At 38.3% G+C, this 72,089-nt stretch overlaps 2 protein-coding genes and 2 pseudogenes across 3 annotated transcripts; 1 reads left to right on the top strand and 3 right to left on the bottom strand.

The window, feature by feature from the left end:
- The first annotated feature begins 521 nt into the window (after window positions 1-521).
- Window positions 522-4,837, top strand: LOC146886272 (uncharacterized). The gene is made up of 4 exons (XM_085673372.1): window positions 522-1,295; window positions 1,746-2,193; window positions 2,287-2,352; window positions 4,764-4,837. The coding sequence occupies exons 1-4, from the start codon at window positions 522-524 to the stop codon at window positions 4,835-4,837; spliced, it is 1,362 nt and encodes a 453-aa protein (XP_085529498.1).
- Window positions 4,838-6,104: 1,267 nt separating this feature from the next.
- LOC146886271 (uncharacterized) lies at window positions 6,105-14,520 on the bottom strand (annotated as a pseudogene).
- Window positions 14,521-33,005: 18,485 nt separating this feature from the next.
- Window positions 33,006-55,199, bottom strand: LOC114185526 (ABC transporter B family member 26, chloroplastic-like; annotated as a pseudogene). The gene is made up of 16 exons (XR_014995056.1): window positions 54,735-55,199; window positions 53,239-53,366; window positions 52,808-52,850; window positions 51,493-51,537; window positions 51,259-51,381; window positions 51,061-51,164; window positions 50,163-50,217; window positions 50,010-50,080; window positions 41,291-41,393; window positions 35,703-35,760; window positions 35,551-35,625; window positions 34,610-34,684; window positions 34,261-34,542; window positions 34,071-34,132; window positions 33,934-33,994; window positions 33,006-33,746 (listed from the first exon to the last, which is right to left on the bottom strand). The product of XR_014995056.1 is annotated as an ABC transporter B family member 26, chloroplastic-like (transcript).
- A 12,714-nt stretch (window positions 55,200-67,913) lies between these two features.
- LOC146886270 (uncharacterized) lies at window positions 67,914-69,749 on the bottom strand. The gene has a single exon (XM_085673371.1). The coding sequence runs from the start codon at window positions 69,747-69,749 to the stop codon at window positions 67,914-67,916; it is 1,836 nt and encodes a 611-aa protein (XP_085529497.1).
- Window positions 69,750-72,089: the final 2,340 nt, after the last annotated feature.

Below are 72,089 nucleotides of genomic sequence, written 5' to 3'. Positions count from 1 at the left end.
TTTTTTATTTTTTTTACGCATATACGTTTAATAGAGTTTGTGTTTTTTTTTGTAGTCTTTAGTTTTCATTTTATATATTTCAAGCAAAGTTCTTTTTTTGTTTTGATTAAGATTTTCTTTTAAGAAATTTTTTGAGATTAGTTTGGAAAACTCTGTCTAGGAAAGACTTGGTATTTAAGTTGTCTACTGTGACGCACCTCTCTTTCCTAGGAGTAGACCCAACAACATCTTAACTTATTTCTTTCTTGAAATCTTTCTGCAAAACAAGAATAGGAAAAAAAAAAACAAAGAAACACTTTCAGGTGGACTCATAGTGCATGACTCGAGCCAACCCGGGTAAAATCTATCAATTGGATCCGGAACTTGAACGGAGCTTGCGCAAAGCACGTAAAAGACTTGAATTTGAGTGTTCTACTGAGATAACACCTTCTACATCTGAAGCTACTACATAAACAACACATTCATCCCCTCCATTCACAAATATATCCTTTGATCTTTCATCAAATCCAGATCCAAACATAATGGAGGAAAGAACCATCAGACAGTTGGCCACATCCAACAATCCCATCATCAACAACAACATCCAATACCCAGAAGAGCAGTGTGAGCTCAAGACAGACCTTCTAAAGGCCTTGCCACAATTTCATGGGTTATCAGGAGAGAATCCACACAAACACTTGAGGCAATTCCATATGATTTGTGAAAACTTTAGATCTCCCACGATCGCGTTAGAAACTCTCAAAATGAGAGCTTTTCCTTTTACTCTTCAAGGAGCGGCACAAGATTGGTGGTACTACCTTTCGTTGAGAATCACTAATTGGGCAACTATAGAAAGAATTTTTCTTCAGAAATATTTCCCTACATCTCGAGTGGCTGCTGTCCGTAGAGAAATTTATGGAATTAAGCAGCGAGAAGGAGAAACCCTTAGTGAATATTGGGAAAGATTCAACAAACTCTGTGCATCTTGTCCTCAGCATCAAATGCAAGAACATTCCCTCATTCAATACTTTTATGAAGGAATGAATTCGTCAGACAGACAATGGGCAGATGCTGCAAGCGGAGGATCTTTTCTGGGTCAATTGCCACAAGCTGCTAGAGAGTTGATTGAACGAAAGGCAACTGATAGCCAACAATATGAGACAAGAGGAAATTCAGTAACGTCATTAAGGGGAGTTCACGAAGTTGAGACTTATGCAGCAAATGAAAAAAAGATGGATGAAAGAATAACTGGGTTAGAAAAGAAGCTTGATGAAATTGCAAGCTTGTTCAAAACTTCAACTCCAAAAGTAGCAAAGGTGTGTGGAATTTGTACTTCAACAAAGCATTATACTGATGAATGCCCTAGCTTAACATGAACTATTGTGGAGGAACCATCTCAAGCTTTTGCTGCCAATATGTTTGGAGGAAATAGAACATCTCAGAATAATTATGACTTGTCCTCCAATAGGTATGATCCAAGTTGGAAAAATCATCCAAATATGAAATGGGGTAATCAACAACATGAGCAACCCTATGTTCCTCCTTAGATGAGATAACAACCTCAACCAAATGTTGCATCACTAGTAGAGAAATTTATGAATGTTGTGGTTGAGCAGAATGGTGAAGTAAAAAAGATGATTACTGACTTGACTCAAAAGGTGGAGAAGTTAGAATCTAAAGTTAATCAAGGATCAAGTTAACTACCTGCACAAACTGTGGTCAACCCGCATAATGTAAGTGCTATTACTTTAAGATCAGGTAAGCAGGTACGAGGACTTGAGGAAGCCCAAGAGAATGAAGATGAGGAAAATGAATTTGCACCTATTGATAAAAGTGGAAAATCAGGCGAACCAATACCATGTACATCTGAGACGCCAACACCCACTAATGACTCTAGGTTAGTATCTTCTAATTCTTCTTCTTCTAATTCTTCTTCATGTTATTCTCCTCTTCCTCCCTACCCGAATCGTTTGAAACCGAAAACTAAGAAGTTGGAGGAGTTGGACCAAGAAATCTTGAATACTTTCAAGAAGGTAGAGATAAACATCCCTTTATTGGATGCTGTGAGGCAAATTCCGAAATATGCTAAGTTTCTTAAAGAAATTTGGACCAATAGAAGGCGTATTCGGGATAATGAGGTTGTGAACTTGGGAAGAAATGTATCAAGCTTGATCAGGAGACCTATCGAAATACCACAAAAATGCAAGGATCCAGGTATGTTCTCTGTTCCCTGTGTTGTAAGAAGTACTAAATTCGACAGTGCCATGTTAGATTTAGGAGCTTCTATAAATGTGATGCCTTTGTCAGTTTTTACTTCTCTTCATCTTGGAGTGGTCATTCAACTGGTCAACCATAGCACAGTTAACCCTGCAGGTGTGTTAGAAGATGTGCTTGCCCGAGTGGACAAGTTAATTTTTCCTACAGATTTCTACATCTTGGACATGAAGGAAGATGAAGGAATGAGTTCAACTACAATTATCTTGGGAAGACCGTTCATGATGACAGCACGTACCAAGATAGATATGCATGCATGATCATTGACTATGGAGATAGGAGACGAAAAGGTGTAGTTCAATGTGTTGGAAGCCATGAAGCACCCGACTGAAGACCATTCTTTGTTTTGTATTGATTTATTAAGTGATGTAGTGAACAATTTTGCTTTTGGGTTTTTGGACATTTTTTCTGGATTTTCCTCTTCTTTGGACTTTTCTTTTCCGAATATGTCATACACAAATTTAGACGACAAAGAAAAATTTAAAATAGGTGATATTGAGGACGCGGTTTCACTATATGATACCTATGTGGCGTTCGAGTGTGATGCTGAGGTGGCTGAAATTACCTTAGGCAATAAAATGTTGCCATCTGTGGAACAACCACCCACTTTGGAGTTGAAATCTTTACCATCTCATTTGAAATATGCTTATCTTGAGAGGGATGGGAAACTCCCTGTTATTATATCTGCCTTGCTTACTGATGAGCAGGAACAAAAGCTATTGTAGGTTATCAAAGATCACAAGAAAGCAATTGGCTGGACTTTGATATTCTTGGTATTAGTCATTCTTTCTGCATGCACAGAATACTCTTGGAGGAGGATGCTAAGCTAGTAAGGCAACCTCAGAGGAGACTGAATCCTTAGCTGATGGAGGTTGTGAAGAAGGAAGTCACTAAGTTGCTACAAGCAGGTATTATATATCCTATTTCTGACAGCACTTGGGTGAGTCCTGTACATGTGGTCCCCAAGAAATCTGGGATCACCGTGGTCAAGAACAAGAAGAACGAGTTAATTCCTACTCGTATTCAGAATAGTTGGAGGGTATGCATTGAGTATAGAAGACTAAACCAGGCCACCAGGAAAGACCATTTTCCCTTACCATTCATGGACCAGATGTTAGACAGATTGGCAGGTAAGTCTCATTACTGTTTTCTTGATGGATTCTCTAGGTATTTTCAGATCTGTATAGCCCTAGAGGATCAACATAAGACCACCTTTACTTGTCCATTTGGTACATATGCTTATAGGAAGATGCCATTTGGCCTTTGCAATGCTCCTGGAACATTTCAACGATGTATGATGAGTATCTTTACAGATTTATTGGAGCATTGTATTGAGGTTTTTATGGATGATTTTAGTGTATATGGTTTATCTTTTGATAATTGCTTGTCTAATCTTGCTAGAGTCTTGGAGAGATGTGAAGAAACTAACCTTGTTTTAAATTTTGAAAAATGTCATTTTATGGTGGAACAAGGTATAGTTTTAGAACACGCTATTTCCAAGAATGGTATATCTGTAGATCCTGCTAAAATTGATATTATTTCACAATTGCCTTACCCCTCTTCTGTGAATGAGGTTCGATCTTTTCTTGGACATGCAGGATTTTACAGGAGGTTTATCAAGGACTTCAGCAAGATAGCCAACCCTCTCTCCAATTTACTACAAAAGGATGTACCATTTGACTTTAGAGAGAGGTGCAAAGATGCTTTTGACACATTGAAAAAGGCGTTTACCACCACTCCTATCATCCAGCCACCTGACTGAACATTACCATTCGAGTTGATGTGTGATGCATCAAACTTTGCGGTAGGAGCGGTGCTTGCACAAAGAGATGGGAAGCTACCACATGTAATATATTATGCTTCCAAAACATTGGATGCAGCGCATGCTAACTACACCACAACTGAGAAGGAATTATTAGCTATTGTGTTTGCCTTGGACAAATTCAGACCTTATATACTTGGTTCCAAGGTAATTGTTTACACTGATCATGCAACATTAAAATTCCTTCTGAAGAAAGCAGATTCCAAGCCAAGGTTGATTAGATGGATGCTACTGCTCCAAGAGTTTGACATTGAAATTCAAGATAGAAGTGGGGCACATAACTTAGTAGCTGACCATCTTAGCAGAATTGAAAATGGAGAAGATAACATTCCTATTCAAGATGACTTTCCTGATGAAGTCCTTCTAGCGTTGACTGGTATGAAAGGTATGTTTCCTGAACCTTGGTTTGCTGATATTGTTAACTATTTGGTTGTTTCTGCTATTCCTCCTTCATTCTCCAAGTCTGAAAGAACCAAGCTGAAAAGTGAGGCAAAGTACTATATATGGGAAGATCCAATCTTATGGCGCATTGGTAGTGACCAAGTCATAAGGAGGTGTGTTCCAGATATTTAGATACCTTATGTGCTTGAGTTCTGCCATTCGTCCCCTTGTGGTGGACATTATGGCACACAAAGAACAGGTAGGAAGGTGTTAGATTGTGGATTATATTGGCCTACTATCTTTAAAGATGCACGGAGGGTGTATGAAAATTGTGAGCAATGTCAAAGAGCAGCTAGATCTATTACAAGGAGGGACGAGTAGCTTCAACAACCCTTGATTTTTTGTGAGGTATTTGATATTTGGGGTATTGATTTTATGGGTCCTTTTCCTCCTTCTTCTGGATTTTCTTATATTCTGCTTGCTGTAGACTATGTCTCCAAATGGGTGGAAGCCATAGCTACAAGGACTAATGATGCTCGAGTTGTTATGAGTTTTGTCAGGTCTAATATTTTCTATAGGTTTGGGATACCACGAGCCATCATCAGTGACCAGGGGACTCATTTTTGTAATAAACTGCTTGAAAACATGTTGAAGAAGTATGGGGTGACACATCGCGTTGCTACACCATATCACCCCCAAACTAATGGGCAAGCAGAGATCTCTAACAGGGAGATTAAATAGATACTAGAGAAAGTAGTGAAGCCTAGTCGAAAGGATTGGGCCATAAGATTGGATGATGCACTTTGGGCACACAGGACAGCCTACAAAGCACCTATAGGTATGTTACCTTTTAGGGTGGTTTTTGGAAAGGCTTGTCATCTACCTGTTGATAGAGGTCGTACCCCACCAAATTAAAACATATTAAATATAGTATATGAAAGTGAACCAAGTCGTCTCCCAACGACCAATATTTTCATTTAAAGCGAAATTTCCAGATGAACACAACAATAAAACACAAGGGGGGGGGGTTTGGCAGATTCACACAAGTTTGCTAAATTCTAATCAAAACACCAAAACTGAATTAAACACACAATTCAAAACGTACTGGTCCCTTGATTCCACTGAAAATCAACCAATCACAGGTTACTAAATCAAGTCTCTTATCCAATTTACTCTCATGAAATCCGAATTAATCAACTATGCGAAAATTAACACAACTTCATTATGCCATTAAGCATAGCACACATCCTTCTTTCAATTTCACACACACACACACACAGATTAAGCAACTGTGGCCAAAACCCGAACTCACTAAGCATGACAAGGATTCTGAAATTGTGTAAAATATGAACCCACGATTAAGCATCACAAATTCCATTTCATTCAAAGCTACGAAATTGAATAGGATGAAGAGAAATTAGGAATTGGAGTGCACTACAAAACATCAACCTTATGGTTTCAAATCAGTTTCTTCAAGGAACCAATACGAAAAACATAGCTAGACATGGAAAATGAACAATCAAACACTTCAAAACTGCAATAACAAAACAGAACCAAGAACCCTAACTTATGAAATCTGAAAAACGCAATTTAAGAGCAAAAATAGAGATTTCAAAGCTTAAATGGAATGCAAAACGGTATTGTCATATATAAATGCGAAAACCCCATGAATGGGTATTGTTCCAAGTCAATAAAACCCACAAAACGAACTGCCCAAGCAAGAAAACGAATTCAAAACGTAAAACCCTCAATGGGTGTTGTCAAATATGCATAAAAACGGTAAAAATGAGCCAAAAATGTGAAAAACCGCAAGGGGGGCGTCCATGGAAGCTTGGAGAACGAAAATGGAGGTTTTGAAGAGAGGTTGAAGATGATGGAGCGGCTGGCCTCCTTTCATGCAGACCTAATTCGTGGTCATATCACCCCTACCACTCATATTTACAAAAATGCCACTCTAGGCCTCAAATGTTGACCCATTGACTTTGCTGACGTGGAAATGACATGGAAATGATGTGGCAATGATGTGGAAAGTCTCTTCAACTAAATATTAATGTCCAAGCTCCAAAATTGCTTCACCCAAATACCTAAAAATAATTAAAAACAAAAATTAGGCCAAATAATGTGAAATTAGTCCAAATTCGGAACAATGGCCCAATAAAGCCCAACAGATGAAAAACACTCTAATGATGAACAATTAAGCACTAATCAACTGTCTAATGGGTGCACAAAGGCTAGTGGAATAGAAGAAAATAATGACTCATCAAAATCGACCACACTTACCCTTTTGCACTCCTGGGCAAAATTAAAGAGTAAAGCAAAGCAAGGACATCACAAACATAACAAGAGAGACAAAAAGACACAAGAAAAACAGACACATGACAAACGGAAACACATCTAACACAAAAGGATTCAAAGCTGCAAGGTATCCATGAACATCATCCAAGCAATTCAAAACATGTCAAGTACTCAGTTCAGCTTAAGGAGAGAATTGAAAGCAACATAACCTCACGAAATATGCACTGTATCACTCAAATCTCTAGGCTACTGTTTACTCTCAAAGCACCCCTGAAAAACAAACATCAAACAGACTTGGCAAGCCTCTAGAACGAACAACCAAACCAGAAACACATGCAGGTCAAGATCAGAAGGACTTTTCAAGGTTGTAATGGGGCTGAGGACAAGGTGTGGAACATATGGATAAGTAGCTAAGCAACCAAGGAAATAGAGGAGCAATGGGGAATAAGTCTCAATCAATCATGAAAGTAATCCCAAACACCAACACTTCCAACTTCGGTTCTCAGACAATGCTCAAATCCAAACTCCTTTTTATTTCTTTTCTTTATTCTTTTTTCTTTTCTTTTTGTTTTCTCTCTTTTTTTTTCTATACAAAGAACATGCAGAGAAACAACAATTTTAAAATCCCACTTTGGTGTACAAATGAGCAATTCCAAGAACCAACCAACAACAAGTGCGTGCACAACCACACTTGTTGTGCGCGACCACACTTAATTGAGCACCCATTCCCAAAACAATTCCAAAGCTCCAAAATTTCCTAAGGTAGGAATAATCATGGTTTTTCAGGCTAAGGGCTTGTAATGAGCTGTAGAACAATGAAAGGGTATGCAGGCTCAAAATGGGGCATCAACAGAAATAGTTCAAGGTAGGCTCATCTGGCTATAGGCTCACAAAACAAAATTGCCTAAATCATATCCCAACATGCATGTGTATCAGGAAAGTATCAGAAAGAGTCAAGCCAAGGCCACTATGCAAGCATTCAAGAGGCGGTATCACACAACAAAGAACAGAGAGTGGCTCAAATTCTCACACAGGATAAAACAATTCCAAAAGCAACTTGACATGCAAAGACAAAGCAAGGATATCAGTTCACAAAATAACCAACAACTCATCCTCCAAAAGTGAAGTGAGTGTTCCAAACAGAAAGCAAAAACATAACACTAACTAACACAAATTAACAAAAAGGAATCAAACAAAAGGAAACAACAACAGACAAACCTAGACAAGTGCAATAAAAGTAAAGAAGAAAGGGAAAGAAAACTCCCTGAATCATGGTGAAACAGTAGTGGGGTCAAGCAGGGAAGTTTCCTCCACAACAGTATCCACCAAGGCAGGATTGCTGAGGAATGGTTTAAGACGATGCCCATTCACTTTGAAGCTCTTATCTGTGGACTGGCTTTTGATTTCAACTGCACCATAAGGATAAACATTAGTGACAACAAAAGGACCAATCCACTTTCATCTCAACTTACCCCCCATAAGTCCAAGTCTGGAGTTATACAGTAAAACTTGCTGACCAACAACAAACTCCTTTCTAGCAATGGAGCTATCATGGAATCTCTTGGTCTTCTCCTTGTAGAACATAGAGTTCTGATATGCCTCTAAACGGATCTCATCCAACTCGTTCAACTGCAGCTTCCTTTCCTCCCTAGCTTGATCAAGAGAGAAGTTGCATGACTTGACAACCCAGTAGGCTCGATGCTCTATCTCCACTGGAAGGTGGCATGGCTTACCAAAGACAATCCGATAAGGAGACATCCCTATAGGTGCCTTGTAAGCAGTCCTGTGAGCCCATAGAGCGTCCTCAAGTCTATTGCTCCAATCCTTCCTGTTGGGCTGCATAATCTTCTCCAAGATCCTCTTGATTTCTTTGTTTGAGATCTCGGCTTGCCCATTAGTTTGGGGGTGATATGGTGTAGAAAGTTTATGCACAACCCCGTACTTTTGAAGCAAAACCCCCAAGGATCTGTTGCAAAAATGGGTGCCTTGGTCACTAACAATAGCTCGAGGAACTCCAAACCTGCATAATATGTGAGACCTAACAAAATCCACAACAACTCGAGCATCATTAGTTCTAGTGGCTTTGGCTTCCACCCATTTTGAAACATAATCAACAGCAAGCAAGATGTAAGTGAAACCAAAAGAGACAGGGAAAGGGCCCATGAAATCTATACCCCAGACGTCAAACACCTCACAAAATAGCATGGGTTGTTGAGGCATCTGTTGTCTCCAAGAAATGGCTCCTCCTGCTCGTTGGCATTCCTCACATGTGCTACAAATCCTCCACGCATCTTTGAAGATGGTGGGCCAATAAAATCCGCAATCTAGCACCTTACGAGCTGTCCTTTGTGTGCCAAGGTGACCACCAGGTGCAGATGAATGACAAAATTTGAGGATCGAGTCAATCTCATGGTCCGGAATGCATCTCCTGGTAACCTGATCACTGCACATTTTCCACAGATAGGGGTCATCCCAAATGTAATACCTAGCATTGCTCTTTAGTTTATCACATTGCGCTTTGGATGCTAGGGGAGGAAAAACAGAAGCAGCAAGATAATTAACAATGTTAGCAAACCAAGGTGAGGAAGAAGTAGAGAGTGTCAACAAACTTTCATCGGGAAAGTCATCCCGGATCGGTGAAGCATCATCAGCAGACCTCTCAATCCTGCTTAGGTGGTCTGCAACCAGGTTTTGTGCTCCGCACCTATCACGGATCTCCAAATCGAATTCTTGGAGCCAGAGCATCCATCTTATCAGCCGAGGTTTTGATTTTGCCTTCTTCAACAGGTACTTAAGAGCTGCATGGTCAGTAAACACAACAACAGGAGAACCAAGCAGATAAGATCGAAACTTTTCAAGTGCAAAAACTACCGCAAGGAGCTCCTTTTTTGTTGTGGTATAGTTTGATTGGGCAGCATCTAATGTCCTGGAGGCGTAGTAGATTACCCTCGGCTGCTTATCAATCCTTTGAGCTAGAACAGCCCCTAATGCATAGTTGGATGCATCACACATAAGCTCAAATGGGGCTGTCCAGTCGGGCGCCTGAATGATTGGAGTTGTGGTCAGGGCCTTCTTGAGGCAATCAAAAGCCTCTTTGCATCCTTCATCAAAGATGAAGTCAACATCCTTTTGCAATAGGTTGGATAGTGGGAGGGCTTTTTTGCTGAAATCTTGAATGAAGCGCCTGTAAAACTCTACATGGCCAAGAAAAGAACGAACCTCTCGCACAGAAGATGGGTAAGGCAATTGTGAAATAATTGAGATCTTGGCAGGGTCAACTTCAATGCCCTTTTTTGAAATTATGTGCCCCAATACTATGCGTTGTTCTACCAGGAAATGACATTTCTCAAAATTGAGAACAAGGTTAGATTGGATGCACCTGTTTAAAACTCTGTCCAAACTATCCAAACATGCATCAAATGAGGACCCATATACAGTAAAGTCGTCCATAAACACCTCTATGCATTTTTCAAGAAAATCACTAAAAATGCTAAGCATACACCGCTGGAATGTGCCAGGGGCATTGCATAGGCCAAACGGCATCCTCCTATAGGCAAAAGTGCCAAAGGGGCAGGTGAATGTGGTTTTCTCTTGGTCCTCAGGTGCAATGTGAATTTGAAAATAACCAGAAAACCCATCAAGAAAGCAATAGTGGGACTTACCTGCCAAGCGCTCAAGCATCTGATCAATAAAAGGCAGGGGGAAGTGGTCTTTTCTGGTTTCTTGATTTAGCATTCTGTAGTTAATGTAAACCCTCCAACTGTTTTGCACTCTTGTTGGAATCAACTCCTCTTTTTCATTCTTGACTACAGTGAGGCCAGTCTTCTTTGGAACAACATGGATGGGGCTAACCCACTGACTGTCAGAAATGGGGTAGATGATCCCAGCTTGTAGAAGCTTGGTCACCTCCTTCTTTACAACATCCGAGATGACAGGGTTGAGTCGCCTTTGTGGCTGTCTCACTGGCTTTGCTCCATCTTTCAACAATATCCTGTGCATGCATGTTGATGGGCTAATACCAGGGATGTCAGCCAATGTCCATCCAATTGCCTTCTTATGCTTTTTAAGAACGTGCAACAACCTCTGCTCTTGTTCAGCAGTGAGGGAGGTGGAAATGATGACAGGCAGTTTGTCCTCCTCCTCTAAGTAGACATACTTGAGGTTGTCTGGCAGTGGTTTTAACTCTGGAGTACTGGATGCTGGCTGAATATCAGAAACCAGAAGGGAGGGAGAAATGGGTTCCACAGCTTGTACCTGAGCATAACAATCAGATGCATGTGTACTTCCTGTAACATGGTTAGTGCAACCTGATTGTATAACATCAAAGTGAATAGGTACAACATCCAGAGAGTCAAACTCATTAGATTCAATATTATCCACATCATATTCAGCATCATCAGAATCAGAAGCAGAATCAGAATCAAGAATATCAATGCATGCAAATTCAGATAACTCAGACACAGATGAATGTTTTAATGCATGCAAAGAGTGGAAATCAGAAATCAATCCATCAACAGCATCATCAATAATATCCACGTGAAAAACAGAATGATCCTCAGAAGGATGTTTCATGGCATCCAGAATGTTGAATCGCACAACAATATCATCAAACTCCATGGACAAAGTACCTGCATGGACATCAATTTTGGTTCGTGCAGTTTTCAAAAATGGTCTGCCTAAAATGATTGGTGCAGAACCATGTGAAAATCCCTCTTCCATGTCAAGAATGTAAAAATCAGCTGGGAAAATCAATTCACCGACACAAACCAAAACATCATCAACCAAACCTGCGGGGTGGGCAACACTTCTATTTGCCAACTGAATCACCACACCCGTAGGTTGCAAAGGTCCAAGAGAAAGAGATTTAAAAATAGATAGAGGCATTACATTTATTGAAGCACCAAGATCAAGCATTGCATTTTCAAATTTATTGTTACCTATGATGCAAGGTACACAAAATGTACCTGGGTCCTTGCACTTCTCAGGAATCTGAGGAACAGATTTACCTATCAATGCTGACATGTTTCTGCCCATGCTGATCTTTTCGTTTCCCTTTAGCCTCCTCTTGTGCGTGCATAGCTCCTTCAAGAACTTTGCATATCTGGGAATCTGTTTAATGGCATCCAACAGAGGTATGTTCACTTCCACCTTCCTGAAAGTTTCTAAGATCTCTCTGTCAACCTCTTCCATCTTTTTGCTTGGAATGGCTCTTGGAGGGAAAGGAAGAGGTATGGAAGGTATAGCAGTAGAGGTGGAAGGTGTAGAAGGTGTAGAAGTCACACCAGATGTGGAAGGACCAGCTGCATGAGCATCACGCTTTCTTTGAACTGTGGCAGGGTCGGCTTCCTTTGGTGGTGTAGGCTCGGAAGTGGGAACTTCAATGTACTTCCCAGATCTCAATGTAATGGCACTTACATTCCTCGGATTTTCCACCGTTTGTGATGGAAGCTTGTCAGAATTCTGAGCCTGTGCCTGGTTTAGCTGAGTGGCCATCTGCCCCATTTGATTTGTCAAACTCTGGATTGAGGCCCTAGTCTCCTGCTGAAATTGCATATTTTGAAGGGTCATCATCCTGACTAACTCCTCCAATGAAGTAGAAGAAGAAGGTGCAGGTGCTGCAGCAGGAGCTGGTGTGGGTGCAGGTGGAACAGGAGCAGCTTGTGGTGCATGTGCAACTCTTTGTTGTGGAGGTGGTTGCACATTTTGAAATTGTTGGGGCTGCTGGTTACCCTGGTTTCCCCATCTCAAATTAGGGTGATTCCTCCATCCTGGATTATATCTGTTGGTTGACAAATCATGGTGGTTTTGTTGTTGCTGTTGGGGCCTATTGTTGTTGAAAATATTTGCTGCATAGGCTTGAGGGGTATCCACTGGTGTAGAAGAAGAAGCCTGTTGTTGCAATGCTAGGTAAGAGTCTGTAAAATGATCAACAGATGTACAAAGGCCACAAACTCTTGCAGCTGGAGCTCTCTGATTGGAAGCAAGTTGATTGACCAGTGTAGTAAGAGCATCAATCTTACTTTCCAACTTCTTTGTGTACTCGGCTGCTCCTACATCATGAACACCTCTAACAACTATGGCATCACTCCTTGTGCCAAATTGTTGAGAATTTGAAGCCATGTTCTCTATCAGTTGTCTGGCTGCAGTTGGGGTTATGTTACCAAGGGCACCACCACTTGCGGCATCAATCATATTTCGATCCATGTGGTGCAAGCCTTCATAAAAATACTGCAGAAGGAGATGTTCAGAAATCTGATGGTGTGGACAGCTTGAACAGAGATTCTTGAACCTCTCCCAGTACTCATAAAGGGTATCCCCAGATTGTTGCTTTGATGCCAGAAATCTCCTTCCTTATGGCTGTTGTCCTTGAAGCAGGAAAGAACTTGGCAAGGAACAATCTCTTCAGGTCATCCCAGCTTGTGATGGACCTGGGTGCTAGGTAGTACAACCAGTCTTTCGCATTACCCTCCAAAGAATGAGGGAAAGCCTTCAAGTATACATGGTCCTCCTGTACATCTGCAGGATTCATGGTGGAACAGACAACATGAAACTGCTTCATGTGTTTGCACGGGTCCTCACTTGCAAGACCATGAAACTTTGGCAACAAGTGTATTAAACCAGTTTTCAGCACATATGGAACCTCCTCCTCAGGGTATTGTATGCATAAACCATCATAAGTGAACTCTGGTGCAGTGAGCTCACTCATGGTTCTCTCATGAGGTGGAGGAGGTTGAGCCATGTTATCAGTATGAAAATGAAAATGCTCAGAATAAACAGTATGCTCAGAATGCAAAGAATGAGGAGTGTCAGGAATGTGATGAGAATCAGAAGAATCAGGAAATGTCACTGAATATTCAGCATGCAAAGATGGATTCCTAGGATGCCTACTTCCTCTGTGGAATGTCCTATCAATCTCAGGGTCAAATGGTTGTAATTCACTTGGGTTTCCCCTAGTCATGCACCAAAAAGCATTAATTGTGGTGATATTGGCATAACAAAGGGTATAACTACAAGTATACTCAAACGACCTTCAAATGACTTGAAAATTGGTAGGACATTCCTTTGAGTGGTCAAACAGAAGCACAAAAAAAATCAGATCAAAACTCAAAGCACAAGTATTTTTTTCAATTTTTCAAAAGTAAAAAAAATGAAGAAAAATCACAAAAAACATTGTTGAAATGTAGAAAATGACATTTTCTGGAGAATCTGAGTTTGCAAACCGGCAAAGCCGGTTATGACAAGGTGGGAAATCAAATTCTACCCCAAATCCATATAAAATAATAGTGATTCTGATAACCAAAGCAAAAGTTATGGTCCTCTGAAGTTTCACTAAAAATTAGTCCAAAATTTTTTTGAATCTCTTAACTCAGACCATACCAACTGCTCTAGCTATTTTTCCTATCAAGTTCAACGTCTTAGAAGTGGGGGAAAAAATTTCAAGTCAAAACAAGCACCGTAGCTACCAAAACAAAAATCCAGAAGTTAAATGCCAGATTCGGACACTATTCAAACACTATTCACTACTACAAATGACACTATTCATGCGCGCCGCGATACTATTCACTACACTACACAGAAACACACAGGAATGGAAACAGGCACTGAACTTAACACAACATTAACATCACAATGAACATATACCAACTCAACCACACTTGAACTACACACACCAAAACACAAAACACAAACACACTGGAAATTTTACTTTGAACGAAACGATTGGTCCCCGGCAACGGCGCCAAATTTGATAGAGGTCGTACCCCACCAAATTAAAACATACTAAATATAGTACATGAAAGTGAACCAAGTCGTCTCCCAACGACTAATATTTTCATTTAAAGCGAAATTTCCAGATGAACACAACAATAAAACACAAAGGGGGGGGGGGGTTGGCAGATTCACACAAGTTTGCTAAATTCTAATCAAAACACCAAAACTGAATTAAACACACAATTCAAAATGTACTGGTCCCTTGATTCCACTGAAAATCAACCAATCACAGGTTACTAAATCAAGTCTCTTATCCAATTTACTCTCAAATCCGAATTAATCAACAATGCGAAAATTAACACAGCTTCATTATGCCATTAAGCATAGCACACATCCTTCTTTCAATTTCACACACACACACACACACAGATTAAGCAACTGTGGCCAAAACCCGAACTCACTAAGCATGACAAGGATTCTGAAATTGTGTAAAATATGAACCCACGATTAAGCATCACAAATTCCATTTCATTCAAAGCTACGAAATTGAATAGGATGAAGAGAAATTAGGAATTGGAGTGCACTACAAAACATCAACCTCATGGTTTCAAATCAGTTTCTTCAAGGAACCAATACGAAAAACTTAGCTAGACATGGAAAATGAACAATCAAACACTTCAAAACTGCAATAACAAAACAGAACCAAGAACCCTAACTTATGAAATCTGAAAAACGCAATTTAAGAGCAAAAATAGAGATTTCAAAGCTTAAATGGAATGCAAAACGGTATTGTCATATATAAATGCGAAAACCCCATGAATGGGTATTGTTCCAAGTCAATAAAACCCACAAAACGAACTGCCCAAGCAAGAAAACGAATTCAAAACGTAAAACCTTCAATGGGTGCTGTCAAATATGCATAAAAACGGTAAAAATGAGCCAAAAACGTGAAAAACTGCAAGGGGGCGTCCATGGAAGCTTGGAGAACGAAAATGGAGGTTTTGAAGAGAGGTTGAAGATGATGGAGCGGCTGGCCTCCTTTCATGCAGACCTAATTCGTGGTCATATCACCCCTGCCACTCATATTTACAAAACTGCCACTTTGTCACTCAGATTTACAAAAATGCCACTCTGGGCCTCAAATGTTGACCCATTGACTTTGCTGACGTGGAAATGACATGGAAATGATGTGGCAATGATGTGGAAAGTCTCTTCAACTAAATATTAATGTCCAAGCTCCAAAATTGCTTCACCCAAATACCTAAAAATAATTAAAAACAAAAATTAGGCCAAATAATGTGAAATTAGTCCAAATTTGGAACAGTGGCCCAATAAAACCCAACAGATGAAAAACACTCTAATGATGAACAATTAAGCACTAATCAACTGTCTAATGGGTGCACAAAGACTAGTGGAATAGAAGAAAATAATGACTCATCACCTGTTGAGATTGAACATCGGGCCTATTGGGTCGTGAAAGCCTGCAACATGGATTTGGAAGAAGTAGGGAAAGAGCGAAAACTTCAGGAGCAAGAACTAGAGGAGATTAGGCTTGCAGCCTATGAAAACTCAAAGTTCTACAAAGAAAAGACCAAGCAATTCCATGACCAAAAGCTTGTTAGGAAGGACTTTAAGGTAGGTCAAAAGGTGTTACTATATAAGTCCAGGTTAGGTCACATGAGTGGTAAGTTACGCTCCAAATGGGAAGGGCCATTTATTATTACAGAAATATTTCCTTATGGAGCAGTGGAGATCAAAGACAAAATTTCAAACAGTGCTTTCAAAGTTAATGGACATCGTCTTAGGATATTCAATGAAAATCAAGATATGCTGAATAAGACGATGGATGGGATGAACTTGACTTCTCCCGCATACCTTCCACCTTGAGGAGGTAAGTACACTTCATACTTTTTCTTGGCATTATATATATATTGAATACATTGAGGACAATGCATGGATAAAGTGTAGGGGTGTGGGGAGATTTCCCCCTTTTCTGATTTATTTTTCTATTTGTTTTGTTTTTTCTTTTCTAATTTTGTTTTCTGTTTGTTTTTATTAAAAAAAAAATTGGTTTCAATAAAACATATTGACATTGGATTTTGGGATTTGATTCACTAATTGGAACGGTCATAATTCTGGGAAAATAAAAGTCATGTGCTATGCCGCAACCACCATTCACGCATCCAGCAGCAGCTACGCCGCAACCACCATGCCTCTCCATCTTCTCCATTGCAGCAGCGAACGCGAGCATCCTCCATCGCACCTACGAGCATTTGCGCTACCACCATAGCCATCCGCACCAACAACCACCAAAGGAGAAGAGAAGCCGCCACTCTCGCCGGAATAGTCGCGACGCACCAGCGAACGCACTGCAGCGAGCCTCCTTCATCACGGACCTGCACCGAATTCACGCAAGCACACGGAACAGATGCAGCAGTTGTTGCGCCACCATCACCACCATCTCACGCTCCATCTACACCGCAGCTCCGTCATCACCTTCACGCAACCAAGGCAGCAACTGCAACGCACCTGGACCAGCAATCACCACGCATCTGAATCGCATCGGAGCACCGAGCTAGACCACCGCACATCTTCTTCCACGCACCTTCAACCATTCCAACAGTTCAGTCTCGCACCAACAACAATCGCAGCCTCCATTGCACCTGCAAAAACCCTAGTTTGGAGAAAGTGCACTCTGCCACGTGTCAGGCTGCTATTGGACAGTCAACACTGGTCAACTGGACAAAGTCAGCAGTCAACTCTGGTCAAAACTGAAAAACTGGTTAAATAAGAGGGGCAGAATTGAAAATTGGATAGGAATTAAATTGCTAATTAATTAAATAAAAATAAAAGATTTTAGCAACCGGCAGATAAAGCCCAAAGTCCAGTTGAAGCCTATATAAAGAGACTTAAGGGAGCAGAGACGATACAACTTAGACACTTAGAACTCTCTGGTTTTGGCAAATACTATCATCCATCACAACTCTCCTTCTTCCTTCATATTTTCTTTCCTTCATCATATTATTATCATGTTTTTCATCAAAGCCATGGAGGGCTAAGCTTTTAGGATTGATTCCACTGTAATTTATGAATTGGATTCTGAGGTTAGATGAATTAATTTATTTGTTCTTTTGATTCTTGTTTAGATTTATTTTTTTATCTATATCTTTTAGTTCTTAATTTAGTTAAAGCAATGATTTTTACATTATAGCAAGTTAGCATACTGTTAAATCTAAAGAACATAACAATCATATGAGTCTACGGGTTTTTGAATTTTAATTAAGAAGTTACTTTGATTAATTTTTAGAAACTTTCGTATGATTGCATGAGTTTTTGCTAATAATTGAGAAGTTACTTTGATTAGAGGTAGAAACTTAGATTAGAATTAATCAAGAAGTTACTTTGATTAATTAACTTTTTACTAGATATAAGGTCTAAAAGAATAGACATGATTAGGACTAGTAATGTTTAATTGAGAAGTTACTTTGGTTAAATTTACTAGGACTAATCTACAAAGTTCTTACTTTTAATTGAGAAGTTACTTTGGTTAAAAGTGAGGACGTCAACAAATTAATTAATAAGTTACATTGATTAATTTGAAATCTTAAACAAGGAATCAATAACAATAATCTTTAGAAAACCAATGATGAATCCTATTTTGGAAGAGCAGTGGAATTGACCTATTTACTATTACTGTTTTTACAATATTTTATCTGCGTATCAATTATTCTTTGCTTATCAAAACACCATATTTTCATGGTTACTAGTTTTACTTATATTTTTATAAGAGTCAAATATTTGAAATCAATTCTGTATTCGTTGTGAGATGACTCAGGGTTATCTTAACCCTAACTAGTTTATTCACTACTAATTTGGCAATACTAAAGTTGCTAAAGTTAAGTAGTGATAATTCGATCGCCTAACGACAGCGATATCAGGGAGTGAATACTTTTAAGCCTTATCTTGCATAGCAAGTGGCGGCACACATCCACTCATCTTCAAGGTTGCCATGGCTTCTAGCCTAGCCTTGTAGTGGCATGCTTCTCACATTTTTACCATTTCTTTCCTTTCCATTTTATGTTTTCTTCTTCCTTTAATTGTTCTTGGTTTTCTATGGTTTATGTGCTTTCCATTTCCTTTATGTTTGAATCAATCTATCATCTTTTTCTCTTGAGCTTTGTGAAAGGAACCTTCACATCTAGATAGCATGTTATCTTAATGTCCAATGGGGATTTCACTTAGTTTTCTTAATCAACTCACACTATATTCAATAATCTTAAAAAGAAACAAGATAATCCTTCATCACTTGGAGTTGGTAGCCATAGTATTTGCCTTGAAGATCTGGAGGCACTTCCTTTATGGTGCACAATTTCGGGTGTTTAGCGACCACAAAAGTCTTAAGTACTTGTTTGATCAGAAGGAGCTAAACATGAGGTAGAGGAGGTGGATGGAATTCTTGAAGGATTATGACCTTGAGCTCCTATATCACCTAGGGAAGGCAAATATAGTGGTTGATGCCTTGAGTAGGAAGACCGTACATGCCACACACCTTATGATCAAGAAGGTGGAACTTCTAGAGATGTTCAGCGATATGAAGTTGCAGGTGGAGTTGGGATCTGAGTCCAATAGATGTAGTACCCTGACTATATCTAGTGACTTCTTGGACTCAATTAGAGAGAGACAGTTGTTGGACACCAGTTTGAATCGAGTTAGAGAATAGCTTGGGTCTGATGAAGCGAAGGATTTTACCTTGGGTAATGATGATATCCTGAGATTTCAGGGCAGGATCTGTTTGCCTGATGACGTAGAGGTAAAGAAATTAATCCTTGAGGAAGGACATAAAAGTCACCTTAGTTTGCACCCCGGCATGACTAAGATGTACCAGGATCTCAAGGAAACTTTCTGGTGGCAGCGGATGAAGAAAGATGTGGCCCAGTTTGTATCAGCCTGTTTGACGTGTCAGAAGGCGAAGGTGGAGCACTAGAGACCCAGAGGGATTCTATAGCCTCTAGAGATACCGGTGTGGAAATGGGATAGCATCTCTATGGATTTTGTGACTCATTTGCCATGAACTTTCAGGGGGCACGACACCATCTGGGTCATAGTGGACCGACTGACCAAGAGTGCTCACTTCTTGGCGATGAACTTGAGAATGCCAATGGCCAAGTTGGCTTAGTTGTACATTAGGGAGATAGTGAGGTTGCATGGGGTACCTTCAAGTATTGTGTCAGACAAAGATTCGTAGTTCACTTCATGATTTTGGCAGACGCTACAGAGCGCTATGGGTAGCAAGCTCACCATGAGTTCGGCTTATCATCCTCAGACCAATGGCCAGTCGGAGAGGACGATTCAGTCGCTGGAGGATTTGTTGAGGACATGCATATTGGACTACCTAGGTACTTGGGATGAGGTACTACCTTTGATAGAGTTCACCTACAACAACAGTTTTCATGCGAGCATTGGCATGGCGCTATATGAGGCTCTTTATGGTAGGAGATGTAGGACTCCTCTTTGTTGGTATCAGGATGGGGAAGCAGTGCTAGTCGGACCAGAACTGTTAGAACAAACTACCGAGAAAGTAAAAATGGTGAGGAATAGGATGCAGGCCTATCAGAGTAGGCAGAAGGCTTACACTGACCGCAGGAAGAGACCTTTACAGTTTGCAACTGGGGATCATGTGTTTTTTAGGATGACCCGAACCACTGGTGTGGGAAGGGCTCTCCGCTCAAAGAATCTTTCTCCTAAATTCCTTGGTCCCTATCAGATCACGAGAAGGATTGGACCAGTGGCTTATGAGATAGCTTTACCCCCTCTGTTGGCAAACCTTCACCCAGTGTTCCACGTCTCACAACTGAGGAAGTATGTGTTTGACCCGGCTCATGTGTTGGAAGCCGAAGATATATAGATCAGAGAAGACCTCATTGTGGAAGTACCACCCATCACTTTAGAGGATAGCAAAGTTGAGGAACGCTGAGGAAAAAAAGTCAGCCTTGTCAAAGTCATCTAAGATCGAAGGATAGGTGACTCGACTTGGGAGTTAGAGGAGGACATGAGAAAATCACACCCATATCTTTTTAACTAGTGAGTTCGAGGTCAAAAATTTTCCTTGTTGGGGAGAATCCATTAAATCCCTTATTCTTTTTCTGCCCTATATTAAAAGGGCTGCCCCACGTGAGTTGGGCCTAGGGCTGGCCCATGGGGATCCAAACACCCTAATCTGACCCAACCTCACTTTTCCATATCATTTTCCAGCAAAACAAATCCCTACTCCTTCTTGAGCAGCATCACTCTCTGCTAGGGTTTGTTTCCACCGTTACGTTGAGCTAAGAGGACTCGTTGCTCCACGTAAGTATCTCTTCCTAGTTCATGTCGGTCCCCCTTTAATCATCTTTCGCATTCCCAGTTAGGATTTCCTGTTAATCCCATCTATTGGTTCTGTTCCACCTTTATTTCAGCCATGTAGTTCGTCCCTAGAGCTGTTGTGCTCGTGGTCGTGTCGTCAAGGTCCTTGCTAAACCTTTTTTTTAGGTACGAGGAAGTTAGGGTTTTGGGTCTTGAACGATTTTTGGCTGAATTAGAGTTTGTTGGGTGTTGTATGAACTATATGATTGCGATGAATATGTGAAATGCCTTGTACTACTATTTGGGTGCGAACATGTGACTGTTGCAGGAAGAACAGTGGCGAGATATGTTGCTCTCGCCCAAGCGAGACTGACTCGTCCAAGCGAGACTTGTAGCAGCAGACTAGGGGTTTCAAAAACTCTCGCTCAGGCGGATAGCTCTGGTTTTGAGCGAGGCATTGTCTCGCTCAGGCGAGAGTCGCTCGCCTAAGCGAGGAGGCGTGGAAGCTTTGGGACGTTGTTGTTGTTTAGCCCAAGCGAGGGACCTCACCTTTGGGCGAGGTGTTGTCTCGCTCAAGCGAGGTAGAGCTCGCCCAAGCTAGCCTACGAAAATCTCCCAGCACCTGGTCGCGATGTCACCTAAGCGAGGGTCTACCGCCTAAGCGAGAGCACCCCTCTCGCTTGAGCGAGGGCTCTTGGCTTGAACGAGATCCGCTACAGGTTGTGTGGTTTTCTGTGATTGGTAATTGGATTGTTGATTTATGATATATTTTGTATGATGCATGAGGCCTGTGAGATGAAATGCATGGTATGATCTGTGGTTATAAATTGGATAGATGTGATTGAGGGAATCTTGGCATGTGAAACTAATGAGTGGGTTAGAAATTAAAGAGGCATGGTATTGGTATGAGATGAGGCACTATACTCATGGATTGGTAATAACCAATGGTATGGATTCAACATGTGATACGAATGAGGATTGATTTTTAGAGGTTGGTATGAAATTATAAGCATGATATGTGTTCTCATATTGTTGGTTTTTGATTGGTTTGTGGTCAGTGCGTAATCCCTTGGAATCTCTAGGTGAGATCTCAAGGTCGTGCTTCAGTGGTCAGGACGTAATTCCATGGCCCCTATTAGTGGGTGTCCATGGTGGTGCCCCATCTATATGGTCTGGTAAGGATTCAAGGTAAGGTTGCATCCTGACACTCTAAGGAGTATTTTAGTCTCACTTAGAGCAGACTGGCTCTTGTGGTGAAAGTAGCAGGAGGCCTAAAACTTATTAAGGGCTAACCTTATGTGTGTGGGATTGATTCATTGTAACACTTTTAACACATAGCTCGGGGGTGAGCAGAGGTATTCACCACAAATGCAAGCATTTGCTGAATCTGACCACACTATATGTATTCGAATGAGTCGAGTCAGAGTCTAGTGTATTGTTTGAGAAGTCAGAACATGTTTGGATGATATGTATATATGCTTGGATTGTGTAATGGCATGTGACTACTTGATGAACTGTTTTACTCTAGCTTACCATGTTTGTTTGTCTAGTTGTCTTGTATGTGACTCTTCTCTTTTGCGATGATCATCAATTTATTGATGGGAGCAGATGCGAGAGGTCCTCGCGGTCAACAGGGGAACGGTGACTCCGCTGCTTAGCCATCTAGGCTGGATTTTCTACTCTGGGCTTTCTTTTAGGGTCACGGCCCATGTATTGGCTATCCTTTAAATTTCCATTTTATTTTTGTTAAATTTTTGTATCTGGTTTAGTTTGACATCGTTGTATGCCTTGGATTATTGTAAGGCGTTATGTGGAAACTCTAAGACTGCGCTACTATACTATTTTGTTGTGACACTTCCTTTAATTACGGTTATTAATTAAATGGGGTGTTACAATAAAGACTTTTAAAGAACTTTTTAAAATATTGTTTAACTTTTAAAGATATCACGTTAATATGAATTTTTGTGTCACATTATATTGTTTATTAATACGAACTAAAAATCTAAATAAATGGATAAAATTAATTATTATAAAATAAATAAATAAATTTAAATTGAATTGAATTGAATAAATATTACAATTTAAATTAAACTAAATTAAATAAATATTAGAAATTAAATGTTTTACCGTCATTAATACTTTTCATATTCCAAGATTATAATTACATTTGATGTAAACGTATTCCAAGATAATTTGAAGTTTTGCACTGCTCAAGAAATATTGTAAAATCTCCTTATATTACAAAATCTTTGCTAATTCCAACTTTTGAAAACACATCTTCCGATGAATAGGTATTTTAATGTATTCCTAATTTGTAATAATATATATATTTTTAAATAATAGCGTATGAATTCTTTAAAAGTATGTATCAATTGTTTTTACTAAATAGTATTATTATTTACTTAATAAAGAGAGTTTAAAATCCACAATTATGTACATCTTCCAACAAATGTCTTTGGACTCTCTCACTCCTCTCATATCAACACTATCATACCACCAACTTATGTCCTTTTCCCCTCAATCTCATTGAAAAAATAAATTTAAATGATGTATGAATAAAAAATTTAAAGAATCTTGAATTACAAAAACATCTTATCGCATACAAGACATTCAAAAATCTTAACTGATGATAGGTACACAAAGTTGTAACTCTCAACTTTTTAAAAAATAGAGTTTTTAAATATATAAATTATATATATATATATATAATAATAATTCAATATATAATTAAATATTTCGTTGTACATTTTTGAAGTAAATATTTTAGAAATAGTCCATCTTTTGTAGTATTTGATAGTTTACTATTTAACTTTTTTCATCGTCTAATATTTTTAGTTTTTCAAAATCTATTATTTACACTTATTTCATATTTTTATGTCATCTATCTTTTATATTTTTAAATAATAAACAATTTTTATATTGTTCATCTTTTGTATTATTTGGAAATCTACTATTTATATTTTTCTACATCTTCTAATAAATATTTTATTTATAATTAAATTTTATTTCTTAATTTTGATTAACTCAGTCTTACTATATATTATTTAAAATTATATATAACATATTTTATTAAAAAAATATAAATAACATTATTACTTTTTTATAATAAAAATAATTAAGATATTATTACTTAATTTTATAAAATAAATTACTTATATTAAATTTAATATAGTTTTATAAATTTTAAAATTATGTACACTGTACAATACAAATAATTATATATAATACATTCTTTTAAAAAATATATATAAATAACTTAAATATATTTTATTATAAAACAAATTAAAAGATTAATATTTACTTTTATAAAATATAATATTTAAATTTAATTTAATTATATTTAAAATTTAAAATTATTTTAATAAATATATCACAAATTTTAAAACCCGTGCATTACACGAGTAGAAATACTAGTAAAGAAATAAAGGAGAAAGAAAAGAGAGAGAAGAGAAAGAAGAAGAAGAGAAAGAAGAAAAAGAGAGAAAAGAGAGAAAAAAAAAAGAGAAATAAAAGAGAGAGAAAAGAAAGAAAGAAGAGAGCATCATAATTTATCATTAAAAGAAAATACTAACTGACGTCTTCTTTTTTCTTTTTGCCTAGAGAATATTTATTTACTAAGGAACAATAACATCAACAATGGAAGGAATACATGATGAAAAAAAAGGAAGACATAAGCTTAGAACTCAAAGAACTTGTGTTTTATAATCAATTAACTTGTTTGTCAATTTATTTGGATATTCGAAATCATTCTTTTAGTATGGAAACAAACTTAGAAATATTTGCACATGAATTAGTTTGTTTGACCACTCTAAGCAACTTACAAATAATTAAAGTCATACTTATATTTTGATTGTTTACTTGTGCAATATTCTTTTGATTTTCTTTAAGCATTGCATCTTTAATTTAAAATTGTTTGATGATTTTTGTATGTTGGTATTTGACACTGAAGGCACACCTTCAAACCTTTAATAATAAGAGAGTGGCCTCTTCTAAGATCCAAATCTCATTTTAGTAGAATTTCTATTTTTAAATATTTTATATTTGTGTCTTTGATTTACGTTTGTGTTTGTGCATAGGATCTTCTATAATTCGAGTTGAATTCTCTCCAAACAAAGGAGAATGATAAGGAATCTTCAAGTGGTACGAATTTGAGAACAAATTCTCTTTAAGAAGGAGGATATGATAGAGGACTATCTCCTGATTTTCAAATAGTACGAATTTAAATGCATGAGTGAATTAAATGAAGATGTGTAAAATACAACATGCATGAAATCTGAAATGGAATTTAAAGGCAATGATAAAATGAACTTGAAATGAAACGAGACATAACTAAATGAAAGATGAATGCATATTAAGGCCTTAGACACAATTTAGGAACTATTAAAGAGCATGAATCATGCTAAAATTGAATACAAAATGAGTTTGACACAAGACCAAGATTATGTGCATGAATACATATGGCAATAGATAAATCTTATACCATGACAGCAAAAGAATGAACTAGCACAACCAAAGTGAAAATTAAGAACATATTCAGCAGTCTATGTAGGATACAATGTAGTTGTGGATGCAAATATACTCCAAAGAGGGCTAAATTGGGATGGAATTAGCCCTTAACAACAACAACACACCCACACTAATTCATTGAAATGCATGCTCATAATTGTGTCAATATGTTATGCAAATGTTGGATGCAATGAGAGATGAAATGCTAAATGTGCATAATGACCACTAGAACATAAAAGCCTACGAGAAATCACTAGTGGGGTTCATAGATTAACCAACTAACTACTACAAGACTTAAAGCAAAGAAAGAAAAAAAAAAGCAAAGTGGTGCATAATCTTAAAGGCAAACAGAAATGATAACATAAAACAATAAAGGAAATTTAAAATGCTGCAGAATTGGAATAAACTAAACTTGGAACAATTACAATGGTTGAACATGAATTCATCTACACTCGAGAAGACATCTCGATAATGTGTGACCACTTTGGGGTCACTTGGTTTCCAAGAGGAAACATTGATGTGTGCAAATTTATGAACCCAAGCTCAACTTACTGACTCAACAATGCAAAACTAAATTTAAAATTGGAAAACACTAAAGGAATTCAAAAGCAATGCAAAATTTAAATGTTGAAAACATAAAATGCAATCAAAGCTTAAACAAGCAAAAAGCACAAGCTAAAATTCAGAACTAGAAACTTGAATGGAAATAGAATCAGTGTATTTCATTGCAAAGCCAAGAGCATACAAGATCAAGAAAGTGCTAGAAACTTAAATGGTGAAAGGCAAGGTCTCTTAGTCAATACCAATTTTTGTTTTTAAGTAGGTGAACTAAGTAGAGGTACCTAACACACTAGGGAAGACCCTAGTATCTGAAAGCTACTTTGTGCTCATCAGATATGGAGAAGACCCTCTTACATTACACTTCCCCTCTCACTGCCAAGAACATGAACATGAACTCTCGATACCTAGTCTCAAAACATTTCTCTTTGTCTCGCTCTGTCAGGGCTTCTTGATGAAACCATAATTCTCTCCCTTTTAAACCTCTTATCAAGAAAAATCAGAAAAACAAAATTAACCTAATCCATTTTTCTTCTTCTCGAAACAAAATCGCAATCCTTGATTTTGCTTTGATCTGTCCCACTCGTTCATGAATCTGCCATGGATCTGCTCTAATCTCTCTCCATCTTGATAACACATCATCCTTCTCTGATTGTGCATCAAACTTATCTAGTTTCAAAATCATATTTCCTCTCGAAATGGAGTGCTCCTCTTTGTGACTTTCATGTTCTACATCAGAATAGGCAAGCTCCTTTTTTTTTTTTAACAAAACATGCGTTTTGATTACAAACAAATGAGTTGATCAGGGGTCTCTATGCAAAAAAGAGAAAATTAGATTAAATGGCTCACATGAAAATCAACAATGATAAGAGTTTTGCTGGCAAAGCTAATTTATTCTAAAAAAGGGATCTAGAAAGGACTAACTAAATACAATAAAATACTCTTAAAATTAACCTTTTTAACACATTTTTATGAAAACTCTATTTTTCTAAACTATCAATAAAAATTAATTAATTAAAAATGAAAACACATTTATTTATACTAAAAGAAAACTTTTAGAAAGGAAAAATACTAAAAAAAATGGAGTGCTAACAAACATTTACAATTCAAATGATCTATGACAAGGTCAAATATCAAAACACGACTCCTTGAAGCTTATAATATTCCATGAAGGAGAGAACTTAAAGAAAATGAAGATCATGAGCACAATTGAAAAATAATTTAAGAAATTAAATAAATTATAATTTTATTTTAATTTTACAAAATGTTACATTTGTTGGGCAAAATAATCTCGCTAGATGAGCCAATTTTTGTTCGCTAGGCAAGCGGGCCTCACTATGCCAAAATCTATGTGTATAGTTTTGATTTTCTATTATTTTTGTGTTTCGGGCTTTATTTTAGGATTTCTAGGTTTTCTTAAACTTATGTGCCTATATATAGAGGTACCAAAAAATGATGTAAATACTTTTGTGTCATATTATATGCATTCATATTATTTGAGAGAGGATCCTCTTAGTTCTTGGGTTAGAACTTCTCTTTTCTGGGTATAATCATATCGTCTTACTTCAGTTCAAGAAGCATTGAAGGATGAGAATTGAGTTCAACCATGAATGAATAGATAAGTACCTTAGAAAAGAACCAAACATGAAAAATTGTTTGATATTGGCTTCCCAACAATGTGAGGTAAGTAAATGAGCTTCCCAACAAGTCTTTGATATTGGCTTTTATTCATATAAGAAATGCCTTCATCACTCCTAGTTTTATGGTTTTGTTCTATAGGAACTTCAGTGGTCTTACAATCAATCATACATGTTTCTTTAAGAAGATCAATAACATATTGTCTTTGGGAGATAAAGATGCCTTTCTTTGAGTAAGCTACTTCTATCCCGGGGAAGTACTTCAACTTTCCTAGATCTTTCATTTCAAATTGAACAACAAGGTTTTCTTTCAAGATTTGTTTCTCATATTCATCATCTTCTGCAACAATCATATCATCAATATAGACTAAGAGTAGTGTAAGTTTACCTTTTGGGGAATGCTTGATGAACAAGGCATGGTCACCATGACTCTATCGATACCCTATAGAGATCATAACATGAATGAGTCTACTAAACCAAGCACGGGGTGATTGCTTGAGTCCATACAAAGCTTTCTTCAGCCTACATACTTTATTCCCTTATTCAATAGGCATAAAACCTAAGGGAATTTCGATATAGTCTTCTTCCTCTAATTTTTCATTAAAGAAAGCGTTTTTCACATTAAATTGTTGTAATTCCCAACCAAAATAAGCAGTTAATGAGAGAATGATTCTAATTGTATTCATCTTTACCACCAGAGCAAATCTCTTCTCATAATCAACACCATAAGTCTGAGTAAATCCTTTAGCTACTAACCTTGCTTTGTAACATTCTAATATACCATTATATTTTTATACTTTACATTATAAACTCATTTGCATCCTACTGCCTTTTTATCCCGTAACCTGTTAACAAATTTCCATGTTTGGTTCTTCTTTAAGGCACTCATCTCTTCATTCATGGCTTGAACTCAATTCTAATCCTTTAATGCTTCTTCAACTGAAATAGGGACTCTAATTGCATCAATGGAAGAGAGGAAACTTTGGTGCAGCAAAGATAGGTTTTTAGTAGTCATAAAATGAGAAATAGGATACTTGGTACGAGACCGAGTTCCTTTTCTCAAGGCAATGGCCAAGTCATCAAGGTCAGGTTCACAATTAATATTCGAGGACTTTTTCCAAGGGTTCAAGGGTGTCAAAAGAAGGAGAACTTAACCTTAGGTTGCTTTTGTCTTCTCTATACAACTAATTTTTGAAGTTGACCCTGACTTAGGAACTAAGTTGCCCTTGTTAGGAACAACTTCAAAATCATGACTAATTTCTGGAGCTGACCTCGATTTGGGAACAAATATGCCTTTGTTAGGAGCAACTTCAGAGATATTCATACGAGATGTGCCAAGAGTACCAATAGTTAAAAGATGACTCAAAAGATTCAGAAGACTCATCTTCAAAAGAACTTACCCTAAAGTTGAGGACATTCTTAAAAGGATTTTGTTTCATCAAAAGGGACATCCATAGTGTTGGCAAAAGAAGGAAGCCTGGAGATTTTGAATGATGATCAAGCAAGAATGAAGACAAATTGTTAAATGTTTAAAGTTATCTTGTAAAATAAATTAAGGCTTAATTAGACTTTTGGTCCTCTACTTTATATGCGAGGTTCATTTTGGTCCTCTTTTTTTTTTCGGGGTTCAATTTAATCCCTTAGTTTGTGTAGGAGGTTCAATTCAGTCCTATGTATTAACAGCGTTAAAAAAATTAACGGCAGAGTGATTTGATGTGATACTGTGACAATTTTACATGACGTGTCAAGTAGGGACATCAGCTTATGTGGACAGTACAGAACGAGAAATTAAAGGCAGTGGTAATTGGAAGAATCGAAATTAGGGTTCGTGGAAGTAAGAAATTAGGGTTCGTGGAAGAAAGAAATTTGGGTGCGAGGAAGAAAGAAATCTAGGTGCGAGGAAGAATTTGGGGATAACGATTGAACAAATTAGGGTTCGAGGAAGAAGCGAAAATCAATCAATCAATATATTAGGGTTCGCGGTCTCCTTCGGTGCGACAAAGGTTCGTTGCTGTGTTCATAGTGGGACGAAATCGAAGGTAAGTTTTCTAGTTTTTTTATGGATTGAATGTCGCGTTTTACTTATATAGTATTGTCTTTGTCGGCGTTGGTATTATTTTTTATGTGTTATTCTGTCTGTGTGTGTTTGTAATGGTGTGTGGGTTGTGGTCCCGTTGCTTTGTGGTGGTCCCGTTTGTTTGTGGTTAGTGGGTTATGGTCCCGTTTTAACTTTTTTGGGGTATGGGATGTAATATGTATTGTATATGTGGGCATTGGATGTGCGTCGAGTAACTTGGAATATGTATTTTTATAGGTTGGGATGTGTGACGATAGATTTGAGGTGGTGGTCCACCATGGGGGATACTTTGAAAGGAATGAAGCTAGGTGGAGTTATAGTAATGGGTTAATGTCCACGACTAAAAAATGGGAAGTAGATTACAAAACATGGCATGACTAAAAAATGTAGCATATACAAAGAAGTTGGTCATAATCGAAAAAGCTGTCCCCAACAACCTGAACCAGCACCACCAACTCAGTCAACACCATCAACTCAGCCAACACCATCAACTGAAACAGCACCACCAACTGCAACAGCAGCAGGAAGTCAACCAACACCACCAACTGAACCAACACCACCAACTCAGCCACCACCACCAACACCTATGACTCAACCAACTCAGTCATCACAGCAGCCACCACAGTCATCACAGCAGCCACACCCATGCCACCTTCCAATTCCTCGTCCAACCATACCCAATAGAAGGCAGAAACTGCAGCATAGGAGAGGACGTGTGTGGAAGCCATGAGGATGACTTATGCTTTTTTTGATGCTGCACGATTTATTTTGGAGCTTTGATGTATTATGCAGCTTTTAGATTTCTAAGTCAAGAATGTTTTGTCCACTTTTAATTTACATGTTTTACATTGTAAGTTCAAAAATCCAAAACACTATTGGATGTCTTTTGTGCTGTAACAGCAAGTACAATGATGTGTTTCTATAATATTGGCTTATGATTGAAAAATTGTCGTTATTGAATGTTTGTAATGCTTGTAAGTAGGATACCAAACACAAATTTCTTTAACACCAATTTTTCATTAATTAACTAAGTCATACAACAATTGAGCTTTCCAATTACATATTTCAACACAATAAAACCAAAAACACAAACTGATACCCCCAATATACAAACTGATACACCCAATACAGATTTCAACACCACCGAATACAGATTTAATCACACACTTTTCATCAATCGTGACAACACAATGATGTTCACTACAACTAATAAACCCACTATCCCCAGTAAAACATTAACAAACATTCTGGATCCCTTAAGTTCTTTTTCCAGAATAAATATCTTCCTTCTTTGCCTTATAATAGTGTTATCCCTTTCATCAGCAGCATCTTCCGAACACCATTTAAAGTAGTTACAACTAATGAAAGCTTCACTTCCCCTCTGTTATTCACAACATCCACAACACAAAACAACCTTCATGTTAGTTGCAAATTGGGGGACCATTTTGACGCCGTTTAACTAAAACTAACGGGAGGGACCATTTTAAACTGTTTTAACAAATTGGGGGACTAAATTGAACCCCAACAAAAAAAGAGGACCAAAATGAACCTCGGAGAAAAAGTAGGGGACCAAAAGTCTAATTAAGCCATAAATTAATTATTATTGTAGAGTAGTTTTACTTAACTTATAATCAGCAACATAAACTTCATCTCTCTGGGTTCTCTCATTTTTGGAAAAACCGCAGTGATAATCGATTTTACAAGATGAATTAAAGTTCTTACAACTCATAGCTAAAGAGCTAGTACCAAAAGGTGACTTGTTGGTAGACTGCATAAGTTTCAAACGTTCAATTTCAACACATAGAGCATGTATCTCTAAAGTTACCTGTGACATCAACAACAATGCAACAATGATAACAACGACAAGGCAACAACAACGAATGCAACAACGAAGCAGTGACAACAATAGGGATGCAGCAACGACGACAACAATAGATAAGGTAGCAAAAGTGACAAAACCACAAATTAGGGACGCTTCAGGCAACCCAATAATTTAAAGAAATGGTTGCACTTTAGACAACGCTAATGTGAACCGTAACTAAGACAGAAAAGAAGAAACGCGGAAGTAGGGCTCCCTAGATTAGGAGCTCTAATACCAACTTGAAAGAATTAAACAAGAAAGAAGATTTTTATTCAATTTTTGTTCATCGAAAACAATACATTAGCCTCTATATATAGAGAACTCTAACAATAATCTCTAGAATCTTCTTACAACTTCTATTAGTTTCTAATAATACATTTAATATTCTACCAACTTCTAGTAGTGCATTTAATACCCTACTTACAATAATCGACTAACTCATGTTATGATCTCCATTCGACAAAGTCAAGATGACGATACCTTATTCATCAAACATTCCCCAAATGGTAAACATACACTACTCTTAATCTATGTTGATGATATGATTATTGCAAGAGATAGTGAACATGAGAAACAAATCTTGAAAGAAAAACTTGTTGCATAATTTGAAATGAAGGATTTAAGAAAGTTGAAGTACTTCCTTGTAATATAAGTAACTTACTTGAAGAAAGACATCTTTATCTCCCAAAACAAAGTATGTTATTGATCTTGTAAAAAAAACAAGTATGATTGATTGTAAGACCATTGAATTTCCTATAGACCAAAATCATAAAATTGGGAGTGATAAAGGCAATTCTTCTATGAATAAAGCCAATATCAAAGACTTATTGGGAAGCTCATTTACTTAACTCACATAGTATGTAGCCTATGTTGTGAGTATCGTTAGTTTGTTCATGCATGATCGAAAGAAGAGACATTTACTTGCTGCAACAAAATTCTTCAATTTTTGAAGACAAGTCCAAGAAGGAGATTATTATTGAAGAGAAATGAAAAATTAAAAATAAAAGCATATACCGATGAAGATTATACAAGATCTATCATAGATAAGAAATCTACCTCATAATATTGCCATGTTCTTGGATGGAAAATTGGTAACTTGGAGAAGTAAGAAAAAAAAAACGGTGTTGCAAGGTTTAGCGCAAAAGTTAAATTCGAGGTATGACACAAGGAGTATATGAATTGTTATGAATAAGAATTATCCTAAATAATATTAAAATGGCATGTAAAAAACCTACGATACTTTATTGTAATAATAAATCAACTATTAGCATTGTTCACAATCTAATTCAACATGATAAGACCAAACACATAGACATAGATCAATACTTTATTAAAGAAAGAATGGATAGTGACCTTATCACTATTTCTTACGTTACATTTGGACTTTGGACTTCAGTTAGCATATTCGTTTACAAAAAGGTTTTCCAATTACGCTTCCATGACCTCACAACCTCACATACAAACTAAGAATTATAGAGAGGTGAAGTGTTGTTAGTTGGATATTAAATACAGTGCTAAAAGTTGTTGGTAGGATGTTGAATTACTAAAAGATGTTAGAAAAAATTTAAAAATTCTAGAGATCTCTTATAATTATTACTTTATGGTTTGAATTCTTCATATATAAAAGTGAATATACAGTTTCGAATCAATTGATAAAAAATCTTCTTTCTTTATTATTAATTCTTTCTATTAAAACTGAAAAAACTAACTCAACGCCAGGAGTAATATCCCGCTGAGCGTGATAAACCAGAAAAGAAAAGAACGAGTTCTAAGAGCATACCACCAACTCCTGCCACATATACTTCCCCGCCAACCTCAATGCCAACTACCAGCTCTACCTCAAAGCCATCAAGTGTGGGGCCTATGCGTCAGTGCACTAACCCCTCTCCTTGGTGTATGGCAAATCATTGGATAACAAATACATGAATAACAAGTGTATCGCAGGGCCTTCAATAATAACTAATTGACTAATAGTGTTGTCGGTGTGAGAGTAGTTCATTGTAACTTTTCACCGAATGAGCCGATAAACCAGTAGGATAGGGACCTATAAATTTAGGTAATGTTTGAGCTGGTGCACTGATCCCTTCCAAGAAGCAAAAGGCTTTGCCACATGTTTATGTTTTCTTCAACATTTGGCTTAAACACTCTCCTCAGGCTTTTTTAACTTTAAATTGCAGTCCTATTCTTCATCATCCATCACTGAAAACCCAAACGTAACTTAAATCAAGTCAAAATATCTGCTTGAAGTTTATTTAATTTTGCATAGAGCCCATCCTTGAGCATAAGTTCTTCATGATCTCCCATCTGAAAAAATGAAATGAATAAATTTATTATGCATTGGCCTTGGGCCCTCCAACTGCTTGTTGAGTCCAAAATTTAAGAACAATATTTAGGGATTTCCTCCAAACTTGCTTATCAATTAAAAATTTAAACTTCTCACTTCACTTCAAAATGAATTTCATAAGATAAATAAAGTTCAACTAGAAATCACCTCAATGATGCGACCATCATCCATAACAAAGATCTTATCAGCAGCTTTTGTAGTAGAAAGCCTATGAAGTTCAGTGATTATACGCAGCTAATCTTATATATTAAAGAAAGAAAGAAGCAAGGCGGTTAAGAATTTACCTATGAGCTATGATAATGATGGTTCTTGTTTTAGATTCATCTTTTAACGCATACAGCGACTCCTGAAATAAGAATTGCATCACAAAAACAGTTGCAGACTTGCCTTTTCTTAGATAAATACAGAAATTAGATTGACCAATAAATGGAAATGATAATTAACTGCTGAAAAACTAGAATTTCTGAAATATACCTTGATATAATGCTCACTCTCAGAATCTAGAGCACTGGTTGCTTCATCAAGTATCATTATAACAGGGTCCCTAAGAATGGCTCTGGCGAGGGCAATTCGCTGCTTTTGTCCGCCACTAAGTGCATTGTCATCAACAAGGGTTTCATATCCATTAGGAAGAGAAGAAATGAAATCATGAGCATAGGCCTTTTTCGCTGCCCGTTCAATATCTTCTTGTTTTATGTTCCCGGGGCAACCATACTTTATGTTTGACTTGATGTCCATATGAAAGAGATGGGATTCCTGTTTGAAACATAAATTTTCAGAAATGAGCTTTTGACTATGTGTGAACGCAGTTTAGTTGTCTAACCTGTGCAACATATCCAATGTGCTGACGCAGCCAACGAATATCCAACTCTTTAAGAGGGAATCCATCAATATATATCTGTACACAAACGTAGATGTAGATTACATACGAAATTATCGTGAAAAGTTCATGTATATACACATTATTGATGTTTACATTACATTCCAAATCAGTAACAAGCCAAGATCAAGATGCCAAGGTTTTATGCGAATGTAAAAAGTATGCACAATTCAGATTTATTAACTGGGAAAAGATTTATTATGCCTATGTAACTTTTCCCTCATTAGGAGGATTTATTACGGGTCTGCAACTTGTATCTTCACTCCTCCTGTCCAATTATTTAATTTAAAGAATTGCAATTCCCCATGTTTCACTCACATATGATGATCAAATATGCCAAGAGTAAATTAAATATCACCAATAAATAAAAAGTGAACTATGTAACATTCATGTCCAACTACTTGAGTCTGACTAAGAAAACAATTTCTCATAATTGTGAACATTAGAAGCACTAAACACACCACAGAATCCACATCTTTATTTAGTCAATTTCCATTTCACTAACATGAGGTCATATGCTTTGAAGTATGCCATGTCTAGTCCATAGTAGTCACTACCTCAATTGTGCAGAATATTAAAAACAAGGGTTTTCCAATTCAGGAGCAATCATTTAAGGAGACCGTGACATCAATGGATTTGCTTCAAGAAATTAAAATGCAAGAAGCTGATAAATTGTGCTAATAAAGTAGGAAAGAGTTCTTGTAAAATATGTTGCTCTTTATTACAACAAAAATGTACATAAACATTTATTGGGATTGGGAAGCATAGTGAACATGATTCCAATAAACAACTAATAAAGTAGTGAATAATGAGCATGATCACGCAGATATTCATATAAATTTTATTTTCCGATGAACCAGGTCTAAAATATATAAATTATTTACCTGACCACTGCTAGGCTCATAGAGACGAAGTAAAAGGTTGAGTAATGTGCTCTTCCCACTACCACTCAGACCAACCTTGGCAAGGTAGAGCTGTCCAGTTATTACTTTAGCATCACAAACATTTAATCACAAGGAATTAAGAGAAATCTTACAATGGCAATGACTTGATTTTCCTCTGATGGAGAAGTCCAAGTGTTCTAGAACAGGCATCTGATCAAATGTAAGAAAAAATGAAATTTAACAACTAATCAGAAACAAACATGCCATGCCACATAATTGAATATTACAAGGATGCAAGGTAATAAATCACATTGAGAAGGTTTATAAGGATGTGATATTACAAATTACAATGTCAGTAACTTGATTAAAAAAATTTGTCACAACAACTGTGGTGCACTTCTTTTGGGACTTGTTTAGTTATAATTTTCTCCTTTTAGTTCATATTTGATTTTCCTTGAAAAAATCTTAGTTTTTGTGAAAATTTGTTAATTTGGAGTTTTTAGATAGATTTTTTGTTGATAAGTATAAAAGTAAATTTTGACAGCTTTGATCTTTGCTCCTTGTTTGGTTCATAACCTTTTCCACAATTATCTAATTGAGTTGATTCTTTTTACGTTTCATTCATGATTCAATTATCTTTAATTTGAATACAAGAACGTAATTTTTTGAGTTATGTGGAAGTTGCAATTTAATTATGTGGAAGTTGCAATTTAATTTTGAAAATGCCAGACAGTTTGTAAGAGGTGCTGACTTGTGATTTTGGGTGCAGTTATTTTCTTAGATTGTTTGTGCAATTCACTTGGGAGAGCCCAACTTGGATTATTTTGTGGTGCTGTGAAGGTTGTGTAATGAAGCATTTGGTCCAGTTCACTTGGCTGTGATGATTGGAGAAGCTTGCAAGAGAAGCTAAACCTGGCTAAACTTATTAAGGTCACCAGCACTTAACTCATTGTAACCTGAAGTTGTCCAAGTGAATTTTCAAAGAAGCTTGCATGGGAAGCTTTAACTAACTGCCAAGGTGACCAAGAACTGGTTGGACCTGACGCTGTGACCTGGAGTGGGCTGTGAAGGAACTCCACTAGCAGAATTAGAAAACAACATGACCTGAACCAACATGTGAAGAAGAAGCTAAGCTGACCTGGATTACTTGTGATGAGCCCCAACCCATGCAAGGGATGGAGGCACATGGCACATGCTTAGGGAGAATAAACATGTTTAGAACGGGAGTTTCTTCACCTTCTTTTGGTTTAGCTTTATGTTAACTTGACTTAAGTTGACATGTTGATTCTTTTGTTTGTTTGTTTTGTTGGACAAGCTAGTGCCAACTTGGAGGAGTGTAGCACTACTTGGAATGGAGGAGAGCATCACCTTGGAGCCAAACAAGTGGGTCGTATTTTGGAGAGACTTGAGAGGCAAGGTTGACCTTCTCTTCTAGAAGGTCAAGGGTGCCACATATGAAGGCTTGGAGGCCAAGCTAGGGTTCTCTCCTTTTCAAGACACCTCATTTTGACCTAGCTTCTAGAAACTATGTTTTGTGTTATTGAGCCCCCTAGGCCTTAACTTTGTATTTTTGCAAGGAGACCCTTTCCGACACCTATAAAAGGGGTTCTCCTAGACCATTGTAAGGGTTGAATATTTTTGGTAAAAACACTATATTTGACCAACTTTTGAGAGAAATCTCTTCTTAGAGTGTATTCTTCCTCAAGTTTTATCTTGAGATTATCACTCAAGTTGTGGCATACACCATTAATCTTGGGTTGGTGCGCTTTAATGCCCCCTTAAGTGGCGTCCCTTCATCCTTGAGCTCCCCTCCCCTCTTTTATCTTCCATCTTTTATCATCTTCCTTCTCTTTTGGTTACTTATGTTTTATGTTCCATTCGCACACTATGTCTCCATTTGTGTTCTTGTTTTAGCTTCCATTAATTGAACTTCTCTTCTCTTTGATCTTTGGAAGTGAACCTTCACATCTAAATAAATGTGATTATCTTAATTCCAGTGGCGATCTTCCTTGTGCTTGTTTAATCACCATCACACCATATATTGCTAAATCTAAAATGGGTCTTTATCAACTTGCCACTTCAAGAAATTGGGGAACGTTGTTGCAATGGCTTGAACAAATTGTTCATAATGATTACTTATAACTGGTAGTTGCCATGACCTATCATAGGTTGTTATTCCAATTTATAGGTTTCTTTCTAGGCTAGAGTATGAAAGACAAAAACCAGAAAACTTAAAGAGCTTTTGCAATTTTGAACATTCACTGTACACATTTTATAGCTTTATTAGGGTAGTTTCTATGAAGTTCAATGTCATCTTGATGGTTGCTTTCTTTTATTAGTTGCTTGTCTCCTTGTATAAACTACTGGTTCTCCGATACCTGAAGCTTCATAAACAGTTGCCCAATTAAGAGTGGGATCATCATGAAAAACCAAATCATTACCTCCCTCTTCATTATCATTATCATCATCAACTTCTCCCACTAACCACTCATTACATTCATCAATGTCATTCAATAGAATAGGGTCTATTTCATCCCTAATATTGTATCTTTGAGCAAGTTGTTGATTATACTTTATGTAAACCAAATCATGCAACCTTTTGTGGCCCAGTCTATTCCTTTTCTTTGAATGAATATGCAATGTGAATAAGTAATATGTAAATTAATTTCTTTCTACAACTTACAAAGTAGTATAATAATGAAATGAGTTATGTCTTATTACTTGCTCAAAAACACTCAAATTGCGCTCACATCCCGATGAACTACATGTCAGGCTTAAAATCTTGATTCCTAGCTTTTGTAAGTTGGGAGCTGCATGCCCATAGTATCAAACAATATATTGAAGAACCGATGCCTTTAAATTTTTGTCACATGCCTCTTTGATGTTAGCTTGTCTTAATTTTTCCTTTTTTCTCTTCTCTATTGCAGCAGTTGGATTTCTACAAAATATATCCATTGGTCCTTTTCTTCCACTGCTATTTCTCCCTTTATCATTACTAGCCGTGGAAATTTCAACCTCATCTTCACTCTCATGGTTATCATTGGTTGCAATATATTTAGGATTGACAGAGGAGCTATCTGCTTTTTCTTTGTATAATTTCCAAAGTTCTTCTCTCACATTTTTCAGAGTCTTAGTGCAAGCAGCAACATTGCCCTTCTTTGCCATGAGATGTTCTTTTGCTCTAGTAACTCCTCCTTTCATAACTTACCCACAATAATTGCAAATAGTTGTATTTAAATTTGATTCATCCATCGGATGACAATGTTTCCATCCCGGGTCACTCCTATGGGATGCTTTTGAAGGATCATTATCATTGGCCACTATTATTGCTGAAAAATAGGTATATTTTTTACAAAATAATTAGACAAATAGAAAAAATAAATAAAAAAAAATTGAAAAAAAAAACAAACTTGGCGGTGGTGGCTGGCGACGGTGGCAGCCGACAACGGTGGCGGCCGACGACAGTGGTGGTTGACGGCGGGTGGCAGCTGGTGGCAGGGTGACGGTGGCTGGTAGGGAAGCTTTAGAAACTTTTGATTTTTAAACAACACTGATCCAAAGTGATCACATATACTCAAAGGAACTCCAAATTGAACCTTGGCAAGTAATATTGAAAATTACATGAGCCTGAATGGGAAGTTCAGATTCTGGTTTAGAATGTATTACTGATTACTCCTAGCTTCAAGGAATGATGGATGGAGCCTTGGATGAATGAATGTAGCCAAAGCAAATGAGGTAATTTGGTTCGGTGGAATGGTGTTCTATGGTGTAAGGGAGGTTCTCTTAAGAGAGGTTGAGACAACTTTAGAGGAAGGATACTAGAGGGAACCCTAAGGGAAGCTCTAGCCTAGGTGACTTACAAGAGAAAGAAGTGTCTGGAGTGATCTCGACAGAGGTTCTTTACTAAAATCATGAGTGAATTACAAATGGGTGAAGACCTAAATTTATAAGAATGGAGGTCTCCAAAAGCTAGACAAAAATTGGAGGGAGAATTCAAATTGAATTCCCCAAGTGATCCTAAAGATGTGCTGCATTTGGTGGATCAAATGCCAAGGGGCACCACTTTCCACGCATTTGCAACATGTGCAAAATGAAGGAAGTGTGGGCACTCCAATCTCAAGTGACCAGCCAAGGGTTTTGATTAGGCCAATTGGAACCCAATTGAAACCTTAGGTGATCTCTTATGATCCAAGCCCAAACTAAGGTCCAAAACCTACAAAGCTTGGCCCAATTTCAAGGCCCAATTAAAAAGCCAATTCTATATCTTCACATCTTCTTTAGTCCATGTAAGCATTAAACTGCGATTGTGTTAATTTTGCATTGTTTAACATTCCTATATACATCTCATGCATAGTTTTACGTACTCAATTAGATCTCATTCATCTACATTGCATAGAACGCCGTTTTGCATCATAGTCAACATAAACATTAAGCTGAAAAATCTGATGCGTTACTGATACATTTTGGTGCTGCTGCTAGCTTTGGTTTCATTAGTGACTTTGTGAAGTTTGCGTTGTTAAGCATTTCTACATATTTCTCATGCATGTTTGTAGTGTTTAAAATACATTCCAATCATCTGCATAGCATATAAGTAAATCCATATGAACCTTAGGCTGAAAATTTGTCATGATTTTATGTCAAATTGGGTTTCAATGGTGATTTTGTCCATTTTGAGTGTTTTGATATTTCTTCATGCATATATTAGGTAGTTTTAGGTATCTAGACTTGTTCCAAGCATTATCTTTCAATAATTTATAGTTTTCATTCAGTCTGGCATTTCATCAAACACATTGTGCATATTAAGATTTTACTAAGGCATTTCATCAAACAGTTTCATAAATAACTATTCTGCATTTTTTTAGGTATTATTAAAGTTCCAAACATGTTCCAATACATTTACATTTGTTCATACATTCCATATCTGATTTCCATGCATTAGAATTCATTTTAGACATCAAAATAATTGCATTCATAGTTGTGAACCATGCATTTTGTCAAGTTGTCATTTTAGTCTTAGATATAGGTTCATTCATCATTTGCAAATCATTTTAGTTTAGTTTAGAGTGTTATTTCATATTTCCCACATTGTTTTGCATATAGATCAGATTCACACACTCTCAAATCACTTTAACTTGGTCATTTCTATGGACTGATACCTTCCTACACTACATCAGGGAAAAACTAGGATTTTTGCTTAATCTCTATGCAACTAGGAGGTTAAAACATACCGATGAAAATCTGAATATAATATTCTAAATTTATCGTAATAATTATAGCAGCTTTAGAGAATACACAATATCCTCCACGTATAATGAATGTAATAAGTCTATATATAAAAATGCATCAGTTGTGTATTCAGAAAGCAATTTCAGTCACAATATTTGTGTTTTTTTTTCTTTGGCTGCTTCATCAATTGGATATTGTGAAAATGGGCAAACTAGTTATAGGATTTATTCCCCTTGTATAGAAAATACACAAAGTAGTATAATTATAATCAAGAATAATAAAGGAAAATATGGCTAAAGCTCAAATACACACAATATGGTAACTAATATAAGATTTACGATATGCTTTCCGTTGCTTTTTCTCCCTTTTAACATAATGCTTCCAAGACCTTATTCCTTCTACTAGCCAGTTAAATAACTGGTCTTTTTCCTTATTCTTCTTTAATATGTAGAACGAAAATTTAAGCACTCAATTACTAGTTTTGTATCTTCTAATAAGGTTAAATAAGCCAAACCTGCATAGAACGGTATAAGGTGCTAAATATTAGGTCCCAAAGCCCTGAAACCATATTCTGTCGAAGAGTAATAAGTGCTAAGCTTTGTAGCCACTGCTTGTACCTGGACAAACATAAAATGGGTTTATGGATGTCAATATTGTTCGAACATATATAAACATTTATACAAAAAGTCTATGATGAACTTGTGCATACAATCTAGTATAGTATCACAACAAGGGTATCAGAGCTTATGATTTAACTTGTAATTGTTAGGTGTGGCAAGCATATGTGGATGAGGGGTATTGGGAAGTCTCACAATCTTGACTCAATCCTTGGAGAGTAGCTTATTTATATATATTTGTTGGACAACTTTGCTTACTAACAATTGGTTTTAAGATGAAATATGACAGTATTGATATCAAATAACAAAAAATATTGGCAACTCCACAAATCCTTTGTAAAAATATATGGGATGTCATAACAGGTTATGGCAAAAGCATCGAGAACAAAATAATATAATACATAACATAATTATAAATAATTAAAAAAATGCATAAATATAATTGTAATTCAAAAATAATGAAAGACAACTATATAACTAATAGCAATAGCAAGTCTAGAAATTTAAATAAGAATAAAATCCAATCAAATCACCACTAAGACTTAAAATAGGTGATCAAATATTTCAAGGGTTGAAAACAAGAAAAAATTATTTTGGGAGGGTGGATGGCCCCAAAAGAAAAGCAAACATAAAAGAAAAGAAAAGAGAACTTCATTTATTGGACAATGGCGACTAGACAACAATTGTGCTGCAGTGGGATTCCACCACCCTTTCTTGAACAACTTTGATTAAGGTCAATTGGTTTTAAGATGAAATTTGACATATTTTCTTTCGGTTAAAGCTTTCCATAATATCTCGTGTTAAATATCTTACATCAACTAGAGATATGACTAAATTATTGTATATAATTGGATGCAAGCTTTAATTTATAAGTCAATTTTGAAATGTTGAGTTAGACTTAAAGTCACTTTCTAGTATCAAAGTCTATGCTAATGATGATTGGCGAGGCTATTGCGCCACCAACTATAACAATTATAATTGAATATGTTAAAATCCCTTGATTTATGTTGTAGTTAATATGTTCTTGTATAGTTTTAATTACATAATTAAGAGACTTAATTACATTTCATAATTAGGAGGACAATTAGGAAGATTAATAGGTTGGTAATATATTTGTAACACTCCATTTAAATAATAACCTTAATTAAATGAAATGTCACACAAAATAATATAAGAAGCAAGTCATGGAGTATAAAGTTACTATTCCTTACAATTATCCAGAAGAAGCAGGAATGAACTAGGGCACACCACGATGCTAGTAACAAAATAGAGTAAGGGACCGACAGTTTCCAAAATAAAGTCCAAAGGCAAGACAATACATGGACCTTAGTCGAATTCACCGGATGCTTGCACTTATGGTGGTCTCTACTGTTCTGCAGAGCCAATTGCCAATGAGTTTCACCCTACCACTCACAAGGTTAGTCTTCAAAGATCTAAGGCCTCCTACTACTTTCACCACTTGAGTCAGTACCCTCTACGTGAGACTACCTGACTCTTTAGAGTGTCAGACTGCAATCCTTATCTTGAATCCTTACTAAATTATATCATGAGACACCACCACGAACTTTGTGGAATTATGTCCTAAATATGAAGCACCACCATGAGCTCCCACTAACAGGGGTCATGGAATTACGTCCTAACCAATGAGGCACCACCACGCAACCATCGTGAAATTACGTTCTGACCAATAAGGCACCACCATGAGATCTCACCTAGAGATTTCATGGAATTATGTCCTAACCACACCAGAATCATGTCTCACCAACCAATTATGAAGTTATCATGCATACCAATCTCATTCTAATATATTATCAACCATCCAACCATAATTCATACGTATACCATGCCAAACTCATCAATTCCAGCCCATAAACCATTCAATACATGCAAATTCACTCATTTCATGCTTTAACATCGCAATCCAACCAAAACATGTGACAAACACCGAAGAACGGAGAAGAAACAAATCCTGGGCACATTCTCGCCCAATTCTCACTCAGATTGAAAGGCCTCACCCAGGCGAGAGGTTTCCCTCGTTCAGGCGAGCTCCTTTCGCCTAGGCGAGAGCTCGAAAAGAGGAACAATGGTGTTGTCGTGTTCTCTCGCTTAGGCGAGACCTCCTCACCTGAGCGACAGCTCGCGCAACACCCGGGGGGTTTCTGATGTTCTCGTTTAGGCGAGCTCTACTCGCTTGGGCGAGATTATCCGATCCTTTCCACTGTTCACGCGTACAACAACCACAAACTCATTCAAGCAACACTCAATGCATTTTCATACCATCATAATCACCACACAAACATCAAAAATACAAAACAGAACTAAAATGAACCAAAAAGACAAGAAAACGTAAAACCCTAACTTCCTTTATCTGGAAAATGTTAGCCAAGGTCTCGGACACTCAAACAGTTGAGCACGACAGCTCTAGGAACAACTTAGTGAGCTGGAGAAAAAGAGGAACAAAAGGAAACAAAGTTCCCAAGCGGAACCTTAGCTGGAACCAAGACAACAGTGCTAAAAAAGGAAAGTACCGAATGAGGGACGACTTACGTGGAGAAGGAATGAGTTTGAACTAGCTTGACCAAGGTGGTACCAAACCCTAGCAGAGCTTCTGTGGAAAGAAAAGGGAAGAGTGAGAGCACTGATTTTGGCAAGTCAGTGCAGAATAAGGGATCTTAGCTGCTTTAGGGGCCTTGGCACCCTATGGGTCAGCCTTTAGGCTCATCTGCTTAGGATAGGCCCTTAAAAATTAGGGCAGAAAAGCAAAGAAATAATGTGGACCTTACATTCTCCCCAACAACAAAAATTTTTGACCTCGAAAATGAAGACTTACTAGGAAAACATGTGGATGTGACTTCCTCATATCCTTCTCTAACTCCCAAGTAGAGTCATCTATCCTTCGATTCCAGATGACTTTGATGAGACTGACTGGTTTTCCCCGACGTTCCTCAACTCGACTATCCTCTAAAGCAACGGGTGGTACTTTCAACACATGAGACGGATCAAACACATACTTCCTCAGCTGCGACACATGGAACACCAGATGGAGATTTGCTAAGGAGGCAAAGCAATCTCATAAGCCACCGGCCCAATCCTCCTCGAGATCTGGTAAGGGCCAAAGAACTTAGGAGAAAGCTTCCTTGAGCGGAGAACCATTCTCACACCCGTGGTTCGGGTCACCCTCAAGAACACGTGATCTCCCGCCGCGAATTCCAAAGGTCTCCTCCTGCGGTCTGCATATGTCTTCTGTCTACTCTGAGATGCCTGCATCCTATCTCTCACCATTCTCACCTTCTCTGTAGTCTGTTTTAACAACTCTGGTCCAACAAGCACTGCTTTCCCATCTTGATACCAACACAGAGGAGTCCTACATTTCCTACCATAAAGAGCTTCATATGGCGTCATGCCAATGCTCGCATGAAAGTTGTTTTTGTAGGTGAACTCTATCAAAGGTAGGACTTCATCGCAAGAACTCAGATGATCCAGCACCCATATCCTAAATAGATTCTCAAGCGACTGAATCGTCCTCTCAGACTGACCATCGGTCTAGGGATGATAGGCTGAACTCATGGTTAGTTTGCTACCGAAGGCACTCTGCAAAGTCTGCCAAAACCGTGAAGTGCGGATCTCTATCTGAAACAATGCTCGAAGGTATTTCATGCAACCTCACAATCTCTTTGATGTACAACTGGGTCAACTTGGCCATAGACATCCTCAGATTCATTGCCAAGAAATGAGCACTCTTGGTCAAACGGTCCACCACAACCTAGATCGCATCGTGGCCTCTAAAGGTCCGTGGCAAATGAGTTACAAAGTCCATAGCTATGCTATCCCATTTCCACACCGGTATGTCCAAGGTTGTAGAATTCCACCGGGTCTTTGATGTTCTACCTTCGCCTTCTGACACGTCACACAAGTAGACACAAACTGTGTCACATCTTTCTTCATACCTTGCTACCAGAAGGTTTCCTTGAGATCCTGGTACATCTTAGTCATGCTAGGATGCAAACTAAGACGACTCTCTTCCTCAAGAATTAACCTTTTCACTTCAGCATCGTCAGGCACACACACTCTACCCTGGAATCTTAATACACCATCATTTCTCAAGGCAAAATCCTTTGCTTCATCTGATTCAAGTTGTTCCACTACTCTTTTCAAATTAGCATCCAACAACTGTCTTTCTTTAACTGAGTTCAAGAAGTCACTAGATATAGTCAGAGTACTACACCTAATGAACTCTGATCCCAACTCAACCTGCAGCTTCATGTCTCTGAATTTCTCCAGCAGCTCCACCTCCTTGATCATAACGTGTGCAGTATGCACTGTCTTCCTACTCAAGACATCTGCTACCAAGTTTGCCTTCCCCGAATGATATAGTAGTTCGAAATCATAGTACTTCAAGAATTCCATCCACCTCCTCTGTCTCATGTTCAACTCATTCTGATCGAATAAATATTTGACTCTTGTGATTACTGAATACACGAAACTGAGCACCATACAGATAGTGCCTCCAGATCTTCAAGGCAAACACTATAGTTGCCAACCCTAGGTCATGAGTGGGGTAGTTTCTCTCATGCACCTTAAGCTGCCTCGAAGCATATGCCAGCTTTATTCTCTTGCATGAACACACAGCCCAAACCTAGATGAGAGGCATCACAGTAAACTTCAAAGGATTTACCAACATCAGGGATCACAAGTATCGGAGCACTCGTCAACCTTCACTTTAGCTCTTGAAAGCTCTCCTCACACTTATCCGTCCAAGTGAAAGGTTGGTCCTTTCGAGTAAGATGTGTTAGAGGCGCCACTATTTTGGAGAATCCTTCTATGAATCTCCTATAGTAGCTGGCTAAACCCATGAAGCTCGTAATCTTTGTTGTTGACTTGGGACTTTCCCACTTAACCACTGCGTCCACTTTCATTGGATCCACCGCTATGCCCTGTGCGGATATCACATGGCCCAAAAACTGTACTTCATCCATCTAGAACTTGCACTTGGACAGTTTAGCATACAGTTGTTTCTCTCTCAGAATACCAAGCACCAATCTCAGGTGTTCCACATGCTCCTCCTGAGTCTTGGAATAGATGAGTATGTTACCAAGAAGGGTCTGAAAATCCTATTCATGTAGTCCATAAACACAACCGGAGCATTGGTCACACCAAAAGACATATCCACGTACTCAAAGTGGCCATATCGAGACCTGAAGGTTATCTTCTGCACATCATCTGCCTTCCCTAGTATTTGATGGTATCTCGACTACAAATCAATCTTCGAGAATACCGATGCTCCATGTAACTGATCCATTAGATCATCTATTCTAGGGAGAGGGTACTTATTCTTCATCGTCATCTTGTTTAGCTGCCTATAGTCCATACACAGATGTGAACTCCCATTCTTCTTCACCAGCAACACTGGTGCTCCCCATGGCAAAGTATTGGGCCTTATGAACTGTTTCCCCAATAACTCCACTATCTGACTCTTGAGCTCTACCAGTTCTACCAGAGTAATACGATATGGAGCCATCGACACTAGACTGGTTCCTGGCACCAGATCAATAGGGAAATTCAACTCCCTACTGGGAGGCAACCCTGGTACTTCCTCCGGAAACTCGTGCACAACTGGTATAACAGACGTCCTTTCTTCCTTCTTCACCTCCAGATGCGTGAAGATTATGTAGCATTGCGCGTCATCTTGTATCTCCTTCATAACCCCTTGAGACGATAACAACTCATACTCCTCTGAGTTCGGGAACAACAACCTCTTCTCTCGGCAATCTATAAGAATGCGATTGGCAGAAAGTCAATCCATCCCCAAGATTACCTCCAACTCTTGTACAAGTAGACATATCAAATTCACCTTCTATCTACGCTCTTCTACCTCCACTGGACATCTAGCACACAAGGACGATGTCCTGACCAAACCCGATGTCAAAGTAGATACCACAAATTCACACTGCAGCTCACACATCGACAGACCTAATCTTTATACACAAGTTTCTGACACAAAAGAGTGTGTTGCTCCATGATCATACAATACACACAAAGATTCACCAGCAATCATGCAACTACCCATAACAAGGTTACCTGAGTCTGCTGCCTCTGCTTTTGTCATGGCATAAACTATGTTTGTGCCTGAGGCCTGTTGCCTCCTCTCCTCTGTTGATTCTGCGCAGGAATCTAAACTGGAGGCCATGCCACCGCCCTTGCAAGGGTGGGACAATCCTTACCAAAGTGGCCTTCCTTACTACAGTTGTTGCATCTTTTGAAGCCTTCCATTTGAAGGCACACACTCCTCAGATGAGGGCCTCCACACCGGAAGTACTGTACCCTGTTCTGCAAGGAAGAGAAACCCCTAGACCCCTAAGACTGAGGGTGGGGCCTATCATACGGTTTCCTTCTCTCTTCATGCCTTAGTTTGGACCCAAATGGTCCACCAATCCTCTGATGTTGCGGGCGTTGAGTTTCCACCTCAACTTTCATCTTTTCCATAACTCTGGCCTATTCCACCAAGGCAGCAAAATCCTTGATGGACAGTGGGGCAACCATCAGACGAATGTCTCCCCTAAGGTCGTTCTCAAATTTCCGGCATCTCCATTCCTCATCAAGTGGCATAGTGTAAAAGCAGCTGAGGTGCTTGAACTTCTCAGCATATTCAATTACAAACTTCCCCTCTGGGTTAACTGGAGGAATTTCACCTCCTTGGCGTACTTCACGCTATTTGGAAAATATTCAGAGAGGAACTTCCCCCTGAAGGCCTCCCAAGTGACTGGTTCCTCCCTTTCTTCCATGATGGATTTCATGCTGATCCACCAATTTTCTGCTTCCCCAGTGAGCATGTATATTGCAAAAGCAAATTTATTCTCCGCAGGGCACATCTTCACATCAAAGATCCTCTCCATATCTTTTAGCCATTGATCTGCGACAACTGGTCTTGCCGCTAAACTTCACTGGATGGTGCTTCAAAAAGTCCTCCAAGCTCCACTCTCGGACTGGAGGTCGTGGCTTAGGGCCGAAAACAGGGGTAGCTACCCAGTTCTCCTCCAATTGGCGGAGGGCCTCCATATGCTGCCTATGGGCATCTTCAGCAGCTACTCTTGCAGCCTCCTTTTGCTACATCACTAGTTGTTGCTGCTCCAACGATGTCGCCTAGCGCTACATCGACGCCTCATGTTGTTGCATCATAGCGTTACTCTGCTAAGTCATAGCCGTCACCATAGCTTCTATCGCCCTCGCGATATCTGGTACGTCGCCCTGAGAAGATTGAGGAGTTCTACGCGGAGGTGCCATATCACTGGCACATAGTAAAACCATTAGTCAAACTTGATCAGACAAAAACTTAGCTAATGACATTAGAAAGACATAACGAAAACTAAGCGGACATCTAAGTTCACAGACTCTAAGGAATGACCGCTCTGATACCATAAATGTAACACCCCATTTAAATAATAACCTTAATTAAATGAAAACCACACATAGAACATACAAACAAGCAAAAAGGGTAAGCTAGAGTAGAAAATGATTTATCATGTCATTGCATACAATTCATATAGCCAACGATACATACATCAACCAAGCATGTGATGACTCGCAAACAATACACTAAGACTTATGATACGACTTATCTGGATACATATAATTAGTTGGATTTATCGGATGTTTACACTTGTGGTTGCCTCTACTGCTCTACAGAGCCAAATGCCAATGGGTTTTACCCTACCAATTGCCAATGCTTATCTTAAAGATGCCATGGTTGTCACTGGATATAAGAACTATGTCATCAACATATACTATCAAGTAGACACATTCAGCACTCGAGTGACGATAAAAGATTGAATGATCTGCCTCACACCGAGTCATACCAAATTGTTGAGCAAAGACGACATACCAACCAAGAAGACTCTCCATGAGCAACAAATCCAAGAGATTGCTCCATATAAATCTCTTCTTACAAATCTCTATTGAGGAATGCATTTTTAACATTCAATTGATAAAGAGGTCATTGTTGAAGAGTAGTCATGGCTACAAATAAACTAATAGAAACCATCTTTGCCACGGAAGAAAAAGTATCACCATAATCCAAATCGAAAGTTTGTGTAACCTTTGACCACAACACGAGTTTTAAGATGATCAATAGTACCATACCATCAAGACCAACTTTGATAAAAAAAAACCCACCTGCAACCAACAACAGATTTACAAGACGGTAATAGGATTAGCTCCTAGGTTCCACTATTATGTAGAGCACTTAGCAAGGCTTCCAAGATTAGGAGTTATGATCCTAAATTGAAAGAATTAATCTGAAAAATTTTAAATTGTTTTATTCTATTGATTTATTTAATATAGTACATCAACTTCTATATATAGAGAACTGTAAACCTAAAGTAATGATTACAAAAAGATCTTTAGAATCTTCTAAGAGCTTCTAACAACTTCTAATAGTACACTTAATATTCTACTAACAACAAAAGGAATTAGGGAAACTAGAGTTCGAAGATAATTTCTATTTATATAGATATTCCAAGATATGATATTGATATTATGAGATATTCCCATAGTAACATCAAGCCAAAATATAGATTTCCCATGAGAAAATTCAGTAACAGAAAAAACAGAATAAAGAACCTTCCAAATTCTCTTTTTTCTGTTCCATAAGCTCGTACAGTTCTTACTGAAGAAAGTGTCTCCAGAGCAACCTGCATAGAAAAAATATTAATAATTAAAATAAGATTCTGGGCACTGCTTCAGAAACAATATATACGTGTATAATGTATATACGTCATTTGCACAAGCTGTGAAATCGTGGATTAACTTTGCAGCCTTTCTCTGATACCTATTTAAGCAAAAAATTACATGCTTCAACCCATCAGCAATACCAAGATGTACATAAAACTAGAAGGGAAATATCTATGGTTAATTTAAATTTTGTAAACATTTAAGCACATTTATCACCTTAGTCAGATACCTATTTAATTTAAATTTCCATCTTCAAATGACAAAGAACTGTTCATTTCATACAAGATGATTTATGGTATCTAGAGTTTAGAAGATGATTTGTCTGTTATTCAGTCTCATTACATACATTTGATATATATACATACGTTGATATATAGTTTAGATTTTCAGACACTTATAGGAAGGGAAATAGGTGTGCAAATAGTTTAGCTGCTTATGGTCTTAGAAGTTTAGTTTTTACTTGGTGGGATGGATACCCTCTCTGTACACATAGATGGGGCATCCCAGATTACAAATTGTCTGAGTGGGTTTCGATTTGGTCCCAACACCTTTGTATTTCTTTTTCTTTTAATTGCATAAAGAGTTCTGCAGATGATTAGTACAAATTATAGTGCTAACTTGGATAGGATTGCAAGCCGGATCACGATGTGATAGCATTCTTTCTACAGATCAAAAAAACTATGTACATGTGTAGATGTAAAAAGTAAATACAATCAAGGAAAAAATTTCAAACAGAGAAATTTAATAAAGCTCAAAATGTTTTATTATGGATACAAAAATAATTTCACTAGTATGATTGAAAAACGGATACAGACAGATAGGAAGAAAGGAGATTTTATAAAAAAAAAATACAAAAACAAAAGAGAACTAAAAGACATAAGAAAATAGTAAAGCAAAGCTACAGGTTTAACATAAAGGGGAAGATGTTAACAATGCTTACTGGCCATAAACAAGAAAAATTGCAGATAAAATAGAACAAATCACCAAGGCAGATAATGCTAGAGGCCAAGATAAAACCATCAAATTAAGTATTGCTCCAGTCCCCTAGATATAAAATAAAAGAACAGTTAATACCAGATGGAAAGATAAAGTCATCAAACTAAAATAACAGGCTAATATGTAATGTAAGAATTAAAACCTGACAAGTGTTGCGTAATATCAGCTGAAGATCATTTCCTATTACATGGGATAATCGTTGACAATCTGCTGTGAGCCTGCTTGTCAAGTCACCAACTCTTTCTTTATCAAAGTAGGAGATGTCCTACATCACAGATAATAACAAACATAGGCCATAGAACCGAGGAAAAGAAAGAAATAGCAAAACAATACAAATAAATAACCAAAAAATTCTAATAAGCAAAAATATACGAACCTGAAAAAGAATTGTTGCATATAAGTTTTCTCGTAGATGCTTTACCTGAAAAATTATGCATGGAACACTGGATGGTGACCGGTGCTGTTAATCTTAGACAACAATTGTATTTTAAATAAAAAACAAACAACAGTGGAGTGGGAAAATGATCTACAATAGCTATAAGAACAAGAAGAAGAGGGTATCCCAAGCAATTATATGCATGGAATAAACAATTCAGTCAAAGTAGAAAGTTGAAGCTGTAGTAATGAGATAGGGACACGGAAATTGAATTTCTTAATTAAAAAGGCAATGGAGAATTCCCAAGTGAGATGTCTTAATGGAAATGTTAGAGCAAGAGAGTTATGGATAACAAAAAGTTTTTAATTGTGTTATCTAGTAGTTTAACCATTCATTATTAAGCATTGTCTTGCTTGCCCCAACAATGATCATGACATTTCCCGGCTTGAAATATTTCCTCAAAAGAATGCATGACAAAAACCCACACAAGAAAGCAAAAAGAGTCCCAATTCATAAAGTTACTATCAAACGAAAGCCACACAAAAGAAAAAAAAAAAAAAAGATTCTCCCTAAGTTAAAACCTCCAAAACTTCAGCAAAAAAGGGGAGATTCTAAATAAAGTTCCAAATAACTCTACCTTGACCTCCAAAACTAAACCTAACTTAAATGTTGATGAAAACCAATTAAGCCATATATTTACTTTAGGTCCCCCATAATTTGCTTTGTTGGCCAAACTTTGAAGTTTCTTTTACACCATTGTCATACCAAGGACATTGGTGAAAAAGCTAACAGCCTTATCCAATAGTGTAACCACACAAAAAAAAAAACAGGTAATGAATCAATGTATTAAGCCCATATCTTATGATTATTCTAGAAGTCATCAAGGAGCTAAGGTGGTAATGGAACAATAGAGGAGTTAATTTACCCATGGTGTTGGACATTCCAGAGGCTAGGTATGGTTATTTCTATGGCCTTTCTTTTATTTCCTTCTTGTTGTTTTAGCATTGTTACACCTGGACAGTCCACTCTCAACAATCTGCTCTTGACAGTCTAATCTCAATCTTCTCGTACAATCTCAATAAGAAATGTTCATTTCATATCTTCTTATCATAACAAACAGTATTCAGTTTTGATGAACTGATGATTTCATCTAATTGTATTATTAATCGAACAAAAGATAATCTAACTACAATGATTCATAGAAATAGTAGAAGGCATGATGACAAGCAAAGAAAAATGTCCTGCATATGAAAGTGGATCCATCAAAAAATGTTAATTGAGATTTGAGAAAGGACTGAGATCAAGAAAAACTTACCAAGGTTACATTCAAAATTCCAAAGCAGCCACATCGTAGGCCGCTGAAATTCAAAATAGGAGAACAAAGTTATGACCCACTCCATCTTAATACTAAAACAAATGATAGCTCATATCAAGACTAAGCAATAAATTGAGTCAAAGTGTTCCTTGATAGGAGAGTGGTAGAATAAGAATATACAAAAAAACACTAGGCACTTCACACAAGGTTTGATAACAATTAGGTCATGTGTATTCAAAGTTCAGACATCTAGCCTCTTGTTTTTACTATAAGTGGCCCTAGTTACTGAAATCAAGCTCCCTAATTATTTTAGGGTGAATTAAGTCAGTCCTCTAGCACCTTGGATAATCAGCTTACTAATCATTGTAGAGATATCAGGAAGAGTGAATAAGAAAATAGGTTCCACAGAAACAAAGTTCTACAAGAATCACCTGCATATCCCTGAAGTTACACACAAAAGAAGTAAAAACAGTGCATTCCTAGAGAACACCACAGTCTCACCACTCTGTGCTGAAAATATTGATGCTGCCAATATACTTGGCATGGAGATCTCTGAAAGCTGCAGAAGCAGAATAAATATTGAGAATTAACAAAGACTAGGTGAAAAATATAAAAGTTATGAAGGTACAGTGCTGCAAGTATATCAAGTTGCACCAGTTATTTTAAGACAGTAGTGCCTTTACCATCTCTTCATAAAATAAAACTTAACAAACTATCAGAAGCATAACTCAAATGGTACTGAGTCTTTCTGGGGATAACTGCCAGCTTGCTTGATCATGATATCACATTATCTAAACAATTGTGCATGAACTTTAGCCTCCCGCCTTGCATGAGGTCATAAATCTTAAAAGAAGTGGCAACCAAGTGCACTAAGATCTTAGATTTGAGAGGCTGTTTCTAGAGTGATCTTTGTAATTAGGTCTTAGATCTTCTTCACAATAACAAAAAAAAATAAACGTTATGCAACAAATAACCAAGTCGAGGAGTTTAATTTTGATGCACCATCTATCCCTCAATCATGCAATGAAAAGCACTAAGATTGAGCTTTTAGTTAGTTAATAATGTCAAGGTCAAACTCTTTTATTGAAATGCATGGCAACTCGTGATCAGTAATACAGTAATTTATTCCATGTACTCGACTATAGAACTCCATTGAAACAAAAAGGGAGAACATATATTGAAACTCAAAGGAATATGAATCTAATTAGAATACACGGACAATATAAAGGTATTTTATATGATAAATTCATTGACTTAATAGTAATCACTTTAATTGGTTGACACTTCACGGTATAAATTTTCTTTCCAAGACAGTGCATGAATATTAAACTCATGAAATATATAACATTTCACAGACAACATTGTAGTGCAGAACAACAAGTGCTATCCAAATTTAACCTGCCAGACTACTATAAAAGAAAAACACAATTAAATATATAATCTGGTCACTAATAGGTATATACTCGTATTGCTTTAGTTCAACAAAATTGATTAACCGGTTAAGAAGATCACAGTAGCATCAAAATTATCAACTTGTTAATAACATCCCTGAGAACCAATTTACATATAGCAGTTAGAACTAAAGGAATATTAGCAACATACTTCAAAAAAAAGAGTTTCCTTGTTTTTGGCAAAGTTTGTAAATAATACTTAAAATAGGTTTTGAGAAATTCCTCCATAATCATTTTTATTAAAGGAAAAAAAAAAGAAAAACCTAAAATAATTATTTTATATATTGTATAAATTTAAAGTAAGAATGTTGAAAAAATTACGTGATAGAGCTTCTATAGCTTTTGAGGTTTGAGGTTTAATTTAAGTTTACGGAGAAACTTGTGTCTTTTTCTTGTTTCTCACGTAAGTGCTTGCGAAGAAGCTCTTCCATACAAACTCTCACGGATTAAAAGTAACTCGTGCAATTCACACTCACAGCAGCAATAACAAGGGACCCAACCGCCACAAACGCGACCCATCGCTCATCGGCGACCAATTCCCATATTCGCCGGAGAGCAATCAACGCCGCCGTTGGCTCCACGCCGTCTTCCCGGAGCTCCGGCAAGGCCCACCAGCTTCCACCGGGTAAAATTGATGTCAAAAGCCCGACCCGTTTTGCGAACAGGGGACCGAGCAACCTGGATTTTGGGGCAATGATTCGGAAGGTTTCGGAGCAAACCGGTGGCAATGAGGACAAAAAGTGGGTTTGGGATTTGGTAGAGATGTAGGGTACAAAGGTGCATTTGGGAACGTGGGATAAGTGAATGCTAGAGTGACGAAAACGAATGTTAGGGAACTTCATTGCTTCTGTTTGTCTTCAGAAGCTATCATTGTGTGTAATGTAAGTAAACCATTAGCATTTCCTCCGGTATTTTTCAGATTTATGGAAATGGTGAGAAGGAGCAAATTCACGGAAAAGCTTTGGGTAAGGAATCATTATTTGAATATTTTATTGTCGAAATGAATAAAACTTCGTTCAATTTTGATTACTCGCAGTAATTATAATAGTTAAAAACTATTTTGTAAACAATGATAATTTTTTTCTATAATTTTATAACAAATCACAGTGACATTACATGTCCGTAACATAATATTGTTTTTTAAATTACATTTAAATATAATTGTTTCTTTACCATATGATACATATAATGGTCAACTTCTATCCTTTTGTTTAAATTTTTTTTTAAATATCTCTTATATCCAATAAAGAAAAGGCAATTCAAGATATATTTAACAAAATTTCTTTCTTTTATAAGTGTTTATATATATATATATATATATATATATATATATATATATATATATATATATATATATATATATATATTACGGCGATCCTTTAGAATACGGAAATGATATTTCAACAAAATATTTTAACAAGATTTTGACAATACACGTGCGGAGTTGGTTTCTTTGGAAACGAAAAGGAAAAAATTAATTAGAGAGAGTAAGGGAGAAAGGAAAAAAGGGAGAAGTGAAATAGAGAGAGAAAGCAAGTGCCTGTCGCCGGACCGGATTCAGAGACCCACGTACTTGAAGTTCTCACCGGCAACTATTTCGTCGTCCACACCGGAGGTCACTCACACTATTTTCATACACTATCATTCATCTAGACTGTTGCATTCGGAGTTGGGAGTGGGTTTGCGGAAACTGCGGCCACCTTCCGTCATCGACGACAAGGATTTCGTCCTCACAATAGCCAAAATAAACAACTGTATGAAAAGTGGGGAGTTACTCATACGTATGTGGGGAGTTACTTCAGACTTTATGATTATTGGTTGTAGATTTTGATAAACTTTATTTAAATTTCCTATTTCGATCATTCATTCACCCACTCACAAAGTCCTTTCCATCATTAAAAATGCATGCACTGAAGCGACTGGTTTGTCTAACTGCACAATAAGCTAAAAACGCAACTCAAACAAAAGTGGGAAGTAAGTCATAAGTATGTGGGGAGTTACGTCAAACTTTGTTTTCAAACGTTGCAGATTTCAATATAGTTAATTTAAATTTCATGTTTGGATCATTCATCATTCATTCACTGACAGACAAAGTCCTTTCCATCATCCAATCCTCATTCAATAAATTAGGTGGTAGTCTAACCTCACAATAGCCAAAATAAACAACTGTATGAAAAGTGGGGAGTTACTCATACGTATTGGGGATTTACGTCGGACTTTATGATTATTGGTTGCATATTTTGATAAACTTTATTTAAATTTCCTCTTTCGATCATTCATCATTCATTCACTCACTCACAAAGTCCTTTTCATCATTAAAACTGCATGCACTGAAGTAGTTGGTTTGTCTAATTGCACAATAGGCTAAAAACGCAACTCAAACAAAAGTGGGGAGTAAGTCATACATATGTGGGGAGTTACGTCAAACTTTATTTTCAAAAGTTGCAGATTTCAATATGGTTAACTAAATTTTCGTGTTTGGATCATTCGTTATTCATTCACTCACACACAAATTCCTTTCCATCATCCAATCCCCATTCAATGAATTGGGTGGTAGTCTAACCTCACAATAACAAAATTAAACAATTGTATGAAAAGTAGGGAGTTACTTATATGTATGTGGGGAGTTACGTCGGACTTTATGATTATTGGTTGCAGATTTTGATAAACTTTATTTAAATTTCCTATTTCGATCATTCATCATTCATTCACTCACTCACAAAATCCTTTCCATCATTAAAAATGCATGCACTGAAGCGGCTAGTTTGTCTAACTACACAATAGGCTAAAAATGCATGTCAAACAAAAGTGGGGAGTAAGTCATACATATGTGGGGAGTTACGTCAAACTTTATTTTTAAAAGTTGCATATTTCAATATAGTTAATTTAAATTTCGTGTTTGGATCATTCATCATTCATTCATTGACAGACAAAGTCCTTTCCATCATCCAATCCCCATTCAATGAATTGGGTGGTAGTCTAATCTCACAGCCATAATAAACAACTGTATGAAAGTGGGGAGTTACCCATACATAGTCAGACTTTATGATTATTGATTGCAGATTTTGATAAACTTTGTTTAAATTTCCTATTTCGATCATTCATCATCCATTCACTCACTCACAAAGTCTTTTCCATCGTTAAAACTGCATGCACCGAAGTGGCCGATTTGTCTAACTGCACAATAGGCTAAAAAAGCAATAGAAACAAAAGTGGGGAGTACGTCATACGTTTGTGGGGAGTAATGTCAAACTTTGTCATTATAGGTTGCAGATCAAATAAAGTTGTTGGTTGTCTTCAGTGGGGAGTGACAAATGCATTTGTGGGGAGTCACACATGAATATGTGGAGACTGATGTTGGTTATTATGTTTCGAGGGTTCAGATTTATTTGATAGTTAATTTGAAATCGTATTTTGGTTCGCTTTAATAACTCACTTGAAATTATTTTCCATCATTAAATCTGCATTGACTTAAGTGATTGCTTTATTCATTGCCAACTGGAAAAATAATCGGAACAACCACAAACTAGGGAGTCAACCACTTATTTGTGGGGAGCAGTGATGCAAATTCCTAATTGGACTTCCACTTGGTTACAAAATTTAAATATCATAACAAACATTATCATAACAGATATTGTCCTACATATAATTTCAATAAGGGATATTTTTCCTTGTTGTCAATGATGGAAAGTGGCTGCAGTTTCCGCAAACCCACTCCCAACTCTGAATGCAACGGTCTGGATGAATAATAGTGTATGGGAATAGTGTGAGTGACCTCCAGTGTCGACGGTGAAATGGTTGTCGGCGAGAACTTTAGGTACGTGGGTCTATGAATCCGGTTACTCCAACGACAAACACTTGTTTTCTCTCTCTGTTTCACTTCTTCATTTCTCCCTTTCTTCCTTTCTCTCTCTAATTAACTTTTCCCTTTCAGTTTCCAAAGAAACCAACCCGCACGTGTATTGTCAAAATATTTTGTTGAAATATCATTTCCGTTTAGCGAAAATGATATTTGGATAAAATTTTTTGACACGATTTTGACAAATCTGACGTGGCATCTGAGTTTTAAAATTTTTATTACAAAATGCTTTAATATGTCAACCGTTACACGTGCGGGGTTAGTTTATTTGCAAACTGAAAGGTAGAAGTGAATTAGAGAGAGAAAGGGTGAAAGAGAGAAGTGAAAAAGAGAGAGAAAACGAAGTGCTTCCAACTTCTCGTCGGAGTAACATGAGACATTCCAACTTCTCGTCGGCGTAACAAGAGACAAAGACCACCCACCTGAAGTTCTCGCCGACAAGCATTTTATAGTCCACACCGAAGGTCACTTACACTTTTCCCATTAACTATCATTCATCGAGACTGTTGCATTTAGAGTTCGGTGAGTTTGCGGACACTACGACCACCATCAGTCGTCGATGACAAGGATTTCGTCATCCACAACGTTGCATTGTAAGTTTGTTGTGCTTCCATTAGACATTTCCCTACCGTCTGATGATGAATTTTATTTTGTTTTAGTAAGTTTTGAGCTTTTGTGCAAAAAAGTTGGTTTTGAAGATTTTCATTTTTATGGAAGTTTGTAAAACTAATTTGATGGTGTTGTCGTGACTGTTTTGTGCTTTTTTAGTGGTCATTATTGTAGTTCGCTCTTGTGTGTTCTAGAGTTGTGGCTCTTTGAAAATTTTGAAGAAAGCACATTTGTTTATTTCTGTATTTGGGTGGTGGTGTGTTGTTGTTTGGATTTTAATTTTGTACTGACTTAGTTGATTGTTTTGTAATTTCTGAGGTTTCGCCAGATGGAGGTGTTGAATGTGTGGTGGTTCAGCAATGTCCTGTGGTTTGTATTCCGTGTTGTGTGAAAAATGCCCTTTGATTTGTGTTGTTATTTGGAAAATGACATTGAACGCAATTTTTTTACAGTCATAGGATATGAAAACGTTAAAGCTGGTCAATTTGGATTTAATGACAAAGTATTGACATGGTGTTATTTGTATATTCTGTTGTGATCCTTTTATGTCAAAATTTAAATGAAGTATTAATTTTTGCAATTTCATTGATTGTTAGGCTCAATTGCGTACATTTTGTTACACAAAGTACATTGTCGAGATGAATGGATTGATCTTGGATAGTCATCGTGCAAGGATTAAGGATATACCATTCAAATAGTATTTGCACATGCGAAAACCATTACAGATATGTAACCCTTTTTTGCTTGAGATGTTGAAGCGTTGGTTACCTACTCAGGAATCGTTTCGTGTCATGCAATGGCCTATTCTGTTTACTTGTGCTGACATTTGCATGTGTTTAGGATTGAGGTTTGTTGGGTTAGATGTAGATTTTGATAAAAATGTTTGTGGGGTAGTGGGTGGACTTTTGAAAGACAAAATAATAATTGTTGACACTATTATTGAAATCATTAAAAGTTTGGTTGAGAGTGACTCTGATGAAGTTGATAACGTTTGTCGTTTGTACATATTATTTATTTTGCTGTGTTTTATTTTCCTAAGAATTCAAAAACTATTAGTAATATTACTTCTAGTGTTTTAGATGATATAGACGGGTTGTCAAATTACAATTGAGGTAAAGTAGTTCATAGTTATTTGGTTAAAAGTTTAAATCGTGCGTTTTTGGCACTCCGGCAGTCAAAGCTTTGCCTAAGTGGGTCAGTAGTTTTTCAGGTACACGATACTTCATTTAATTAGTATTTTTTATTTGTACTGTATTTAAAATGTTGTAATCTAGAATGATGTTTGATGTAGATTTGGGCTGTAGAAAGATTTTCTTTATGTGGGCCAGAATTAGAGTTAATGTTTCCGAGAATATTGGCCTTGCTGGATGTTCACTTCAAGTCAACACGCATTGAGAAGCTGTTCCAAGAGAAGTCATTTTGTGTTGCAGTTGTTTGCCCTAATTGTGCATGAGGATCATTGGTGGTGTTATGTTGTAAATTGTCAAGAGAAGACGTTGTTCGTGTTGGATTCAATTGAGCATTCGAACAAAAATCGTAAAAGAATAGACAACGCAGTTATAAGATTACCATTTTGTAATATTGGTTATTTATAGGTTGTCGTTTTTTTTTTGTAGTTGGTTCACTTAATGAATGCTTATTATTTTTACATTGTAGGCTCATAATTTGAAATTGCTTTTTGGGATGTTGATGAAGTGTTCAGAAGATAACCGGTCAAAATTTGAATTTCAATGCGACATAACTCCGATTCAACCGAACTTGTTAGTGTTTACATTTCTTTCTTGATATTCTAAAGCACTTCCAAGAACAAAATTTTGGATTGAAGATGAATGAAATGAAGTGCACTGTCATATTTTGGTGAAGTGATTTGTTTTGTTTACTAAAAAACTATGGTAGATCTCATCATATTTTGTAATGGGTGCCCACATCACCGGCATAGTTGTTGTTGTAGTTTGGCTGAAAATTACTCAAAAACACCCTCGTATTTTGTTGATTTATATGTGTATAGTTTTTATAAATATTCAGCTGTAGTGTAGACAATGTGTGTAAGTGAATGCACTTTTTGTAAGTGAATGCATTGTGTAAGTGACAATTTATATATGGTATGATGTAATTTATATTTTTGGAGGACCAAAAGCACCCTCGTTAGTCCATTTACATTGTTCAGGTTGTGAAAATTGTACAATGTACAATTTGTGTAAGTGAATGCATTGTGTGATGACAACACCATGTTGAAATGTTTATAAAAGATGCAATTGCATTCGTGTATTTACAACAGTACTCCCCACATAATAATTGTCCACTCCCCAAGTTTTAAGCAACATAACGACGCACGAAGTCTGGTGGATTTGCAGTGTTTGGGTTATTTGAAATTCGGTTATTGAAATTGTATGTAGGACAATGTTTGTTACGATATTTAAATTTTGTAACCAATTGCAAGTGCAATTTGGAATTTGCAACACTAGTCCCCACATATAATTGGTTGACTCTTCACTTACGGGTTGTTTTGATTAATTTCCCAGTTGCCAATCAACAAAGCAACCACTTAAGTCAATGTAGATTGGATGATGAAAAATATTTTCAAGCGAGTTATTAATGTGAACCCAAATACGATGTTATACTTACAATTAAAGAAATATGCAAACTCGAAACATAATAACCAATATCACTCCCCACTTACGTTTGGGTTGAGTATTTTGGAGATTGTGAAGACAACCAGCAACCCAAATTGGATGATGGAAAATACTTTGTAAGATTAATTTTGCTAAATTCTGAAATCTATAAACATAAAGTTTAACATAACTCCCCACATTCGTTAGACTTGTGTTTTTTGGCTATTGTCAAGTTTGACTACCACCCACTTCATTTAATGGACATTGGATGAAGTAAATTACTTTCAAAGTGAGTGAATGAATGATGTGATCCAAATAGGATATTTAAATTTAATTTACTAAAATCTGCAATTTATAAAAGTAAAGTTTAGTGTAACTCTCCACATACGTATGCCTTACTCCCCACTTTTCTTTGAGTTGTGTGTTTTGACTATTGTCAAGTTAGACTACCACCCACTTCAGTGCATGGAGATTGGAGGACGTAAATGACTTTGTGAGTGAGTGACTGAATAATGTCATCCAAATAGGATATTTAAATTAACTTTACTAAAATCTGCAATCTATTAAAATAAAGTTTAATGTAACTCCCCACATATGTATGCCTTACTCCCCACTTTCCTTTGAGTTGTGTATTTTGGCTATTATCAAGTTAGACTACCACCCACTTCATTTAATGGACATTGGATGAAGTAAATTACTTTGAAAGTGAGTGAATGAATGATGTGATCCAAATAGGATATTTAAATTTAATTTACTAAAATCTGCAATCTATAAAAAAAAAAGTTTAATGTAACTCCCCGCATATGTATGCCTTACTCCCCACTTTCTTTTGAGTTGTGTATTTTGGCTATTGTCAAGTTAGACTAACACCCACTTCAGTGCATGGAGATTGGAGGACGAAAATGACTTTGTGAGTGAGTGACTGAATGATGTCATCCAAATAGGATATTTAAATTAACTTTACTAAACTCTACAATCTCTCAACATAATGTTTAACATGACTCCCCACATAGGTATGCCTTACTCCCCACTTTTGTTAGAGTTGTGTGTTGTGAAGTTAGACTACCACCCACTTCAGTGTGTAATATCCCTAGGGAATATTACTTAAAAATAAATATTAAAATAAATAATTTCATTAAATAGTCATCTCGATAAAAATCCCAACGCGGGAAAATTTTATTTCGTTAACATAGCGCGCCAAAACTCATAACAGAATACATAACTGATTGCAAGCTATCAAAATTCGTATTTTAAACATGAATTACAATTTATCAAAAACCCTAGCACTACTCCCATGCTAGCCCTCACTCCGCCATCTGAGCATCCTCAGCACCACCTGTATCAACATCTGCTCCCGTGTAACGAATTACACGATCATCGCCACACACAAACAGAAAGGGTGAGCTGAGAAAATAAAGTAATAAGCATATAATCACAGGACAGATCATTTACCCATCTTAATCATTATCTATAAATCTTGGCCAAGACCCTAACCCCAAGACTTAACAGTCTTCAAGTCACACAATTGGTTAGCCTTGGACTCGGGAATCTGATGCTCACACGAACCTGCCCGCTCGTGGTCCTGCCTCTACGAACCTCCCCGCTCGTAGTCCTGCTCTACGGACCTACCCGCCCGTAGTCCAACACATGTGATCCACCAGCCCCCGTACCTCCCCGCACGTGGCATCTCTCACGTGAGCACGGAACATACGAACCTCCCCGCTCGTATCCTCACGTGAGAGTAACTTGATATGAACCTCCCCGCTCATATCATCACATGTCACACTATCCATGAACCTACCCGCTCATGGCACAACATCCCCCGATCCAAGCATCATTGTCAGTTTAACAAAAAAACACATCAAATGCAAGAACAACAGCGTTTCCGCCTGGCCCGGCCCACACGCCGCCAGGCGAAATTGCTCCAGACCGCCTGGCGGTATTCACCTCCCGCCAGGCGCCAGCGTTCTCCCAGACCCCACTGTTTTCTCGTCACCGCCTGGCGGAGCACACCGTGCCGCCAGGCGCCTCTCAGTGCAGACCTTCCCACGCTAAGGCTATCGCCTGGCGGCTATCAGTAGACCGCCAGGCGCCATACCAGAACAACATTTTTCTGGTTTATGACACTCCAATTAATCCAGTTTATCATTTAAATCCCTTCCCTAGATCACATAAAAACCCCAACCTCAACTCTCACATAGGCGAACCTACAATTATCATATATACCCAAATACAGGTACCTCACCCCGAACAATCCCATCATTTAAGAACACAGTCCACAATTTAATAGCCTCAATTACATTACAAGTTATATTCCACTGTATTAAGTCATCCTTCTCTTAGAATCCTTTTCTCATAACCCCTCATGCAATATAACCTAACCAATTATCATCATTATTGGTTATACCGCCCCAATCTTTAACTAAACTCTGTTAATTCTAATCAACCTTAGACTGTCATAATTCCACATTTTTCCACGCTTCCAGAAGCCTGCTCTAGTAAGCACAATTCTTCCCTCTCCATTTCCTCCCTTATATACAACCCAACACCATGATTAGTTATACCTCTACTCTTTACCATCCCTTTAATTAATCCTCACAGTTATATTCCCCTATTTTCCATGTTGCCCAATTATCAATACCCTCACCTACCCCAAATCCTCACTCTCAATCCCACCACCAAGAACTCGCGAAATAGCCTCCTGCCCATGCCATCGCCTGGCGGATAGAACAGCCCCGCCAGGCGGCACACCAGACCCAGACTCTCTGAAATGCGTTTCTGCACTTCCCACAAACCTATTCTATTTTCCTCCTTCCCAGATGACCACCATACAGTTCCAACCTTTTCAGCGTCTAACTCAACACTATTATAATTATCACATTCCTCCATCGCAGTTGGTTCCTAATTCACGCAACAATCCCACTTACAAGACCCCGATATAACCCCAATTGTTCCCGCAAGGAGTATATGACAATAATCCATCAAGTAATCTTATACAATCATTTGGCACTCAATAGTTCATTACACTATTCTAATTTAGCATCAACGTCATCAAACAGAACACGATCAAGGTCGCGCCGCTAGGCAGGAACTCATCGCCGCCAGGCGACTCAAACCAAAACAAGAACACACGCTCATCCCTGATGAGCCGCCTGGCGGTACGAGATGAACCGCCAGGCGATTTCTGGAAAAATTCAGAAACCTCAATATAACAGTGCAGAAATGACACAGCGATCATACAATAAGCAAAGGCATCGCGCAGTGATTCAATACAATTAAAAAGACAGAAAAACAACTCCCCTAACCTGAATTCTTGGCCCAAATTCGAATGGATGTGCTTATACCTTCACCAAACCTTCTCTAGCTCTGACTTCCCACTCCAACCTTTTCAATTTCGACACTGCCTCACTCTATCAGCCCCCAATCCTCTGAAACAGATTTCTCTTATGACAACCACGACCCTAAATGCTATTTTTTCCTCTCTTTTAACCCTCTCTCTCACTATTACTCTCACTTATTACCCAAATTAAGGTGCTAAGTGCTAAAAACGAAAATGCCTTAAGTGTCCTAGCTAATGACCACTCATGAACCACTATTGAATGATTTCCTACCCATTGGGCTGCCTTCATCTGCAGCTAGGTTTTCCACGTCCCTTCAATACCATGCAACCCAAAATTGCCAAAAAGAAAATTAGTTTTGTTCTTAGCAAGGATTGAACCCATAACCAACCAATTAACAATTTAAATACATAACCACTCAACCACCACATATTTCATGATGACTCCCCCAATTTTAAGGGTTTATCATCATCCAAACGAGTTCAATATATAAGTACACAAAAACACATAAATTAAATAGCATCCAAGTGGCACACATAGGACTCGAACCCAAGTCCTCACACACAATAAAGTACTCTCAACCACATGAGCTAATACCTTTCCACGTCATAGTTCTTCACATTTATTACTTTGAATATTCTCATTACCCGTCCTAATTAAATAATTAATTAAATAACTATTTAATTTTCCCGGATCTTACATTACACCCCCCTTTTTAAGATTTTCGTCCTCGAAAATAAAACTTACCAGGGAATAAGTACGGGTAGGATTGCTTCATGCGATCCTCCATCTCCCAGGTCATCTCCTGGGTAGTCTCATCCCACAACACTTTCACAGTTTTAATCTCCTTCCCCCGCAGCTGCTTTACCTGTGAATCCAGAATTCGCACTGGTCCAGTGCTCACAGTCAAATCCTCCCGGATCTGAATATCATCTGACTCCAGTACGTGTGACGGGTCTGCAACATATTTCCTCAACTGAGATACGTGGAACACATTATGCAGATTCGTCAGGTGTGGTGGTAGGGCGATCTCATAAGCTGCAACTCCAATTCTCCTCAAGATCTGATAAGGCCCAACAAACCTCGGGGTTAACTTCCGCGATTTGATGGCCCTCCCAATACCAGCTGTCGGCGTTACCCTGAGGAATACATGATCCCCAGCCTCGAACTCTAGAGGTCGTCTCCTCTTGTCTGCATAGGACTTTTGTCTGCTCTGTGTAGCCCTCATTCTCTCCTGGATTGCCCTAACCTTCTCAGAGGTTTGCTGTAAAAACTCAGGACCCAACACCAATGATTCCCCATCCTGGTTCCAACACAGTGGCGTCCTACACCGCCGCCCATACAATGCCTCATATGGAGCCATACCGATGCTGGTGTGATAGCTGTTGTTATATGTGAACTCCACTAAGGGAAGCATCTCACTCCAACTACCCATGTGATCCAATACACAAGCCCTCAACAGATCCTCTAAGGACTGAATGGTACGCTCCGACTGCCCATCAGTCTGAGGATGGTACGCAGAACTCATCCTCAACTGAGTCCCCAACGCTGCCTGCAACGACTGCCAGAAACGAGATGTGAATCTCGGGTCTCTATCTGACACTATACTGGCCGGCACACCATGCAACCTGACCACTTCCCTCACGTACAACTCAGCCAATCTATCCATTGACCACTTCTGATTAATAGCAAGGAAGTGAGCACACTTTGTCAACCTGTCCACTATTACCCAGATTGAGTCGTGCCCCTTCACAGACTTCGGCAAGTGAGTGACGAAGTCCATGGCAATACTATCCCATTTCCACTGAGGAATGTCCAACGACTCAAGTGTACCCCCTGGTCGTTGGTGTTCAATCTTGGCCTTCTGGCATACCAAGCACGATGCCACAAAGTCCGCGATGTCAGTCTTCATCCCGTTCCACCAAAAAGACTGTTTCAAGTCGTGATACATCTTAGTCATACCTGGATGTATGCTAAGACGGCTTTTATGGCCCTCCTCTAGAATCTGTTTCCTCAACCTCCAATCTCCAGGCACACAGACTCTATCTCTAAACCTCAGAATACCATCCGTCCCAATCCGGTAGTCTTTCCCCTTCTCAGTCCCTATCCAACTCACAATTTGCTGTAACTCAGTATCGTCCTTCTGTCGATCTCGGATAACTCCCAGTACATCACTAGTCAGTGTAAGCACTCCACATTTGATGCAATCTTCACTCAGCTGCATACCCAGATTCATATCCCGAAGCTTCTCAATTAACTCCAACTCCTTCACCATCATAACTGAGATGTGCATCCGTTTCCGACTCAAGGCATCCGCAACCACATTAGCTTTACCAGGGTGGTAAAGCAACTCGAAATCGTAATCCTTGAGATACTCCATCCAGCGTCGCTGTCTCATATTTAGCTCCTTCTGATCGAATAGGTATTTCAGGCTCTTATGATCACTAAATACCTGAAATTGGGAGCCATACAAATAGTGTCTCCATGTCTTGAGAGCGAACACTACAGCAGCCAACTCTAGATCGTGGGTAGGGTAGTTTTTCTCGTGCACTTCAACTGCCTAGAGGCATAAGCTACCGGCCTCTTCTCCTGCATAAGTACACAACCCAGACCCTGATAGGATGCGTCGCAGTATACCTCAAACATCTTGCTGGTATCTGGAATAATCAGAATCGGAGCGGTAGTCAACCTCCTTTTCATCTCTTCAAAGCATTCGTCGCATTTATCAGTCCATGAGAAGGGTTGATCCTTCCTAGTGAGTTGAGTTAATGGGCTCACCATTTTAGAAAACCCTTCCACGAACCTCCTGTAGTACCCAGCCAACCCCAAGAAGCTTCTGACTTCTGTTACAGTCTGAGGTCTCTCCCACTTCAACACTGTCTCAATCTTACTCGGGTCCACTGATATGCCCCGTGAAGAAATTACGTGCCCCAGAAACTGCACCTCGTCCAACCAAAATTCACATTTGGACAGTTTACCGTACAGCTGATGCTCCCTCAATACCTCCAGCACAATTCTCAGATGATCAGCATGCTCCTCTCTAGTCCGTGAGTAGATGAGAATATCATCTATAAACACTACCACAAATCTGTCCAGATACGGCCTGAAGATGCGGTTCATATAATCCATGAAGACAGCTGGGGCGTTTGTCACTCCAAAGGGCATCACGACATATTCGTAATGTCCATACCTCGATCTAAAGGCTGTCTTCTGGACATCCTCCGGCTTGACTAAGATCTAATGATAGCCAAACCTCAAATCAATCTTGGAGAATACTCCTGCCCCTCTGAGCTGATCAAGCAAATCGTCGATTCTAGGCAGTGGGTACTTGTTCTTTATTGTCAACTTGTTCAACTGACGATAATCGACGCATAGCCGAGAACTACCGTCTTTCTTCTTCACTAATAACACCAGAGCCCCCCACGGTGAAGCGCTGGGTCGAATGAATTTCTTCTCTAGCAGGTCTTCTATCTGATTCTTCAACTCTGCTAATTCAGCCGGTGCCATTCTATATGGCGCTGCCGACACTGGACCCGCTCCAGGGATTAGATCAATTGAGAAATCTATATCCCGGCTGGGTGGTAACTCGGGTATCTCATCTGGAAATACGTCGGCATATTCATCCACCACCGGTATCTTACTGATCTGCTCTTCTGTACTCATCTTCTTCTCTTGGGCCACTATCACGAAACAAGTCGCCCCATTCTCCATCTCTTTCACTGCCTCTCCAGATGTCACCAACTCTATCCCCTCTGTTTCTGGGAACACAATTCTGCGCCGTCCACAATCAAGCACCACGTGGTTGATAGACAGCCAGTCCATTCCCAGTATGACCTCCAATCCCTCCAAGGGCAAGCAGACTAGATTCACTTTGAAGCGTCTGCCCTCCACCTCCATCAAGCATCCAACACAGGCTATGTTTGTTGAAACCTGTCCAGATGCGGGTGTCGAGACTATCAACTCGCATCCGAGGTCACGAGTGGACAACCCCAATTTCTTCACACAATCATGGGATATGAAGGAGTGCGAAGCTCCTGAATCAAATAACACTAGCACACTGTTACCATAAAGCAAGCAATGGTCCAGAATCAGATTACCTGACCGGGTGGCCTCTGTGCTGGTCATGGCGAAAACCTGGCCTGCTGCTCTCGGCCTGGCAGATGAGGATGGTTGAGGTCGGGATGCTGGGGTAGTCTTCCTATTAGGACACTTATCGGCAAAATGTCCTGGCTGATCACAGGCATAGCAATTACGAGTGCCCATGCCACTGCCTCCACTGCTGGCGGGTCTAGTACAATTTCTCTGTAGATGCTCACCCCCACAATTGTAGCACCTGGGTTTCCATGAAGACGCGGCTGGTCGACTATAGGGCTTCTTTTGGAGTCTGCCCTCAGCATTATTCCTCTGTGTACGATTAACCAAGCTGGGTCCCTTCTCCAGCTGCTCCACACTCTTGGCCTGCTCCACCAAGGTAGGGAATTCTCGTACCCTCAGTGGCACTATGAAACGCCTCAGTTCATGCTTGAGGCCGCCCTCAAACTTTCTACAGCGCCACTCCTCCGTCACCGTCTGGGAGTAAAATCTCGAGAGGTACTCAAACCTCTCCACATAGTCCTGCACGGACAAACTCCCCTGCTGCAGGGTGAGAAACTCTGCTTCGCGCTCATGTTTAGCTCTGTCAGGAAAATAATTCTCCAGGAACCTCGTCCTGAAGTTGGCCCAGGTCACATCTTCAGCCCGATTTATCATCTGCTGCTGCATACTCATCCACCAATATTCAGCTTCAGTCACTAGTAGGAAGGTGGCAAAATTTAACTTTTGTGCCTCTGTGCACTCGATCACCCGAAATATCTTCTCACATTCACGAAGCCATGCGTCAGCCTCATCTGGGGTGGCTTTCCCAGTGAACTTAGCCGGTTTGTGACGCATGAAGTCCTCCATCGTCACTGGCCTGACAGGTGGAATCATAGCCCGCGGAGGTGCTGCCACAGGCTGCATAGCATCTACCATCCTGTGGATCGCATTAGCAATCTCATCAGCGCCCGCAGTATTTCTACGCCTCCTGTTTGCCATTGCCTGTGCACGCCACATATTTTAGCTGTTAAAATCAAACAGCTAAAGATCAAATTATACTCTATCATATTTAACATTCAGCATACATCAATCAATTTCACACAACAAACGTAAGCTCACTCCCCAGTTTGCCCCAAAAGCATCAAAACGTTTGCTCTGATACCAAATGTAACATCCCTAGGGAATATTACTTAAAAATAAATATTAAAATAAATAATTTCATTAAATAGTCATCTCGATAAAAATCCCAACGCGGGAAAATTTTATTTCGTTAACATAGCGCGCCAAAACTCATAACAGAATACATAACTGATTGCAAGCTATCAAAATTCGTATTTTAAACATGAATTACAATTTATCAAAAACCCTAGCACTACTCCCATGCTAGCCCTCACTCCGCCATCTGAGCATCCTCAGCACCACCTGTATCAACATCTGCTCCCGTGTAACGAATTACACGATCATCGCCACACACAAACAGAAAGGGTGAGCTGAGAAAATAAAGTAATAAGCATATAATCACAGGACAGATCATTTACCCATCTTAATCATTATCTATAAATCTTGGCCAAGACCCTAACCCCAAGACTTAACAGTCTTCAAGTCACACAATTGGTTAGCCTTGGACTCGGGAATCTGATGCTCACACGAACCTGCCCGCTCGTGGTCCTGCCTCTACGAACCTCCCCGCTCGTAGTCCTGCTCTACGGACCTACCCGCCCGTAGTCCAACACATGTGATCCACCAGCCCCCGTACCTCCCCGCACGTGGCATCTCTCACGTGAGCACGGAACATACGAACCTCCCCGCTCGTATCCTCACGTGAGAGTAACTTGATATGAACCTCCCCGCTCATATCATCACATGTCACACTATCCATGAACCTACCCGCTCATGGCACAGCATCCCCCGATCCAAGCATCATTGTCAGTTTAACAAAAAAACACATCAAATGCAAGAACAACAGCGTTTCCGCCTGGCCCGGCCCACACGCCGCCAGGCGAAATTGCTCCAGACCGCCTGGCGGTATTCACCTCCCGCCAGGCGCCAGCGTTCTCCCAGACCCCACTGTTTTCTCGTCACCGCCTGGCGGAGCACACCGTGCCGCCAGGCGCCTCTCAGTGCAGACCTTCCCACGCTAAGGCTATCGCCTGGCGGCTATCAGTAGACCGCCAGGCGCCATACCAGAACAACATTTTTCTGGTTTATGACACTCCAATTAATCCAGTTTATCATTTAAATCCCTTCCCTAGATCACATAAAAACCCCAACCTCAACTCTCACATAGGCGAACCTACAATTATCATATATACCCAAATACAGGTACCTCACCCCGAACAATCCCATCATTTAAGAACACAGTCCACAATTTAATAGCCTCAATTACATTACAAGTTATATTCCACTGTATTAAGTCATCCTTCTCTTAGAATCCTTTTCTCATAACCCCTCATGCAATATAACCTAACCAATTATCATCATTATTGGTTATACCGCCCCAATCTTTAACTAAACTCTGTTAATTCTAATCAACCTTAGACTGTCATAATTCCACATTTTTCCACGCTTCCAGAAGCCTGCTCTAGTAAGCACAATTCTTCCCTCTCCATTTCCTCCCTTATATACAACCCAACACCATGATTAGTTATACCTCTACTCTTTACCATCCCTTTAATTAATCCTCACAGTTATATTCCCCTATTTTCCATGTTGCCCAATTATCAATACCCTCACCTACCCCAAATCCTCACTCTCAATCCCACCACCAAGAACTCGCGAAATAGCCTCCTGCCCATGCCATCGCCTGGCGGATAGAACAGCCCCGCCAGGCGGCACACCAGACCCAGACTCTCTGAAATGCGTTTCTGCACTTCCCACAAACCTATTCTATTTTCCTCCTTCCCAGATGACCACCATACAGTTCCAACCTTTTCAGCGTCTAACTCAACACTATTATAATTATCACATTCCTCCATCGCAGTTGGTTCCTAATTCACGCAACAATCCCACTTACAAGACCCCGATATAACCCCAATTGTTCCCGCAAGGAGTATATGACAATAATCCATCAAGCAATCTTATACAATCATTTGGCACTCAATAGTTCATTACACTATTCTAATTTAGCATCAACGTCATCAAACAGAACACGATCAAGGTCGCGCCGCCAGGCAGGAACTCATCGCCGCCAGGCGACTCAAACCAAAACAAGAACACACGCTCATCCCTGATGAGCCGCCTGGCGGTACGGGATGAACCGCCAGGCGATTTCTGGAAAAATTCAGAAACCTCAATATAACAGTGCAGAAATGACACAACGATCATACAATAAGCAAAGGC

Source organism: Vigna unguiculata, chromosome 5 (assembly GCF_037176805.1).
Source record: "Vigna unguiculata cultivar grain cowpea cultivar isolate G323 ecotype 2 chromosome 5, ASM3717680v1, whole genome shotgun sequence".
NCBI lineage: Eukaryota > Viridiplantae > Streptophyta > Magnoliopsida > Fabales > Fabaceae > Vigna > Vigna unguiculata.
Note: the sequence above shows the minus strand (reverse complement) of the source record. Positions and strands in the feature narration are given on the sequence as shown.

What these genes read in the sequence shown, in the direction of transcription:
- LOC146886270 (XM_085673371.1), bottom strand. Translation starts at nt 69,749, where the DNA reads ATGGCAAACAGGAGGCGTAGAAATACTGCGGGCGCTGATGAGATTGCT.
- LOC146886272 (XM_085673372.1), top strand. Translation starts at nt 522, where the DNA reads ATGGAGGAAAGAACCATCAGACAGTTGGCCACATCCAACAATCCCATC. An exon ending in CAACTCCAAAAGTAGCAAAG is followed by an intron (nt 1,296 to 1,745) that starts GTGTGTGGAATT and finishes TCAGGTAAGCAG; the next exon opens with GTACGAGGACTTGAGGAAGC. An exon ending in TAGCACAGTTAACCCTGCAG is followed by an intron (nt 2,353 to 4,763) that starts GTGTGTTAGAAG and finishes CTATCTTTAAAG; the next exon opens with ATGCACGGAGGGTGTATGAA.